Source organism: Eptesicus fuscus, chromosome 9 (genome assembly GCF_027574615.1).
Source record: "Eptesicus fuscus isolate TK198812 chromosome 9, DD_ASM_mEF_20220401, whole genome shotgun sequence".
Lineage (NCBI taxonomy): Eukaryota > Metazoa > Chordata > Mammalia > Chiroptera > Vespertilionidae > Eptesicus > Eptesicus fuscus.
Genome location: NC_072481.1, coordinates 78,867,737 through 78,939,825, shown reverse-complemented (window position 1 = coordinate 78,939,825; position 72,089 = coordinate 78,867,737). Strand labels below are relative to the sequence as shown.

Below are 72,089 nucleotides of genomic sequence, written 5' to 3'. Positions count from 1 at the left end.
TGCAGCAAGAGATACTATGCAGATGGTATCCACAGACTGAAATTTCACCTTTACCATCTAGATGCCCTAGATATAGTCTAGTGTGGATAGGCTGAGCAACAGAGAAACAAAAAATGATGGCAGAAGGCAGGATGTGGAAGTGGGACAGCAGGAATGGATGCAAAGTGGGGTCATAGTTTAGAAAGGATTGGAATCCAAGGCAGTATCTAGGCATCCCAGGCTCATTCTGTTTCATCCAAACAAAATTTCCTGGCAACAAATCTCCCCAGTATCTCAGGTCTTTTGTCTATGTTAAAATATTCATGCAATGGACTACAATGAGTGTGGTTTCAAAACTGGTGGGCCAGCCGCGCTAACCATGAAATCTTTTGCTTATTTAAACTATTCTCACAATGGGATTTGACCAGGGTGAGTTTGCAATCTTTGGCATGTTCACAAAGGCATGGCCTGGGTGTTTTTCTTTCAGATACCTATCCATGGGCAGATATTAATAATGTAAATATTTTGGGATAGACACTCTGGTGCTGGGGGAAGAGATGGAGAGGTACAGGGACTGTCCTCCAGAATCTCAGCCTATATGTGATCGATGACAATGCAGCAAGTGTGCGTACAAGGTGCTAAAAAGACACAGAGGGAGAAAGCCTGACTAATGAAGAACATTTCAGGGAGAGCGTGCATGGTCAACTTTTGTAATAGTTGGAGTCAGCCAGATGGAAGGCGAGGATGAGGAAGGACATTCCTGGCAGAAGGGACAGTGGGGCAAAAGTACGGAAATCGGAGACAGCATAATGAACTCGTGCACTTGTAAAATGATATTCCCCAGCTGAAACAGCACACGTTTACCATCTCACAGTTTCTCTGGATCAGGAGTCTGAGCATAGTTTAATTGGGTTCTCTGCTTCAGGATCTCACGGGGCCATAATCAAAGTGTTGGCCTGCATTGGGGTCTGATTTCAAGGCTTTACTGGAGAGGATCCACTTCCAAGCTCTCGTAGTTGTTGGCAGAATTCAGTTCCTTGCAGACTGTTGGTCTGAGGGCCTCAGTTTCTTGCTGACTGTTAGCGTGTCCCTTGCACGTGGGCCTCTCCAACAGAGCAGCTTGCTTCACCAAAGGCAGCAATGGAGAGAGTCTGCTAGCAACTTGGAAATTAGAATCTTATGTAGTTTAATCACAGAAGTGACACCCATCATCTTGCTGAATTTCATTGATTAGAGCAGGTTACTAGGCCAGCCCACACTCAAGGAGAGGAGATTACACAAAGCCATGTATACCAGAAGGTGGAGATGTGGGGGTGGGGAGGGCACCTTAGAGTATACCTGTCACAGGAAGGCAGCTCCACATAACGCTCTAAGGTGTTATTTTGAAGAGTGTATTTCTTACTATCATTTTCCTCTTATTCCCACTTAGGGATAGTTGGTAACAGCTCAGTGGTAGGTGGTGGGGAAAGGAGATTGAAAGCCTTCTACCCATATGCCCTGCATCGATTGTAAAGTACCCTCCCAGTTGAAAAGCATGATGAAAATTCTGGCTGAATCTACAACAGTCTCCTAGTTTACTCTTCTTCTATCTTCTCAGTCACTGCAAGGAATTGGTGCACCTCTGTTGTACCCATGAAACCATGCCCCTTCCTGGGATGACAATGGCACTGTCCCCCACCCCCCGTATCCTATTTCCTGTCAGTGGCAGATTTCTCCCTAATCTGATCACTACTATATTATTAGACTCCATTATCATATTACCCTTTTTAGCATATAGATAGAATTTTTAGTTTTTCTAAATGCTTAAAATAATTTTTATCCCTTTAAACACTGCTTTTTCAATGAATGTTACTCATTACTGGTGAGATGTATTCACCTCTGGCTCTTTACAAAGGGCACAGCATTAAGGAGATAACAGGTTTTGACAAGTTTTTTAAAAAAGGGGTAAGTTCACAGGTTTCATTGTAATTCCTGGCATAGAGTTTGAGGTAATATTTTGTATTTATTTTGTTACATGGGCTTTAGCATATAATTCTCTCCATCTGCCACCTGTACCCAAGGACCTTACTATACAAGAGTTTCCGTGATAATAGATGGCTTGTGAGTTCCCAAAAGAGATCAGGGAGTATCTTAGAAACAAAGAATCTCTCTCTCTCTCTCTCTCTCTCTCTCTCTCTCTCTCTCTCTCTCTCTCTCTCTCATCACAAACCCAGAAATGGAAAAGAACACCGAACCAAAAATAGTAGCACCATTTATCCTGACAGCATAGGAAGCGAGCAGCTTCTGCTAAAAGTTTTGGGATCTCTTGCAAACAACACCTCCATGACTCCTTGTACTCATCTGTCAAACAGCAAGGATGATGGAGATGCAAATGTACTTTCCTAAACAGAGTCCAGAATTAGTACAATTTTGAGCCCAATTTGCACAGCTCTGAATTTTACCTAAAGCAAGGCCCAAAATAGTAGAGCAGTCCACCAGCCAAATGGCAGGCAGACATTGCCATGGGTTTTAATAAAATTTTATTTATAGCCAGAATTCTGGAGTTACTTTCACAACTGTCTGTTAAAGAAAAGAAATACAAGATTATTGTATACACCATTTAGAATATGGCTTAATGGAATATTCGAACACAGAAATGAGCAAACTTGAAGAAAAATCTTTAGATGTTATGTGGGAAGGTAGAAAAGCACATGCTTTGGATTCCAAAAATATGGTTCCTGATCTCCACTAGCATCTGTGTGACTCCAGCACCCACTACAGCCTGTCATTGGTTCTCAAACTTTTTTACATAGGTACCCCTATCTGCAAAGGGGAGCAAATAAGTCACTTGCCCAGGGATTTGAAGGAGAGCCTGGAGCCACCTCTTATAACCATAACTTCCCATTTAAAATACTCTGCTTTGCTGTAAAAATCTACTTGGACTTATGTTCAAATTTTATGAGTTCTTGGTTTTTAAATAAATTTTTAAAAATTAATCATTGTCATGTAAAATTTATCTTCCAGAAGCTGTGCCATGCTATCCTGTGGCTTGAGTAGCCACTTGGACACTGCTATATATCTCAGGGTGGGGATAGGGGATGTATATTCTCTGATTTAAAAAATTCTGGCCAAAGTGAGTATAAAAATGAGAGAATTTATATCACTATGAGCTCATGGTCCCCGGCCTCAAGTGGACACCCAGCTCTACAATGGCCCTACTCTCAAAGCTCTTACTCTCCCTCCCTAACCACCCTTCTGGAAAAAAAAAATCATCCTTTCTCACCCAAGAAAGAGAAGCGTAAGCCTACAGAATAGGAACTTTCTCGTATTACAGATAGGAACTCTACGCAACTCACCCACCTTCCTGTATCTACATCGATCTTTTCCCTCCTTATCACACACAAAATGTCCTCAAATCAAAGGTGTTGTGGTCCTTAATTCCTCTTGCCTTCTCAGGGACCATACTCTGGCTTATCCCCCTAATCTTCTGAATCCTTTATCTCCCCTTCTTGATTTTTTACATTGATACCAAATATCTCTATTAAAAAAAAAAAGTCAAAACAAACACGACCCCTTATCTCATCTCCTGTGTCAGCTATCCACCCTCTCTATATTTCCATTCAAAACCAACATTGATATAGTTTCCATTTCCTCACCTCTCCTTCACTTTTAAAATTATTTTTACATTTTTTTAAAAATAATACATATACATAGATTTAAAAATTCAAATATTACTACAAAATATATTGAAAATGTAGCCTCTGCCCTGCTCTCTGAGCCCAAGTCTGCTGACCAAGGACAAATACTTTTAATTCTTTTAGCTTTTTCTTTGGGTATTTATATTCATTTTTCTAAATAATATTCTTGAACTTTTTATAACTGGACACAATACATAGTCTTGTGCACATCAAATTTTTTGCTCAATGTTTCGTGTGTGAGAGGCACCCATGTAGTTCAAATACTTTCATTAAATGTTGTGTTGTATACCATTCTGTTCAATAAATATACCACATTACTATATGAGTTCATTTGAGATTGGTCATCTGAACTTTTTTAAGGTTTTTGCTATTATAGACAATGTTACTATAAACATTCATATATATATATATATTAGAGGCCTGATGCATAAAATTCGTGCCAGGGGCTTGTCCCTTGCAGCCCCAGCTTTGTCTGGAAAGACATCTGGAATGTTGTCGTTCGGCTGTCCGGTCAAATTAGCATATTACCCTTTTATTATTATAGATAGGCACATGGGCAAAAGTTTTCTCTACTTTCTAAATATGGAATAAGAAGATCATGGGTATTAAACTTCTTTTACATTCTTTATGAAACAGGAGTTCTTAATATTAAATTAATATTCATATAGTCATGTTTAGCAGTCTTCACTTCTATGATTTGTCCTTTTTTATGTATTGTTCACAATGTTGTTTCTTATTCTAAAACCATGAAAATATTCTTCCATGTTTCCTTCAAAGTTTTAGTTTCTCCTTTCTCATCTAAGTCATCTATGATTTATTTTTAGTATTGTGTGTCCATTTCCTCTTCAAGTCCTCTAATCTGGCTTCCTTTTCTATCACTTAACTGAATGTGCTCTAGGGAAGGTAACCAAGGGTTTCTATATTGTTTAATGCAGTTTTCCTTTTCAAGCCTTTCTTTGCTTAATCACTCAGCAGCATTTGATACAGGAGAGTACTCCTCCTTGAAGGATGCTCTTTTCATGACACCACATTCTCCTAAGCTGTTTTTTGTTTTTGTTTAAGTATATACCGTATTTTCCGGCGTATAAGACAACTGGGCGTATAAGATTTTCCTGGGTTAAAAAGTTGTTTTATACGCTGGAAAATGTGGTAGTCCAATATATCTAATCCATTATATCTAATCCCATCAATATAGTCCAATATACCGTATTTTCCGGCGTATAAAACGACTTTTTAACCCAGGAAAATCTTATACACCCAGTCGTCTTATACGCCGGAAAGTACAGTATATTTTTTATTGATTTCAGAGAGGAAAGGAGAGGGAGAGAGTGATAGAAACATCAGTGATGAGAGCGAATCATTAATTGGCTGCCTCCTGCACATCCCACACTGGGAATCAAGTCCAAAACCTGGGCATATGCCCTGACCAGGAATTGAACTGTGATCTCCTGATTCATAGGTCCATATTCAACCACTGAACACACCAGCCAGGCTCCTAGTTTTTCTTAAACACATCTCCGGGTGTCTCTGTCACTTTTGTATGTATCCATTTCTGGCCTGAACTCTAAATGTTGGTATCCTCCTGGGATCAATTCTTGGCCCCCTTCTCTTTCTATGTCATTTTCTTAGGCAATCTCATCTACTCTCAGGATTTTATATTGATGATCTCTAAAATTGAATGTCTAGCCTACACCTTCCTCCTGAGCTCCAACCTTATATCCCTAGTTAGATGTCTCCCTGACATTTCCAATTATCATGTCTAAAACTGAATGCTTGATCTTCTGTTCCTCTTCCCGCCTTCCCCATTTCAGTAAATGTCACCCACCCACCCTTTCATATCCCTTCTTCTTCCTTAACCCTAACATCTAAGGTAACAACAGGTCTTACCTAGTCTTGCTCAAAATATATCTGGAATTTGTTTACCTCTCTTCGTCTTTATTACTAAGCATTCATTGTTTATTACCTGATGACTATAACAGCCTCCTGATAGTAGTTTCTGCTTTAACACTTATTCATTTTCAATATTTTTTGCCAAATAGAAGACAGACTGATCTTTCAAAAATATCAGTAGATCTATGTCAATTCTCTGTACAAAACCTTTCAACATGTATTCTTGCACTTAGGATGAAATCCCAACCCCTTGACATGGTTAGAGGATACTTTGTATTAAATGGCACCAACCTCTCTCTATGATCCAGTATACCCGAGGGTCAGCCTGGAATACTCCAACTTTTTTGTTTGCCTCAAGCCTCAGGTTCAGGGTCACACTAAACTGTACTTTCCCTTATATCAGTGATTTTCAATCAGTGTGCTGCAGCAGGCACACTGGTGTACTGCAAGAAGTTTTACAACATCCAATACTCAGTTGATTTGAGCATCATCCCAATATGCCAAGGTTGTTCATTCGATCTTTGGTCAGGGCACATACAAGAAGCAACCAATGAATCTCTCTCTCTCTCTCTCTCTCTCTCTCTCTCATCAATAAATGCACTTAAAAAAAAAAAAAACATGCAATACCTGAATATAAAAAAATGACAATAGCCAGCACACCAATGGTCATTGGTGTCAGCGAATCAAATTTATGCCTTTTTTTTTTTTTTTTGTCAGATTAGAAAAAAATATATAACACACTTGCCCTAGCAGATTTGGCTCAGTGGATAGAGCATTGGCTTTCAGACCAAAGGGTCATGAGTTCAATTCTGGTCAAGGGTACATACCTTTGTTTCAGACCCTGGTTGGGGTCATGAGCAGGAGGCAACCAATCAATGTGTTTCTCATACATCCATATTTCTCTCTATCTTCCCCTCTCTCTAAAAATCAATGGAAAAATATCCTCAGGTGAGGATATATATATATATATATATATGTATATATATATATATGTATATATATATATGTAATATTTGTTGGTGTGTCATAGAATTTTAATTAGTTTATGTGTGCCATGAGATAAAAAAGGTTAAAAATCACTGCTTTACATTATCTAAGGGAGTTTATGATTAAATGCTTGACCATTAACTCATTAGCTGTACCCCAAGTTCCTGGGGGCAAGGATTTATATCAGTATAATTATTATTGTTACTAGAGGCCCAGTGCATGAAATCTGTGCAAGGGGTGGGGTCCCTCAGCCCAGCCTGCACCCTTTCCATCTGGGACCCCTTGAGGGATGTCCGACTGCCCATTTAGGGGGCAGTTGGACATCCCTCTTACAATCTAGGACTGCTGGCTCCCAACTGCTCGCCTGCCTCTGCCTGATTGCCCCTAACCACTCTGCCTTCCAGCCTGATCACCCCCTAACCACTCCCCTGCCAGCCTGATCGACACCTAACTGCTCCCCGGCCAGCCCGATTGCCTCTAACTGTCCTCCCCTGATGCCCTGGTCCCCCCCAACTGCCCCCCCTGCAGGCCTGTCCCCCCCCAACTGCCCTCCCTGCTGGGTTGGTCTCCCCCAACTGTCCTCCACTGCAGGCCTAGTTGCCCTCCAACTGCCCTCCCCTGCAGCCCTGGTCCCCCCCAACTGCCCTCTTCTGCTGGCCTGGTCACCCCCAACTGCCACAACTGCCCTCCCCTGCAGGCCATCTTTTGGCAGCCATCTTGTGTCCACATGGGTGCAACCATCTTTGACCACATGGGGGCAGCCATCTTGTGTCTTGGAGTGACAGTCAATTTGCATATTACTCTTTTATTAGATAGGATTATTATTACTAGAGGCCCAGTGCACGAAATTCATGCACTCGGGGAGGGTGGGTCCCTCAGCCCGGCCCATGTCCTCTTGCAATCTGGGAGCCCTTGGGGGATGTCTGACTGATGGCTTAGGTCTGCTCCCCATGGGGACCTAAGCCATCAGTCGGACATCCTTAGTGTTTCCACGGAGGTGGGAGAGGCTCCCGCCACTGCTGCTGTGCTCGCCAGCCGTGAGCCCAGCTTCTGGCTGAGCAGCGCTCCCCCTGTGGGAGCACTCTGACCACCAGAAGGCAGCTCCTGCATTGAGCATCTGCCCTCTGGTGGTCGGTGCACGTCATAGCAACTGGTCGTTCTGCCGTCAGGCTGAGGGACCCCACCGGTGCACTATCGGGGCCAGGGAAGGATGCAGGAGGTTGGCCAGTCTGGAAGGGACCACGGCAGGGCTCCAGGGTGTGTCTGGCTCATCTCACTCAGTCCTGATCAGCCAGACCCCAGCAGCAAGCTAACCTACCGGTCAACTGTCTGCCTCCTGGTGGTCAGTGCATGTCATAGCAAGCGGTTGAGCGGCCTTAGCATCTCATTAGCATATTACGCTTTGATTGGTTGAATGGACGACTGGACGACCAGACACTTAGCATATTAGGCTTTTATTATATAGGATTATTGCCCCAGTACACCCCAGGCACAGTGCCTTTTCCATATTAGGAACTCAATAAGCCTGTGTAATACTGAGAGCATACGGAGGAGATGATCCCCTCTCCTTGATGAGAAGCCTGCATAGTCTTGTGGGATTCCTGGTAGGAGACTCAGGATCTCTGGGCTGTGATCATGTTTCTTGGAGGAGGGTTTTGAGGAAATTCACTCTTCATGTCTCTGGCCTCATCTTCCTTATCTGAATGGTTTCCTGCTCCTGTCCATGCCCACTCCCCAGTTCGTGATTCTCAATCCCTTTAAGACTAATTTCCTTCTAAGTGGAAAGGTAGCAGAGGGGAATAAAAGCTTTCCCCACAAAGCCTTCCCACTGTACAGGCTGCATAGGCTGATTACTATTGTTACTTTAGAGCAGAAATGTAATTAGTGCATTACCACATAATTGGATAGTAGACCATGAGTAGCACAAAATTCACCTAAGGTTATTTGTGTAGATGATTTGGAGGCAATAAAGACAAGCCTATTACTATTCCAGCATCGCTGTGGTATTATTGCCACCTGGTGGTGACATTAATCACTTCGCCCTGTACATTTGAAGACCCTGTTTAAGCAGGGGGTCCACAGATTTTCCCTGGAGATTGTGGTATTCACTTCTCTCCAATGAAACTAGAGACAAAGGCATGAGAGCATTTTCTTGATGAAACCGCTTTGTCGACCCCACCTGCATCTTTTCTTTAAGGAGGTGATTAGGTCATGAGGATGGAGCTTTCATAAATGGAATCGGTGCCCTTCCTTATCAAAAAGACCCCAGAGAGCTCTCTCACCCTCTTTCCACCATGTGGGAATATAAGCAGTCTGTCCCCTGGAGGAGGGCTCCTACCGGCTTCCAACCCCGCCGGCCTTGCTGTCAGAGTTAAAACTTCTGGTGTATAAGCCATCCAGTCTATGGTGCTTTGTTAACAGCAGTCTGAATGGACTAAGACCATCATCAATCACATTCAGTATATCTTTTTAAATCTCAGACATTATATCTCCAAAAATTCAGTTTGGGTCTTTTGTACATCTTTCATGTCTCTACTTACCGTAACATGCTCAATCTTTTCTCGAGCTCTTTGAACACATAGGATGCAATAATAAAAAGTAATGCCCTTGTCTGCTCATTCTCATATCTGTGTTAATTTGGGGTCAGTTTTGGTTTACTTATTTTCCTCTTAATTGTGGATCATATTTTCCTGTTTGTTTAGTTGTTTGTTTGTATTTTTTTTTGTTTTTTTTTTGCATGTCTGATAAGATCAATTTTATTTAATGTCTGACATTATCAATTTTACATTGTTGGGTTATGGAGAGTTTTGTGTTCTCATATATAAATATTCCTGAACTTTGTTTTGGAATACAGTTCCATTACGTGGACACAGTTCCAGGTATTGCTTTTATGAATTGTTAGGTAGGACCACAGTGATGCTTAGAGAAGGGATCCTTTTTCCTCACGGCTAATGACAAGTATTCAGTACCTTCTGACGAGTCTAACCTATGCCTGCTGAGGTTTTCTAGGCTGGCTGGTGAGAACACGCACAGTAAGATCTGTGAGTCAGTCCCTCTAATCTTTTTGTGTGGTTCTTTCCCCAGCCTGGGTAGCTTTCTCATATGCCTGTGCTGATCAGTCCTCTGCTGCGTACTCAAAGCGCCCTCTGAGATCTCCAGAGTTTTTCTGTCTCATCTCAGTCACTTTACACTGCAAACTCTTGCCACCCTTTTCCTCTCAGAGTTCTCAGCATCTTCTCCTCAATTAAAGGAGCTCACTGGGCTCCTCCCTTGCTGCAGCATCGTCTGCAAACTTGCTCAAGGCAGTCAGCTGGCGGTAACAGGCTCACTCTATTTGCTTTCCATCTCTCAGAGATTTCATTGTCTGATGCCCAATGCCTTGAAAACCATGGTGGCACATACTTTGTTTTCAGTTGTTTCTAGTGGAAGAGAACATCTCTGGTCCTTATCACTCCACTTTGACTGGAAGCAGAAGGTCACCTGGACCATGTTACATCCGGGGAAAGAAAAGAAGGTTGGAGGCATCATTGCACTGAATTTCTTGAAGCCGTCTGGATATATGATCATCATAAATTCAGATTATCTTCTATTGCACCCTCTCTTTCCTTTTATACAACAGATTGGGGAAAGAGGACAGGTGACATACCTCTATTTCTCTAGGGGCCACTTTGAAGCATACCTTGCTTTCTTTCCCAAACAGAATGGGAAATAAAAGAATTTTTTAAATTTAATTCAACCCAAGCTAAATGTATCAGAGGATAACAAGCTGACTGTTTCCCTCCAGCAGTTTGAAACGATAATACATCTGCTCTGAAGAATTCCAAGTACAGTTTTACTACACGGTACAGTATCCCTTGAAAGTTGGACTCTCCTTGGCAGGTGAAAACCACTGCTAATATCATTGCAAATAGCACTGTTTCCCGTTTAGCACTGAGCTGGTAAAAAGTGTAATTAATAGTCAGTTGGGATTAACTCTAGAGGAGAATAAACTCAGGAGATGATGAGCTATAGAATTGTACACTTGAAACCTATATGGGTTTTATCAACTAATGTCACCTCAATAAATTCAATTAAAAAAAAGAATAAACTCAGCAGGAAACTTTTAGGCTGGCCCACTATAGACAGTTCTTCAATTATTCCTTTTAAGTCTTGAAATACTGCGCTACAAGGGACTGGTGGTGCTGTCAGCTATGAAACCTGTTGGGAGAAGAATGTTCCCGCTGCAGTCCTCGCTGGAGCACATCACTGTCTGAGCAACAACCGCGTTCCCCATCGCTGCTAACACCACCTGTTTGTGAAGTAAAAGACATTTGGGGGAGGAAATGGAGGAATTTTTCATGAAATATAGTATTACTCTCTGCTGAGTGCTAGAGAAACTCTACTAAGGGAATAGGAAACAGCAGGACCTGTGTGGGCAAGGTGGACTTGGGACCTTCAGGTGCAACTGCATCCTAGGTCCATAGCTTGATGCATTATCCCCTTTCTGATCCTCAGGCAACTCCTATGATGTATATAATGACACATGACGTCATCAAGAACTAGCTAAGTGGTTAGAGCATCGGCCAGCACACTGAATGGTCTCGGGTTTAATTCCCAGTCAAGGGCATGTACCTGGATTACAGGTTTGATTCCTGGCCCTGATCAGGGTGTGTGCATGAGGCAATCAATTGAAGTGTCTCTCTCACATCAATGTTTCTCTCTCTCTCTGTCTCTCTCTCACTGTCTCTGTCTCTCTCTCTCCCTTCCTCCCTTCCACTCTCTCTAAAACATCAATGGAGAAATATCCTTGGGTGAGGATTAACAGCAACAAAAACAGAACAATAACTAGATGCAGCTACTTCTCTTGGGGTCCCACCTAGTCCTAACAGCAATGGTGTTAACATTAGCTACTTCTCTGACATCATCCCTGCATTCTCCTATCCCCTGTACGGCCACACTGGCCTCTAGGCTCTGCCTGCACACCCACACATGCTAATACAAAACACCAGCTCAGTTTTGTAAATCCAAACTGAGCTGGTGTTTTATATTAGCACATTCCCCTTCTGAGCTGGCATCTCTAATACAGACCTATTTCTCCTCCTCCTCCTCCTCCTCCTCCTCCTCCTCCTCCTCCTCCTCCTTCTTCTTTTGTAATGTTTCATTCTTTTTTCTTTATTTCTATTGTTGACACTTACAAGATGTCCCCATTCTCCTTCCCCTTGGCAACCTCCACCCACCTTCCCTTCCCTCTGGCCATCACCACACTTTTGTTTGTGTCTATGGGTCATGCATATATGTTCTTTGGCTAATCTCTTCACCTTCTTTTATCCAGTCCCCCTACACCCACTCCCCTCTGACATCTGTCAGTCTGTTCCATGTATCCATGCCTCTGTTTCTATTTTGTTCATCAGTTTATTTTGTTTATCAGATTCCACATATAAGTGAGATCATATAGTATTTGTCTTTCTCTAAGTGGCTTATTTCACTTGGCATAATAATCTCCAGGTCCATCCATGTTGTCACAAAAGGTAAGAGTTCCACCTATTTCTCTTTTAAAGAATGAAAGACATTTTCTCGTTCTACATCCACAATGTCTGCCTGACTCCTTTACTATTTTAATGACTGTCACTCTGAGAGTTCCGCCCCCCTTCACACAGCTGAAAGGTGAGTCTGAAGCAGAGTTAGCATGGGCCCAACAGAGCACCTGACACTTAGTAGGTGCCCAGTCCATGTATGAGGAATTAAATAAAATTGGGCCATTTCTTCAGGCAATGACACCGGTGCCCCCTGGTGTATGAGTGCACAGAGAAGGTGAAGAATTGAATTTCTCTTTCCCAGTGGAGTCTGGTTCTGAGCATCCATACATACCCTTATGTAAGGATGGGAAAGTTGTCCCAACTCTTCCCCCTTATTCTCTCTCTCTCTCTCTCTCTCTCTCTCTCTCTCTCTCTCTCTCTCTTTCTCCTTCTCTCTGTCTCTCTCTCCCCTACTCTCCCTCCCTCATCTCCAATATCCAACAACAGTACCTGAGTGTCAGTCTGCACACAGAGAGAAATAAGTGGCAGCCTGTGATGATTCTCCTGGCAAGACTCAACGGACTTTCTAGGAGAGGAGAGCTATAATTTCCCTCCAAGTAATTCTGATAGCAGGCCCTCACTGCAGCTTGTTCTGAAAAAGAACAGGCAGCTCGCTGTAGCTGCTATAAATGAAAGAGAAGACAGAGGGAAGGAGGGCGGGGCAGGGAATCATGGGGCCATGTCCTCCCCCGTGCTCCATGCTCCAGAGGAAAGAGCAGTGCCCCCGTGAAAGGCAATGCCTGAGTCTGGTTGGCGGTATATGACACATGATACTTGCACTTCTTTTCTTTATTTTCCTAGAGATTTGGGGCCTGATACATCAGGCTAGAGGGCAGTTGACTTATGTTGGTATAAAACAGAGATGTAATCAAGTTCATGGCTTAAAAAAATATTTAACTGTAAATCTTGTTCAAAAGCCAGATTATTCAACAAATATTGTCTTTTTTTTCCTCTCAGTGCTGTTAATTTGATATGGTTATGGACTTTAAGTCAGATTTCAAAATTGTATCTGCAATAAAAAAATAGGTTGACTCTAAATGTCAAAACATAGTCAAAATCATCTTAGCTGCCATGTATTACATAATTACAGTGAGTAAAGCACTTTCTATGCCTTTTTAAAAAATATTTAACCCTCCCACTAACCCTAGGTACTATAAAATAGCTGGTAATATTGCTATGCCCTATTTTATTTTATTTTTTACCAAAAGTATTTATAAGTTTTACAGTCGATATCATTTTGTATTAGTTTAAGTTGTAGCAGTGTCCTGTTTTAAAGATGAATTAACTGAGACTTAGGAAGGTGAAATAATTGCCCAGGTCAAAGGTGAACTGAGGCCAGTCTCCCTCTGAAGCCCTGGTTCTCTCTGCCCTGCAACTCCTCCAGCATTCCTGTGCATGTGAATAACTTCAGACAATCCTTAGAAATACAGATTCTGGGGCACCAATCTCAAAGATTCTGATCCAGTAAGTTTGTTCACGTTGCTGGGAACCAGCACTTAAAGACAAACAGCAGAGATTGTTCTGAAACAGATGCTGCGATCCCTCCCTTTAAGAACCAATCCAGAGGCTGCTGAGCACTCGGCATCTCCCAGTCCAGCCCCTTCATTAGAAGAGTGAGGGGCTGCTCCACTAGCTGAAGACAGAGGGAAGGAGGGCTGAGAGCAGGACTGGAACCGGAGTCCAGCCAGCTGGCCCAGCCTTCTCTCCACCACATTCCAAGAGAGAAAAAAAATGCAAGCCTCTTAGCGCGCTTTGTTCTTCCCCTGGTCTTTCAGTCCTGCAAGCAGCCAAACTCCCCTGGAGCGTCAAACAATATGTTCAAGGCCAGCATGGAAAAATCACACCACTAATTTGAAAAGTCTCAGAGCTTTGTGCCCACGTACTGCCAAAATTGGAAGCAGTGAAAATCATTTAAATATTACTTTTCTTTAACTGCGAGAATATCAGTGTGTGAAAATTGCCATGTGTAACCTTAAGAGTTGTTACAGCTTTCTAAAAAGCAAGCTCGCCTTTACAACTGCCATTCAGCAAGTATTGTTTCTCCTTTTACACATTCCCCATTAAGCACTCAGCCCAGAATTAGACCCATATAATATCTAAGCGTGCTTCAGAACAGGTTCTTAAGGGTCGATGTAAATGGGAGTCTTATAATTCCATGAGATTATTATGGCTGAATTTACCGTTAAGCTGCCACTCTCCAAGCTATTTCCCCGAGGTTGGCCTTTTCTCTCTGTATTTACCCAGTTTGTGTTGAATGAGCAAACATTGAGATGGTTGGCTTCATGCCAAGGTTTGGCAAACAATTGTTCCCCTGTTTGTGGGCTTATTTATTTATTTCTGGTTGTTCTCTGCAAGAATCTGTCATATCAAGTCCCTGGAAGGGTAGTGTTTGCACGCTGCATGTTGAGGCAACTCCATTAATTCACTGCTGATGCTATTGCAAACGTTCGCACATGGATTGCAAAAATCTTGATTATGCAAATGTGTGTGTGTGTTTAATGACAGTATCCTGGTACAGTTTTCCTTTATAATAAGAGTTTTCTTTAGCACACAATGGTTTATAGACAGATTCCTGAGCTGTCTAAGTGCACTTGGTACCGTTACTGAGGCCACCTGCCCCAGTGGATTCCAGGGATAAAAACTTCAGAGGCCCCTCACGTCTGAGCCACTCAGTGTGTGTGTGCTCGCAGCAGAGGACTGCTTTCCAGAAATACAATGTTTGGGTTGAAGTGTCTGACAAAGGAACACGAAGAACCAGAACAAATGGGGTTTTAAAACGAGGTCTTTAAATGGAAGATGACTCTTGAAATGCCACCCATTTCTTACAATCGGCTCTGTCTTTTCTTTTTCCTGGAGCTAGGACGCTCTCTGCACCACGACTTGGGTTGCAAAGCAGCAGAGCAACACAGAGAGGTTTTGTCCCCACGCAGCAGCCCTCCTGTGAGCAGGGTGCTCCAAGCCACGCCGGGGAGGGTCTTAGCAGCTGAATGAAGCTGCTTAAAACGTCTTACAGACCTGGAGTTTAGTTAGCTAATGAGAGACATTCCCCTGGGTGGCAGCTGTTCCCTGGGAGGTTTTCTTGCCCGTCTGGAAGGCTTACAAGCTCTTTCAGCCCTTTAGGACTCCGGGTAGTTATTTAATACCCTTGTGGGAATTACTTTCTCTGTCATCTTAAATCGGAGATCAGCAAACATTTTTCGTAAAAGGCTAGATAATAAATATTTTTGGCTCTGTGGGCCATATGGTCTCTGTCTCAGCTACTCAGCTCTGCTCATGTAGCACAAAAGCAGCCATAGATAAAGTGTAAACAAACGAATGTCTGTGTTTCAATAAAACTTTATTTGTGGACACTGACATTTGAATTTCATTTTCATGAATCACTGATAATGTTCTTCCTTTTTCTTTTTTTCCAACCATTAAAAAAAATATGAAATCCATTCTTAACTCATGTGTCAGACAGAGACGGCAGTGAGCGGAGTTTGGCCAGGGGGTTGGGGGTGGTGGGGGGGCATAGTTTTCCAATCCTTGCTTTAAGCCAATAATTGACGATGAAGAATACCAACGTAGCCATCAGCTTCCCTCATTTATCTAAATGTTAGTGAGCATTGAAAATGTCAGCTGTTACTATAATAATTAGTCAGTTGAGATAAGTTTGGGAATAAAGGTCAGCATATAATATTTCTATTCATTGGAAGAATGCTATAAACTCAGTGAATTGTGCTCAGAATTGATTTCTTTGTGTGATTCCCCATTTCCTAGAAAAGATCAGGGTCTGAAGTGAAATTGAAAGGCTTCAATGTGACGTTTAAGACCCTTCATTGGTGTGACACCGCCCCTGCCTGGATACACCAATGCCTGCAGGGAACCTCTCTGCTCTCTCTGGTTTATTAGCCAACCCTGGAAGGGCAACTCTCTCTCAGATCAGAGAGAAGAGGGGGAAGTGACTCCAGAGTTTGGGTGATGGCAAGAAAGGTTGTTGTTTTTTTCTTCTTCACCCTGACCCACTAATTCACAAAGATCCCTTCTCCACCAGGTAGAGGAACAGGAACTGGTGTGACACTCAGGTTTATTACACTCCTGGTTGTAATTTGATGCATCAAAGTGCTCCTAGACTGAGAATACCTTGATAAAATGAAGTTAGTGTCTCTTCTGTACTTGATTGCCTAATCGACTTTATTTTACTTTTTTAAAAATATCTTTTTTATTTACTTCAGAGAGGAAGGGAGAGAGAGAGAGAAATAGAAACATCAATGATGAGAGAGAATCACTGATGGGCTGCCCCCTGATGGGAATCCAGCCTGTAACCCAGGCATGTGCCCTGACGGGAAATCGAACAGTGACCTCCTGGTTCATAGGTTGATGCTCAACCACTGAGCCACACCGGCCAGGCAATAGACTTTATTTTAATTCTCCCCCATCATTTTCCTCCTCACTTTTTTATTCTTCCTTCCATATTCCCCCTTTCCTTTCTGTCTTTTGAAGTAATACTTTAATGTTCACATGTGTTCTATACTCTTCCTACTTCAAGTGTGAGCCTGTACTAACAGTGATGGCAGCTTCTTAGAAATGTGGTATTTTCACACACACACACACACACACACACACCCCCACCCAAACCATTCAGAATCTGCATTTTAACAAGATCCACAGGGCGTGCACATTAGAGTTTGAGAGGCACCTTTCTTTATAATATCCTTATCATTCCAGAAAAAATGCTCAAGACAAACCTCAGTCTTAAATAAACATCCTGGAGGGAAGCTGAGAATTAACCTTCTCAAGATGGTTCAGAATTGCCGAGAAAAAGCAAGGATTGGAGTCAAACTTTAACATGAGCAAGTAGTGGTCCCGCTTTGGGAGAATCTAAGCACTTTTCCCCTAGCAGTGTTCAGGGTGGACAGGTTATCCAGGACCAGGGCACGCTAGTTCAGGATCCAGAGCACCGAGCCTTTGTATAGCGCCCAGCTCTAGGGTGGAGGGAGATGTGGGCGTGATACACACTTGTCCCCTGTGGAGGGCTGGGGTCACCGACGCCCCTTCCCTGCAGAGAGAGATCGGCATAAGAGAAGGTGAACAGAGCAGTCATTCCTTGGCATTCTGGAATATAAGGGAGAAAGGTAGTATGAGTTGGTAGATGTTTAATTAGCAGCTTGGGGAAGGCGGGGAAGAAGCCCTGATTTTCATGGTGCATATACCAGTATCCCCACCTTGCTTGATTTCAAACTGCCAATGTGATGTCGCTGAACGAGGACTTGGGAAGAGGCACGCCGCAGCCCACCATTATATGACAGCTGCGCTACACAGGTACAACAGACCTAAATAAACTCAGAAACCTAATAGTAGTAAACTGCAATAAGATGATTAGCAACTAATGAGTTGTACTGGTTACCTTTGTTTTTACTAGATCTAATTGTAAGTTTATATAACCTAAATTTTAATGATGGTTGTATTTAATGACCAGGTCCAAATAGTCCTGACAATCAGCTTTCATGAGACAGCATGAGCAGACTCTAGCCCACCCCCGGGCAAAGGCATTTTCACAACTTCGGACTGTAGGCATAGGATGCCTTAAAAGACACCTGCACAATATATGTGGGTACCACCCCTTTTATTCACATGGATGTCCCAGCAAACCTCTGTTCGCAGATTGCCTTAAGAGAGAGGGGAAAGCGTTGTTTGCAGTATCTCACACATACAGTTCACCCTACAAACTTCCATTACACTTCCTCGAGAACATTTTACAGGTGTTCCCTGTGCTGGATTATTCTGGTTGACAATTTTCCGGATTCCAGTTGGAGCATTTCATGTGACTTATACCATGAGTTTTGTTTTGATTTTCGGAGATGTTCCCCAAATACTATTTAGCCCTGTTTCCACTCTTGATTCACAATTTTGTAATGCTTGTTGCTCAATAAATATAATGCTTTGATTTGGATTTTATCTTTCCTCGTCTTCAATTTTAGTAAAGAAAAGTTGACAGACAACGTCATCCAAGCAGTAAGCAGAAAGAGTGGAATGAGTTTAAATGCTATAAAGTAAACAATCAGCTTCTTACAACAGAGTTGACCATCAATTTCCTTGGAAGAATCCAACAGCATTACATTTCCAAGAATCCTTGCTAGTATTTTCCTAGGTGGATGCCTAGAGGGTCTGAGTCAGGCCACCAGGTTCCTCATCCCAAATCCCTCATGAACTAGTCACTCCCCCAATCTAAGTCACTCAGTCTCTCTGAGCCTAAGTTTGCAGCCTGTCAAATAAGCGTTTGGTCCATGATCTGTAAAATCCCTTTTAGCTCCTTTTTTGTTTTAATTTTTGAAAATAGAATAAAAAGAAAAAAAAAAATCCAGGAAGGAACAACTTGTTGCTCATTTGAGCGGTGTGCCTGGTCTGCCTTTTTGATGCATTACACCGTTTTAATTTAATTCTGAGAGAAATAGGCATTATCCGTGCCATTTCCTAACAGCTCATTAAGTACCTTTTCCATAAAAATGATTTGTATGACCCATTTCTCCGCTGCTGAGCTGTTTATGATCCTAAATATCTGGATCTCTGTTAGCGTGACCGACCTCTCCCGTGGCCGCCCTGGGACACTGCCGTCTGGTGCTATCCAGGCCGCCTTCGCGGGTCCTCAAGAGCTGCTTCCACCAATCGGACTCCAATGTCGCCTTCCTCACAATCATCTCTCTGCACAGTCCCCACAGAGTGGGAAGCACAGAGCCAACGACTCGAGGGCGTGGTCTAAGCACCGGAGGTGGGGGCGTATGCCCAGGTACCTTAGAGAGAAAAAATAAAGTCCACGCAGGATGCTTATGACTACAGTACTTTAAACACTAACTCGGCCAGCAGCTGGCCCTTCCCTCAGTTCGCTTTGGAGAGGACCGCGATTTGCATCCCCGTTGTGATCCAGACGCCTCCTGTCTTCCAATTGTCAGTTACACAAGTCCCATCGCCGCCCAGTTCCCAGGTTCAGGTGATTCGGTTTATTGTGGCAACAGTTCCCGGCAACTGCTCAGGTGCCCAGCGCCTCCTGCCGAGCCTTTAAGTGCTGGAGGTGGAAGAGGCGGAGGCGCTGGGAGCAGGGACCGAGGTGTAGGGCGCGGGTTGCTGGGGCGCAAGGCGCCGGGAACTGGGGCGCAGGCCGGGAGCGCGCGGGGGCGCACGGCGGGGCCCCGCCGGAGGAGCGCGCGGCGCGCAGCATGGGCTGCGGACCTTCCCAGCCTGCTGAGGATCAGAGATTTGTCCCCGCGCGGAGGAAGGGCTGGGAAGAGGGATTCCAGGTAAAACAGGAAAAAACGGCATAAAGCCTTTGCCACGCCTGGGGGGGAGCTGAAGTGGGCTGGAGCCGGGCCTGCTGGTGAATGCGCGGTAGGGTGGGCGGGTTGGGGCCAACTGTATTCGGCCAGTGTTTAACTGCGGTCTGAATCGGGATTCTTGCTGCTATAGGACCAGCTTTGAGAGAGTTTTGTGTTTCAAGAGCTAGCGAAGGTGATCACACCTCAGGGCAGAGACAGGAAAACGAGGACGTGTGGTACGTGGTGCACAGAGCTGGGGTTGGAGGTGGGGAGGTGGTTCTCAGGCGCAGGTGAGAGTGCCTAGAGCTGCATAGTTTGCTAGCTTCCGGAAAGGGGGCCCTTTGGGAATTACTGAGCGCTGGAAGAGAGCTCACTTGCCTCCTGAGGACCCTGAGGCCCAGAGCGGTGGACAGCTTCCCCAAGGCTGCACCGCTTGTTTGGGGACAGAGCTGGAGACAGAATCTAGTATTCTAAAGTCTCATTCCAAAACTCTTTCCACTCTCCCTCGAGGTTGAATCCCCGTTAATTCTTCTGGAGACAGGCAGGGGAATTTTTCCAGGGTGCGGAATGGAGGGATGGGTTGGTCCAGTCAGAAATGAGGTCCATGATTTCTTCCCATCCTCACCACCATCAAGATTCCACGAACTAGAAACCCACGAGGGTCCCCTCGAGAGGGGTTTCCCAAAGATACTGTTACCCTATAATTTATCATCAAAAGCAGGATACTTTTACGAGTGAAAGGGAACACTAATAATAAATGTGCCCGGTCTGATCTAAGCCCATACTGTCACCTTTCCTAAAGGGCATATTTGGAACCACAGGTTAAAGAGCACACACTTCCTACCCACGGGCACTGTGTAAGACACTATTCAGTGCGAGTTACAGCACCTAGTCCGTGTGAGGCACATCTACTGGGCTAGTGGAGTGGAAAACAAACCAGGGTCTAGCGGAGGCTGAGGCTTGGGCATTTGCCTGCTGCCCAGGGAGAGAAGAAAACATCTGCTTTCCACCCCAACTACCACGGGCTGCGTTCAGGGCCCAATTACCCTTCCTGGGTCTTTCTGCCTCTCTTGTCATCACCCTAGCGCCGTGGTCGGCAAACTGCAGCTCGCGAGCCACATGCAGCTCTTTGGCCCCTGAGTGTGGCTCTTCCACAAAATACCACGGCCTGGGTGAGTCTATTTTGAAGAAGTGGCATTAGAAGAAGTTTAAGTTTAAAAAATGTGGCTCTCAAAAGAAATGTCAATCGTTGTACTGTTGATATTTGGCTCTGTTGACTAATGAGTTTGCCGACCACTGTCCTAGCGGGTCTATCTCCCACACTGCCACCTATCTTCCTAAGAGAAAGCTTTCTGGAGTGTACAAAACCGTTGGCATTTGGTCCCACCAATCTCTCTAATGTCATCCTCTCCTCTCCAGTCCTTCTCACTCATGGACTTCCCCCTTGCCCCCCTTCAAGCCAAGGACGTGCAGAGCTCCTTCTTCCAGCCTCATCACCATGCGTGTCTTTCCCTACGCCATTTCTCCTTCCTGGAGGCCCTTCCTTGGCCCCATTCCCCACTACCTGATGGATTCTACTGATCCGCCAGGACTGAGCCCAAACAAATGTTTGTTTAAGCTTCTTCTCTCTCTTAGATCCATGGGCTTCGTGAGAACAATTTGCTCATCTTTGTTGTTACTCAGTATCGCTTTGGACTATATTCCTACATAAGGGGATACTTTTTTCTCTTTTTTCAAAAAATATATTAAAGTAATTTAAAGTATTAATCCTTTTTTGTTTTCCCTTTTTTGTACAAAAGTCTATTTAATCTGTAGTTTTTCTGGCATGATTACATATAAGACTTCAATAGAAGAAATGTTCAGTATGTATGTTTCTTTTCTGGTCATTGTCATTTGTTCCATTATATGGTTTTTAGTTGAACATATTTTTTGTATAGAACTGGAGGGCACACTAAAAAGCAAGTTTTCTGAGTGTCAAACACACTAGGTCCTCCTTGGCCAAGCCTCCCCAAGACCTGGTAGGGTTTCTGGGTTTCTTCGAGAATTTCTTGGCTGAGGTAGTCATTGCCTCTTATTTGGATCTTTGAACAATCTCCAAATTGGTCTATCTATATTCTTTTTCCACTAACCACCCCACCTGCCCTCCATCTTCAGTCTTCTACATAACCTTTAGAGTGATCGTACCAAAATAAAATCTGATAATATCATCCTCTGCTGAAAAAAAATTACCAGCGCATTAGGTTGGCACACAAACCAGTGATCAAGAATGTGACTACGTAGGTTGGACTTCTGGATTCACTACTTGTTGTGTGACTTTGGTCAAGTATTTAACCTCCCCTGCCTCAGTTTCCTTATCTGTAATAAGAGAATAATTAATAATAATGATTTTATAGAGTTGTTGTGAAGATTAAATTAATTCAATTCATGTAAAGTGCTGATACCAATGCCTGGCACAGAAAAAGTGCTTAATATTAGTTATTACAATTATTATTATTATTATTATTATTATTATTATTACACTAGAGGCCCGGTGCATGAAAATTCATGCACTGGAGAGGGGGTCCCTCAGCCTGGCCTGCCCCCTCTCACAGTCAGGGAGCCCTCAGGGACGGGAGGCGACCCAGCAATCAGGGGAAGGTGATGCCCCATCACACCTCTGCTGCTGCCACTGCCAGAAGGGCAAGCGTCAGCTGGCCCTGGTTACCTGAGCCTCGGGTGGCCCTGGGTGGCTGGGCAGCCACCATCTGAGGCTTGCCTGCACCTTGGGCCAGCCCTGGGTGGCTGGGGGCTGAGGGGACTGGGGGACTCCGGAGGCAGGCGTGTGGAGCAGCAGGGCCCACCTGGGGGTGGGCCCGGCCTTGCCGTGCGCCTGCCGCCCCAGCGGGGCTGAGGGGACTGGGCACTTGTGGCTGTGGGCACCACCATCTTTGAGGGCGGGGCAGTCAATTAGCATATTCCCTCCTTATTGGCTGTGGGCGCCACCATCTTTGAGGGCGGGGCAGTCAATTAGCATATTCCCTCCTTATTGGCTGTGGGTACCGCCATCTTTGCGACTGTGTGAGGGTCAATTAGCATATTCCCTCTTTATTAGATAGGGTTTATTTATGTAAGATCAAATCCTGAATCCTTAGCATGCCTTCCTACCCATCCTCAAGCTGTGTCAAACTCTCCACATTCATTCTAATCACACCTTACTTACTACACATTGTTCCCAAATCCATTCTGTTTCAATCTCCAGGCCTTTGCACCCACTATTTTCTCTCCTTTCAGACTTTTCTTTCTACCTTTTCTTGGCCCACATGCAAATATGTACCCATCTTTCAAGTTGACTCAGGAACATTCTTCTCCATTTCCCCTGTTACCATGCTGACAGAGTTGATCTTATACCTCCTCCTATCACGTTTCAGAACATCTTTATTGTATTTGTTTCCATATTTGCTTCCCAACCTGAGCTATCACCTGCTTGAGGCCAAGAATTGTGTTTTATCTTTGTATTTCCATGCTCACTACAGTGCCTGATGCAGACCAGGCACTGATGACTATTTCTTGAGTGACTGCAAGGAGGAAATCCAATATTAAAATAACCTGAAAATAGACTCAGTGTCAACTCACGTATATACCTCTCTTTCCCCACCCTGAGCACTTGACTTTGGATATAGAATCTGGGAAAGATATGATTATTAATTAAACATTAGCTATCAGAACTGTACTGTTTCCTTCATAAATTCATAGGGCTGAGAGTTCACTAGTTTGGCAATGTCTTTAAAATTAGAAGAATATGTTTGCTTACATGAAATATTTATGTTTCTTGGCGGCATGACTTTAAATTTCTGAATCAAACTTCTCGAGACCTGCCTGCAGACATTCTCTTCACCTTACCTTAGTCTAAGTGGTGAGAAGTCGCTGCACTAAAATAATGCATAATAAGAAATGGTGGGAAACTTCTCCTCATTGGGGAAATCTTCTACATTTGACAAGAAAATTCTTGTTTATTGTCAGTTAGAAGGACTTAATACGTTAATACTTCTTAAAGTACAATTTTTACAAGGGCATGTTTCTGACTGTGTTTTGGAGAGTTACTATTTGTTATTTCATTCGTTAGAATTAAAGTAGAAAAAAATAAATGTTGAAGAACAAACTCTTTCTATATGTCTGTGGGCAAATATATTTATAAAATGTATCTGCCAATAATTTGGTTTCAGAAGGTTTAAGCTCCAGGGAACCTTGACAAATGACTGCCTCCAAGCTGTTTGAAAAAGTTGTTTCCCAAAAGCTTTAGAACACATGTAGTACTTGCAGACCAAACAAAACCAAACCAAACAAAATCCTGCCTATAGTTAAAATCAATGCCCTTTTTTGGAACGCTGATGATTCTTATGCCTAGCTGTTAGCTTGGAATTCCCAGCTTTTCCATTTTGCCTAAAATTGATCTAAAATTGATCAAGACAATGAAGTATAAAATAAAACTGTCACAAAAATGTAGAAACACACTGAGTCTGTGCTTCTGCTACAACTTCATCTCAGGGAGAAAATGAAGCCTCCCACCCGCTCTCGGCCCAGCCCCAGGACCAGCGCAGACAGACGCTTCTGGTGTGAAACTATGAACTCTGCATGCGGACAGGACAGGAACACTGTCTTCACGTATCCCCAAGAGGCCTAGGCCTCACTAGTTTGTAAATATCGCTGGTCTTTGAACTATGTCTATTCCCAAGTCTAAATTATAAAATTGGGTTAAAATTTCCAGAATGTGTTGCACATAGATAAGATATTTGAAAGACATTCTTAGTTTACACGAGAGGAAAAGAACTTAAATTTCTGGTCCAGAATCTGAAGGCTGGTATGTGTTATTTTAGGCTGAAAGATTGTGTTTCATCTGCTACAGTTTAAGCTTTGGCCACTAACAGAGCTGGACGGCAGATTGTATCTAAGTCAGCAGACCTGGGTAAAGCTCCTTACTAAGGCCTGGATTGGTCACTTCCATGAAATACTTGGAGGTCATGCAGGATGGTGACATTTAAATCTATTCCAATTTGTAGTCGACAGAATATGTTTGTGAAAAGACACCTTGTAGACTGAAAATATTCAGATTTGCTCTCAGCTCCAATGTGGGCATTTTGTGTATTGTTGCTAAATTAGTTAAATTTTTCAAGATCTCCACTGGGAAATGTGAACTGGCAAAATTAATTTCTGTGTGTTACTTAGTGCTTCACTAGGTTCAAGAGAATATAGATCTGCAAAACAAAATTAACTTGTGAATTGAGACAGGCTAGTAAGCCAGGACAAGTGGAACAGGGAAGCAAAGACAGATAGTTAAATGGTCAAGCAGTTTATGACCATCTAGTACAGTGATGGCGAACCTATGACACACGTGTCAGCACTGACACGCGTAGCCATTTCTGATGACACGTGGCCGCTGAGGCGGCTGCATGCCGAGGATGAAACATTTGCTGCTCCTGAGGATGAAACATTCGCGAAATAACGTTTTTTCCTCAAAGTGACACACTACCTGAGTTATGCTCAGTTTTTTTGGCGAAGTTTGACACACCAAGCTCAAAAGGTTGCCCATCACTGAGCTAGTAAATCACAAAATCCTATCTTCCCTAACCAAGGACACTCAAGAGAACCAGAGGGTAAATAGCTTAAATCATTCTACTCAGGGAGCTAGATAACAGAAATCCAATTAGTGCCGTTTGTACCAACTACACTCAAGAACAGATAAAGTTAAAGGAATGAGTCTCATTTTGGTGCATCAGCATAAAGATAATGACTATTCTATTGAGATCCTCCCCTAAGACCTCCCCTAAACTCTCAACCTTTAAAACTCTCAGGGCAAAGGACCCAGGGCTTGCTCTCCCTCCCACCTTTCCCTTCTCCCTCTCCTTCCCTGACTGGTGTGCATCTCCTAAACTCTAAGGGACCCCATGAGACTTGCAACCAGTGGAGCAAAGGGCAGCAGCAGCTCGTCCTGGGCTAATCCTCTGAACCTGTCTCCAAGGCCCCCTTTTCTCTGACTTTCCAATGAGCCAAAGCAGCCCCACCTAGGCTCACTTCTGCTGCTTCTATCCTAAGCCCTTCCTTGTTTCACTGTCCCCAACTTTAATAAACGTCCTCTCAAAATCGCTTGGACTCGTATTCTGAAATCTTTCCTACACAAAGTCAAGAACCCCACTACAGGCTGGCTGGGGGCAGACCCATTTTGGGCCTGGTCCCTGTCTCATAGCACTATCACTGCAGATATTGGTTTTTGGTAGTTTATTTGGGAAGAGGGAAAAAAAACATAACATGGTCTTTAATTCCCATAGGAACTGTGAGCCCCTGAAAGATAAGCATCAGATAGGCTCTCCTTTCCCTTTGTTATGTGTAACAGCAACACACAGAGTGGGGCAAAAGTAGGCTGACAGTTGTTCATATGGAAAGTAATAGAATAATCCTATCTAATAAAGGCGTAATATGCAAATTGACCATACCTCTGCTACACCCACAAGTCACGCCCACCAGTCACGCCCACTAGCCAATCAGGAGCAAATATGCAAATAAACCCAACCAAGATGGTGCGGCCACGGAGAGCAGGAGGGAGGCTTGGGTTTCCCTGGCAATAGAGGAAGCCAAGCTTTCCGCCTGCCCTTGCCAGCCCAGGCCTCCACTCAATGCTACAAAGTTTCAATGATAGAAGATAAATAAATCCCAACAAAAATGATGGCAGCCACAGAGCTGGAGAGAGCAGGAGGCTTGAGTTGCCCCTGGAGATGGAGGAAGCCAAGCTTTCTACCTGCCCTGGCCTGCTTTGGCCTACACTCAAGGCTACAAAGTTTCAATTATAGAAGATGAATAAATTCCAGATACCAGGGCCTCCGCTTGAGTTGCTGGGGGGCGTGGCCGGCCTGCAAACCACCACAGGCCCCTCACCCAGGCCACCCCACACCCCAAGGGAACCCCCATTCTGATCCGGGACACCCTTCAGGGCAAACCAGCTGGCCCCCACCCGTGCACCAGGCCTCTATCCTATCTAATAAAAGAGTAATATGCAAATTGACCATCACACAAGATGGCTGCCCCCATGTGGTCAAAGATGACTGCCCCCATGTGGACACAAGATGACCACAGGGGAGGGCAGTTGGGAGGGCCAGGCCTGCAAGGGAGGGCAGTTGGGGGTGATCAAGCCTGCAGGGGAGGGCAGTTAGGGGTGACCAAGGCCAGCAGAGGAGGGAAGTTGGGAGCAACCGGGCCTGCAGGGAAGGGCAGTTGGGGGGGGGGGGACCCAGGCCTCCAGGGGAGAGCAGTTAGGGGTGACCAGGCCTGCAGGGGAGGGCAGTTAGGGGCAAACAGGCTGGCAGGGGAGCAGTTAGGCATCAATCAGGCTGGCAGGGGAGTGGTTAGGGGGTGATCAGGCTAGCAGGCAGAAGTGGTTAGGGGCAATCAGGAAGGCAGGCAGGCAAGCAGTTGGGAGCCAGAAGTCCTGGATTGTGAGAGGGATGTCCGACTGCCCATTTAGGCCCGATCCCTGGGAGGGTGCAGGCTGGGCTGAGGGACACCCTCTGCCCCCTGTGTATGAATTTCGTGCACCAGGCCTCTAGTCCTATATAATAAAAGCCTAATATGCAAATTGTCCCCTCGGGCGGTCATTCGACCAGGAGTTAGACTGGGAGACCAGGAGTTTGACTGCTCGCTATGATGTGCGCTGACCACCAGGGGGTGGCGCAGAACATGGCGGACGTCGGCGACGCGGCACTGGCAGCGGGCCGCAGTGGAGGCGCTGCCGGCCCTGATGGTCCCCGATGAGAGTGGGACTGCAGCAGGATGGTGGAGCAGGTGAGCGGGTGGTACCAGGACAAGGCAGTGTGAGTGGGGGGCCCAATCACCCGCCGATCACCCCACAGATGGCGACCAGCAGTGGTGGTGGGGAGCGGGGCTGCCGCCTGGCTCCCAGGCACTAAGGGAGCCAGGAAGGGGGGCCAGCCCCAACCAATTGCCCCACAGGTGAGATGGTGGAGCAGGTGAGGGGGCAGCACCAGGCCAAGGTGGGTGCCAGGTGAGGCGGCAGGGCTGCGAGTCTCGGGATGTGAGCTGGGGCCTGATCTCCACAGACCACCCCAAGGGACCCCACCAGTGCACAAATTTGTGCACCGGGCCTCTAGTTAATAAATAAACAATAATAATAAAAGCATAGTATGCTAATTAGACTGGATGTCCTTCCAGATGACCTTCTGGACAAAGCCAGGGCTGTGATGGAAGCCTAGATCCTGAGTGCCAGAGGGAAGCTGGTGCCAGCAGCCAGGGGAAGGAAGGCCTACTCTTGCATGAATTTCATGCATTGGGCCTCTAGTACAAGAATAAACTCTGTTTCATGTACTCACAACTATTAACCTATTTGTGCCCCATCCTGTATATGTTATACATAACAAAGGGAAAAGGAGATCCTGTCTGATATAATGACCATTATTATATAACTAGAGGCCCGGTGCACAGATTCATGTTCCGGTGGGGTCAGTGTGCTCCTACAGGGGGAGCGCTGCTCAGCCAGAAGCTGGGCTCATGGCTGGCAAGCGCAGTGGTGGTGCCAGGAGCCTCTCCTGCCTCCGCAACAGCACTAAGGATATCCAGCTGTCGGCTTGGGCCCACTCCTGTGAGAGGGCAGAGGCCAGGCTGAGGGGACACCCCCACACACAAGTGCACAAATTTCGTGCATCAGGCCCCTAGTAATATAATAACTTATAATGTGTTATCTGTCAAGACTTTTCCTGAGTGGCCTTACTCTACAGGAACTGCACGGCAGTAACTGTGTCTATAAGGAAAGACAGAGAGAGAGAAAGTACATAGCTGTTCTCAGGCTTTCTCCTAGTGCCGATTCATATTTCAGATCCGTAGAGCTTTTGTTTGCTTACTTCGTTTGTTCAGTTGGTTGGTTTTTCCTATCTTCCCATGCAGTTCTGAGCCACAGAACTCATTAATCCTCAACACGACAAACTGATGTTGGCTTAGCCGGAGTGATCATGGTATGTAAACAGGGAGGTAGGAGCTGTGAGTCTCCCTACCAACAGGGAGAACCCCTCACTGAACTGTGAGGACCTGCGGGTGATGGGGCCGCCAGAACCTCGTGATTCCTACGTAGCCTCTGAGGGGCTTCGAATGTTGGAGTGCTTCTAGAAAGTGGCCAAATGTCCTCAAGTTTAAAAAATGTTGTCTGATTTTTATTGTAGAAATTCCAAGTTTCATGCCAGTGTCCTTGCTTTTTATTTACTTTCCCTGTTTTAAAGAGGAATGTTTTCTGTTTAGTTCCTACAGTCCTAATTTAGAGCCAGAAGGGACCTCCCTCCTTCACACGGAAGCCCGTGGAGGCCTATCACCTACCTTTCTAATATTTCTGGACCCACCTACTGTCCCCATTTTTACTGTCGCTGTCTTAGCTGGTATTTAATCAAGTCTCACCTGGTTAATAATAGTTGTACTGGCTTCCCTGTTTTGTTTCTTCCATCCTTCAATTCTTGCCATTGCACTAACCTAAGAGTGAGCTTTCTAAAACACACAAGTGATCATTTACTTTACTTTCCTATATGACAGGATTGAGTGCACTCAAAATAAAATCAAACTCCTTTACTTGTCACAAAAGATTTCCCTTCCGCACTTCAGCACCTACCACTTTCTACTTCAATCTGTTTCTGCTATAGTGGACACACAATATTGCGTCATGCCCTGTCTTTGTGTGTGCTTTTTCTTTGTCTAAAGTGTCCTTTCCTCTTTGCTCACTAGAAATCCATTCATTAAGACCCAATTCAAGCATTCTCCCCTTTAACACCTTCAGCTACACCCAAACAGGTACAAATTTGTGTCAGTACAATAGGGTTGTGCTACAGAGGGCAGGGGTTGAAGGGCGGGGTCCTGAGGCCCTTTGAAGACTTGGGGGAGAAGAAGAGCAGCCGTTGGGTCAAAAGTGAAATCATAGACATAAAGAAGAATAACCAGAAGACACTATTCTGTAGAAGGTGTTTATTTTCCTATTTCTTCTTTGGATAATGAAGAGACTTCCTCTCTTCAGTATGTGTCTTAGATGAGAGAATAGGTTGACTGATAACAGCTAAAAGCTTCTATTAGATGAGAAGTGGGAAAGTTGCAAACCAAGCAATGCAAGAAGAGCCAGCACTGGGAGAGAGGGGTCACAGTGTTAGAGGAAATACGAGAAGTGTTTTCCTGAACAGATTTAGAGTTTAAAATATGCCTCTTCTAAAAATAAATTCCAGTTCTTTAAATTGAATTAATTGAGCATTTCCCTTATTTTTCTTCTTTGGCTGTAGAACTATGAAACACTTGACACCGACCAGCACTTGGGAATCAGTGGTGTACTAAGTCACATTTAGCCCCTTTTCACACTGTGCTTTGACCTATTTACAAACAGTGGAACTGTGGTAGAAAGAAATAGGCATCCTTAAAAGAAGAAGGTGGGACTGTAAATCAGCACAGGGTTTATGGAGGGTCCTCTGAAAACATGTATTGATATAAAATGTGCATATTATTTGATCCAGCATGTCCACATCTAGGAGTTTATCCTCATGGGATGATTGGGTGAATTCAGACTGATACATATGCACAGATATGGCAGCCCTGTTCGTTAGACGGATAAGTTAGAAACAACCTACGTGTCCTTCAGTAGGATTTGGTTAAGTACATTATGATATCCTGTATAATAAAGAGGTAATATGCAAATTGACCATCGATCCAACACACAAGATGGCCCCCATGTGGACAGAAGATGGCCGCCACAAGATGGCCGGCAGGGGAGGGCAGTGGTGGGTGATCAGGCCAGCAGGGGAGGGCAGTTGTGGGTGATCAGGCCAGCAGGGAAGGGCAGTTGGGAGGGACCAGGCCTGCAAGGGAGAGCAGTTGGGGGGGATCAGGCCTGCAGGGGAAGGCAGTTAGAAGTGACCAGGCTGGCAGAGGAGGGCAGTTGAGGGTGACCAGGCCTGCAGGGGAGGACAGTTGGGAAGGATCAAGCCTGCAGGGGAGGGCAGTTAGGGGTGATCGGGCTGGCAGAGGAGGGTAGTTGGGGTAACCAGACCTGCAGGGGAGGGCAATAAGGGGTGACCAGGCCGGCAGCGGAGGACAGTTGGGGGGGACCAGGCCTGCAGGGGAGGGCAGTTGGGGGGCACCAGGCATGCAGGGGAGGGCAGTTGGAGGCGATCAGGCCAGCAGGGGAGGACAGTTGGGGCGACCAGGCCTGCAGGGGAGGGCAGTTGGGGGCGACCATGCTGGCAAGGGAGGGAAGTTAGGGGTGACCAGGCCAGCAGGAGAGGGCAGTTGGGGGCGGCCAGGCCTGCAGGGTAGGACAATTAGGGGTGACCAGGCCTGTAGGGGAGGACAGTTATGGGCAAACAGGCTGGCAGGGGAGTAGTTAGGCATCGATCAGGCTGGCGAGGGAGTGGTTAGGGGGTGATCAGGCAGGCAGGCAGGCAAGCAGTTGGGAGCCAACAGTCCTGGATTGTGAGAGGGATGTCCGACTGCCCTGTTTAGGCCCAATCCCGGCAGTCTGACATCCCTCGAGGGGTCCCAGATTGGAGAGGGTGCAGGCTGGGCTGAGGGACACACACCCCCCTGCACAAATTTCATGCACCGGGCCTCTAGTAGTTACATAATGTACTACAATGCAATCAGATAAATGATTACTTTTAACCATTAAATGTTATCAATTACTCTTATAACTCTGTATTACTTTTTTATTTTTTAAATTTTATTGATTGATTTTTAGAGAAAGAGAGAGGAAGAGAGACATTTGTTGTTCCCCTTATTTCTGCATTCATTGATTGATTCTTGTATGTGCCCTGACCGAGGATGGAACCCACGACCTTGGTGTATCAGGAGGATGCTACAACCTACTGAGCTACCTGGCCAGGGCTTTAATACTTTTTTAATCAGCAAAAACAATAAAGCTAGTTTCATTTTTTTTTAATTTTACACAGAAGTGTCGTTACTTTTCACATTTGATGCTTATGAACTTGTTACTTTTTGTATCTTTCAGAATACTCAACGTAACAGCTTGTACCTGATAGATTCATATTAGGTATTACAGTTGACCCTCAAACAACGCAGGGGGTTAGGGGAGCCCATCAATGCCCCTGCAGTGGAAAATCCAGGTATAATTTTTAACTCCCCCAAAACTTAATTACAGCCATCCCTGGTTCTACGTGAGAGATTGGTGCCAGGACAGTTCCCCACCCCCATATTAAAATCTGAGGATGCTCAAGTCCCTTGATAAAATGATGCAGAACAACGCATAGAGCCGGCTCTCTGAATCTGCTCATCCCAGCCGAGTGTTGAAAATACTGTTTTCGATCCATAGTTGGTTGAATCCACCAATGCGAAACCTGCAGATACAGAGAGGGCTGACCGTATTTATTGAAAAAAAATTCTGCGTGTAAGTGGATGCACACAGTTCAAACCAGCGTTATTCAAGGGTCAACTGTATATTAGTTTTCTATTACTGATATAACAAGTTAACGGACATCTAGTGGCTTAAAGCAATATAATTTTATTTTCACAGTACCGGAGGTCAGAAGCACAAACTCAGTTCCACCTGCTAAAGCCAGGAGGTTAGCAGGGCTGGTTTCTCTCAGAGACTCTGAGGGGGGAACTTGCCCTGCCTCTTCCAGCATCTAGGGCTGCACCCCACATCCCTTCCCTAGCGGCCCTTCCCACCTTCATGGGCCGGCCCACAGCACCTTGTAAAGTGTTCTCCGCTTCCATCGTCACATCACCTTCTCCCCCACAGTCAGATCTCTTATAAGGACCTGGTGATTACTACATTTTGAGTCCACCTGGACAGTCCGGGATAATCTTGCCATCCCAAGGTCTAATTTAATCTTATCCACCAAGTCCCTTCTGCCGTTTAAGGTAGCGTCTGCAGGGTGCGGGGTACTCTTCAGCCTACCACAGATACGAGTTAGCTGAACATCCACAAATCAAGTCTTGCTACATTGTTTTCGTTTTCCAAGAAACCATTTTCTAAGAAATCTTGACTCTCACAAAACGATTCCCTTTTCCCCTTTTCCCAGGCTGATGTGGGTGTGGCTCATTCTGGGGAGGACTGCAGACCCCAGCTTGAGGCTGCCCTGCACAAGGACACTGTGGGTGGCCCCGAAGGCCTGGAAAAGCAGGTCCAGTTGGAAAGCTTACCCGGAACCATTCCAGAAAGTTCCCCATCTCCTACTGGAAGGAACAGAAGAATAAGTTTAGGTAAAAGCCCCCATTCATGTTAATCTCCATAAAATACTGTTTCTCTACATGTATTTCATAGTATGTGTTTGGTGGCCCCTTTATCACAGTGTTGTGGGCCAGGGAGTGCTCTAAATGTCAAGGTCCCCTCTCTAAGACATTAGGACTTAGCCTGAAATCTTCATTAAGTGAGTAAATAATGCTAACCATGAATCTTCCGGTCAGGGAGTAATTAAACCATCTTTTTTCCCCCCCTTAACTAAGAGGCTTATCGGTGGTTGGTAATAGGCCTTAGGAATAGAAGTTGCATGAGCTTTGGTTAAATTCTTTACAACTGCACTGTGCTACCACTTTTTCAAGGGAAAGTTCTGCATTTGAAAAAATAAATAAAACCTGCATCAACTGTTTCCCCTGTCTCTCCCCATCCAAAAGTATCAGCAAATCTGCAATGAAAGAATCTTTCAAAATATAAAGAAGTAACTATGACCTCGTGTGCCCTTTGAAACTGTTTGTTTCTAAATGTTTTTCTTATGGCGTGTTTTCACTTTACTTCAGTTACCCCCTGATGTTGAGATGAGAGCTCTTGTTTATATTTTATCAGCCTTTGAAACAAATTGAACTTAACAGGCCTCAAGGAAAAGTCCTCTCTTTTATTTGGGGCGAAAGCTTTCATTTCATTCTTCATTGCTACAGATTCTTCCCTAGGTACAAGTTAGAATTAGAAAATAGGTAGGTTATAAATGATATTCTTTTTCTTGGATGTTCGTGCACACTCAGGTAATTACAGATTTCACATTTGCCCTCAACTTGTGTTTCTGATTGTGCAGACGTGACCTCTGAGAAGGAGGTCGGAGACAGGGGATGCAGCGTAGGGGCAGCCCTTCCCCACCCCACTCCTCACCCCCACCCCCGTGCGTTGCACCAGCACGTATTTTTTTTCTCTCTGAAAATTCTGTTGATGGGAATCCCTCCTACACTGCAACATGAATGCTCAGTATCTATGGTGTTAACAGACTAGAGATTAACAGGAACCTGGGTGTGGCCTCGAACAGTCAGCCTGCCAGCCCTACACTGTTGAAGCAGGATGAGGAGGACCACAGGTGAGCAAGACAGTGCCACAAGGGACCAGCGTGGGGAGGGCGTGAACTACCAAAGCAGATGTTTCCAAAATGTAGCATAAATTATGTCTCAAGAAAGCTCTTACCACAAAATGAGTAGGAACTGTGCCCTAAGCTTTATTTTTTAAAATTTCTTTATTGATTATGGTATTACATATGTGTCCTTATTCCCCCATTACCCCCCAACCCCCCCCCATTCATGCCCTTACCCCCCTGTTGTCTGTGTCCATTGGTTAGACTTATATGCATGCATATAAGTCCTTTGGTTGATCTCTCTCCCCTTACCCCCACCCTCCCCTACCTTCCCTGAGGTTTGACGTTCTGATCGATGTTTCTCTGTCTCTGGATCTGTTTTTGTTCATCAGTTTATGTTGTTCATTATTTTCCACAAATGAGTGAGATCATGTGATATTTATCTTTCTCTGCCTGGCTTATTTCACTTAGCATAATGCTCTCCAGCTCCATCCATGTTGTTGCCCTAAGCTTTATATCCTTTCTCTACTCAATCCCCCTCTCCCACACACACCCCTCTGCTTTCTGCATCCCTGCTCTTCATATCTACAGGGTATATTTGTTCAAAATTTCTTGAAAAAAAATTTTTTTTAAATCCTCACCCAAGGATATTTTTTCTATTGATTTTTAGAGAGTGGAAGGGAGGGAGGGAGAGAGAGAGAGACTGATTGGTTGCCTTCTACATGAGCCCCATCTGGGGCTGGGGATCAAACCTGCAACTGAGGTAGTGCCCTTGACCAGGAATCATCCATCTGACAAGCCTTTGGTCTGTGGTCAGATGCTCTAACCACTTAGCAACCTGCCAGGGCAAAACTTTCAAGTTTCCCACTAACATTTCCCAAGTATTTCCAATGGGGGGGAAAAAAAAAACCACTTTGTTATTTTGAATAATTTCAGATTGAAGAAAAGTTGCAGAAAACAAAGAATGCCTATATTCTTTCATCCAAATTCCACAAATGTTAACATTGTACCACATTTGCGTCTTCATAGTCCTCTCTGCCCTCCGTTCCTTCTTCCCTCTCTCCCCATCTCATATACAAGTATATTTTTTTCTGAGAGTAAGTTACAGACTTAAAGATAATTTACTCCTAAATACACCAACAAGTACTTCCTAAAAACAAGGGCATTCTTTGCAAAATCCCAGTACAAGGTTCTGAGTCAGGAAACTGCCATTGACACAGCACTGCTATCTCATCTATAGACCATATTCAGATTTGTCAGTTCTCTTACAGACCTCCTTTATAAGTGTCTGGTTCAAGAGCTAATTCAGAATCACATGTTTAATTTAGTTGTCATGTTGTTTTAGTCTCCTTTAATCTGGAACAATCCCTCAGCTTTTCTTTGTCCTTTATAACCCTGATATATTTGGAGATAGAGACCATTTATTGTGTAGAATGTCCTCAGTTTGTGTTTGTCTTATATATTTCCTCATGATTAGGTCCAGGTTATGCATTTTTAGCAAGAATATAAAAAATTATATTGTATCCTGCTTAGTACATCAAATCAGGAGGTATGTGATCATCTGTATTTGACTTTTGTTGTAGGTTGTGTTTTAGGGGGCCTTGCAAAATCTTTTAATGCAGTAAAATTCATCAGTCTTTTCTTTTATTGAATCTGGATTTTGAGTCGGTTAGAAAGCCTTTCCCTACACCAAGGTCAAAAACAAACTCGCCCATGTTTTCTTGTATGGCTTCACTTTTTATACTTCTGCTCATGAAGAATTTCTAGTGGCCAGAGAAAATGCTGATGTAAATGTTCCACTGCATAGGAAACACAATGTGTGATGGCACGTTTCTAAAACTAAAATTTTACATATTAACAATTGTGATCTCTGGATGGTGACAGAATGGGCATTTTTATAATCTTTTTTAATTCTTTTCTACATTTTCCAATTTTATGATGTATTATTTTTATAATCACAAAGAAGTACAATGCTATTTTTAAATATTTCCCCAAAATTCCTCAGTATCCCAAGAAATAATGAAAACTGGTCAGAATGACTTGACATAGTCCAAGGATTTCTGTATAGGTTAACGACGGTAAATGTCAAGCCAAATACTTCAGTGGATTCAGAGAAGAATGGATTGAAATGATTAAGGTAATTTCATTGTGTTAGTGACAGGTGTCCACGATGACATTCTTTTTAGGAATATCCTGAAAGAGAAGGGAATCGTGACAAATGGGAGCCGTGCACTTGGCATGTTTGAGAAGACTACAGTGAGGTGGTGAAGAACATGACTGATGAAGTCAAACAGACTTGAGTTTAAATCCTAGTTAATTTACTTACTACTCTTGTCACCTTGAGCAAGTTAATTAACTTCTCTCATATCAGTTTTTTTTTATAAAATAGAGTTAATAATATCTTTTGTATAGAGTTGATGTTTGATTTAGATGTTATAAAACAAAGAAAGTACTTAATATAGTCCCAGGTTAGACATTTTCATGAAAGGACTCCATCCACTAGAGCCGCTAGCAGGGTCGCCTAAGACCATCGGAAAACGCAGATATTTACATTACGATTCATTAACAGTAGCAAAATTACAGTTATGAAGTAGCAACGAAAATAATTTTATGGTTGGGGGTCACCACAACATGAGGAACTGTATTAAAGGGTCCGGGCATTAGAAAGGTTGAGAACCACGGCACTAGATGCATGGACTTGGTTACTATCCAGACGTCCTGATGGTTACAAAATAGAAGATAGCTCATTTCTGAAGACTCCCTTTGCGTGTTTGTTTTACAATGTGAAGTTGTAAAAATGGATGCTTGCTTGTTTGTTTCTATAATTGAGTGACTTGTAATGGGGGTTGTCTCCCCGCAGTTTATAAAAGCTCCCCTATAAACTGTTTCAGTGCCATTTTTAGAATTATTAATAAAAATTTAGCTGATACCACTTGACTCCAATTCTGATAAAGTTCAAAGACTCTTTTCAAAAAGGCATATTTTTACTCATGTAGACTTAGCAGGTGGTGTAATTGTAAACTCAGAGTTGCAGAACTAGAAGTCTCTTGGCGACATCGTGCTGTTTATCTTTTGTATACAAAGCGTAGAAACCAACCGCAGCTCAGAGGAGTCACCCAAAGAACATCTCATTCTTAGCTGTGGCCTGGCTTCATAATTAGTGCAGCGAACCCATGTAGCTGTACCCAAATGTACAAGTGTGGTTACAACAAAAGGCTTGTACGTAGCAGCCCATGAAAGACTTTTTGTTATGTGAATATGGGGTCTGCTCAGTAAACAGTATATTATGTTGATGTGTATCCTCTGTTAGAACAGTAAGAATTTGAACTTCAAAGGATTCAAAGATTTATAATACAAACAGATTTTAGCTAAGAGTGTTGAGTGTAAGATTTAATAAGTAGCATGATTTGTATGGCATTCATTAGCATTTGATTGATAATCTCTTCAAGCTTAAATTTTGCTTTTTTTTTTTTTTCCCTTGGCAGACTTAACAACCAATGGATTAATCCATAAACCGCAACCCCTAGAGAATCGAGAGCGACAAAATTCATCAGACATCCTGGAGGAATTAATTGTTCAAGGAATAATACAAAGCCACAGCAGAGTATCTAGAAATGGAGAATCATACGATGTCATGGCAAGTAATTTTATAATTAACATTAGCTTATAGTTAAAAGTAACAATAGAATATGATTGATCATAAGTTATTTCCAGTATATGCATCTTATAGTCACAGTACAGACAGCATTTATCTAAACCAGTTTTTTCTCCCATAAATTCGCTCACCTTTCTGCACACTATCCTTCTCTATGGATTCAGAATTGCCCTAATAATTAATGTTTAATGAATTAAATAAAACGTACCTTGGGTTTTACTAAGTTAGAGACACAATAAGCCCCATTGAATAACATGCCTCATTCTTTCAGCAATTTTTATTAAGCATTGCCTATGTACTAGGAACTGTGAATATAAAACTGAATTCTGACTTATCCAATAAGAAAATAAGCCTTAATACCAAAGCTAAACCAGATAAGCTTATATATTTATATACACAGTCTAAGATGTCAAGTATGAGAAAATGCAGTTATAGAAATGGGTTTCCTCTTATTTTTCTTTGTTGATTCATCTTGACTAATCTATCATTGTTTTTCCCTTAGTGTGAGTAATATGTTTACTCTGATTTTAACTTATTGTGGCTAAAGTCTTGAGGTCTTAATTTTGTTAATAAGTTCTGTGCAAATTTGTGAAGAGGATAACAGGTTTTGTTGTTGCTTTTTTATTTTGTTTTGTTTTCTTGTTTGTTTGTTTTTTAAGCCAATGTTCTGAGGCAGCACCAATAGTCCTAACGCTTAGGCAAAAGAAAGAAGATAAAAGAAGAAATAACAAAGAAAAGAAGCCTGGGGGTGGAGAATGGATGGGAAAGAAAAAAAGAGACAGAAATGGTGGCAACAGAGCCCAGAAATCATATCAATGGCTTGTATTGTAGGGAAAACAGTCAGCTGGGAATAAAAAGATACATTATTTAAATAGAGTTTGCACCGAGGCCAAGTCACTAAGTGTTTGAATGAAGGTAATTTTCTCTTCCGTTTAGGAAATGCTGAGTACTCATGAATAAAATCTAAAGTGGCATTTTCTTTTGAAGAAGGAAAATAAGCCCTGTAGAAAGTCTTTGGGGGGTGGGGGATAAGGAGATTGCTAAACCTTATAAATGATATTATCAGGCTGCCAATAACAAGAAGATCTGGGGAAAAGGGAAGGTAAAAATGAACCATAAAATGGAAAAGGTAATGTCAACATAATGACAATTTACATTTGTACAGTGGCATGATCCAAGGCATTTTGGAGTACCTTGTTTGAAAGTACCAAAAACAATGCATCTTTAATACAGAAAGAGAGAGTACAGATTTTTTTCTAGCTGTAGATGAGTCTCGAGGGTGGGGGTGAGAAAAAAATAAAGGTGTGTTAAAAGAAAAAGACAGGAGAGCAATCTGGAGGCAGATAGACTTTGGAAATGTTGAGTAGCTAAGTGATGCCTTCTTAAGGGAAATGCTATGGAACCTTGATATTAATGCCAACAGGAATAGCATTAAAACATTTTCCAGTGATTCAAACGCCAGAGATGAATGAGTTCAGACTCAGACCTTGCAAAGGCACCAACAGAGTTAATTAATATGAGCTACATCATGAAAAGATGTCTCTTTTTAAAAAGAGAAAACTATGCACTTGACTTGCAATAACATCATTAAGTGAGCCAAAGATGAAGGATGTTTTCATATTCTATAGAGATGGAATGGTTATCAGGAGCATAGCTGGAGTGTTCTCAGGATTTAAATGTGACGGGACTGCAGAGGTAGGCAAGAATAATACAGCTCTTGTGTGTGTGTGTGTGTGTGTGTGTGTGTGTTTTGGGGGGAGGGGGGGTTTTGTTTTGATTTTGCTTTGGAATTGGGCCAAGATGCCCTGACCTAAGATTTACAACAGGCCGGCAGTAATCCATAGCTGGCCTTTTATTGCCTAGTGCAGTAGTTCTGAACCTGGCTGCACACTCAAACCACTAAGGACGCTTTCAAAATCCCAGTGCCCAGACTCCACCGGGGACCAGTGGCTGGGCTGGAAGCTCCGGTGATTCCCATGGGCAGCCCAGGCTGAGAGCCACTGCCCTGCAGTTTCAACAAACATGCACACAGCCTTCCACTTCATCCTAGAGCTGGGAAGGGTTGAAGCTTTTGAAATTGAAATCCCCCAGTCGCTGTGAAGAGAATTCTGAAGTATTCCTAACAATATAACATATTAGCAGTTATAACCCTAAGAGTATACCCAGGAAGCATATGGAAATGAAGGAGAGATATAATGGCTCATTGTCAAGGGAAAATCTCCAATTCATGTGTAGTTAAGAACAGAAGTGTGTCAGGCACCAGGTGCCTTGTATGGTTTGAGGAAAGGTATAAGGCCACTGTGAAAAGATGAGAATGAAACTTGAAGGACTGAAAGGGGAACCGTATTAAGGATAGAAATATTATTAGATAGTTAATACTTTTAACTATCTAATATTTAATAATATTTTTAGGGAGGGGGGGGGGAAACAAATGATAAAAGTTGGCTAAGAAACAAACCAGAGTAAAGGGAAACAAAAAAGATGGTCAAAAGGGGATGTTATGTCTTCAGTTACGGCAATGCGACAAATCCAGTCAGACATGTAAACACTATCTCTTTATTGCTTAAAAAAATATTTTAAATATTATGGGGTGGGGGAAAGAGTAATAGATATGAGAATGCTTTAGAAACAAGACTTATGTACACCAATAGTATACTTAAATACAAGGGCATTTTAGACATAGCTAGGTTATCTTTAATTCAGTTTTCATTTAGAGTAACATATAATAAAAGATGCTGAAAAATGAGAGTCCTTCGTTCATCTTCTGAGTCAGGGGACTCCCCTGTGAGCCAGCCTCTCCCCAGAAGTCCACCACAGAGCCCCCTTTTGCCCTTTTTTTTTTTCCTTTCTTAATTTTCATCTTTTGCTTGTTGGCAACTACTACAGCAATTCCATATTGCCCTCTGGATAACCTGCTTTCAGGCATATTCATACTAATAGATGTTATGTTCACTCAGAGAAAATATAATGATATGTAAGAAATATAATATTTAGAAGCTAAATATCAGACTAAGTGAATCAGTATATTTTAAAACATTCTAATGAGACATAACTGGCTGTATTATGTGCATTGGTGTTATGCACACATGTAAATAGTAGAGGCCCGATGCACGAAATTCGTGCAAGAGTAGGCCTTCCTTCCCCCAGCTGCCGGCACCAGCTTCTCTCTGGCACCCGAGTCCTGGGCTTCCCTTGCAGCCCCAGCTTCATCTGGAAGGTCATCCAGAAGGACATCTGGTCTAATTAGCATATTATGCTTTTATTATTATAGATGTGTATGGATTGGGATGGATCTCTTTAGAGAGATGTTATTGGTTCTCATTTATTCACAAAGCTATTAACCACTTTAGGTGTCTTTCATCCCATACTTTTTTCTCCCTATCTCTTAGGGCGCCCTGAGTCTCCCTACATAAAATTCTGAATTTTCTATCGACTCTTCCTGTCCCTAGTCAGAGTTTATTCCCTTCCCAGCAACTTCTGTACTTGGTAACCTTTAGTGCAGTTAGGGTGTTTGTCCACATTGCATCAGAGTCTCTAACATTATTTGCTGAACCTCAGGGGGACTTTGTTGAGGAGGAAGTCACTGGGTAAAGACCAATAATGCCAGTTACAGCTCAGACTGGCCTTCCCCAGGAAGTCTAGCAGTGACAGAGCAGGAATGATACATCTCTTTCCAGAAGCTTTGGCCTATTTTATGCACAAGGCTCCAGTACGGGGCCATAGCCAAGGTAGGTTCATCTGTAGGTCAATAGTTAATTAAGGAAGCTCTGAGGAATACACAGTGGATGCAAGAAGTAATATACAGTTAGATTGGCTGGGAAAAAGACCCAAATCTTATCACAGCATCTTAGGACATGGCAGTCCTCCAATGGTGTTCTTAAAATTATGGAACTAATAACCTCTATACGGATTTCTTTTTAAAAAAATGCATTTTTGTTGATTTTAAAGAGAGAGAGAGAGGGTCGGGGAGAGAGAAAAACATCAATGAGAGAGAAACATCAATCTGCTGCCTCCTGCATGCCCCTACTGGGGACCGAGCCTGCAATCCAAACATGTGCCTTGACCAGGAATCAAACCTGCGACCTCTCCATGCATGGGAGGGTGCTCGACCAACTGAGCCACAGCAGGCAGGGCTCTATAAGTTTTGAAGTTGATTTTTAAAATTGTTTCTGTGGGAAGCAACTCTCTAAGTATAGTGTAATCTTTGTTACCATTTTTAAGTGCCAATAGTTGATAAATTCTGACTTCGTAACATTCAGTGGTAAAGAATGCAGATATTTTTCCTCAGGTCTTTCAACACTTTCACTTAAAATGTCAAACTCAGGAAAGGACTTGGGCTGCACAGGTAGGATTAACTTCCAAAATGGGGAGGAAGTACATGATTTTATAGGCATCATTTTAGGATAGAGGCACAGGAAAAGTCCACCCACGCAGGAAATCCTAAATTCTCTCAGAACTGATCTGATTATTTTAGTCAAGGTTCAGACTCCTATGTAAGCTTCCTTTATAGAGTCCTGGTTACCATCTCATGTTCTTTTAGCCTCTATGACTGAACTCCCCCAAAAAACCTGTTTTCATACTGATTTCACGGCATCTCTAGTTGAACCTCCCTAGCAAGTAGGTCCCTTTTTCAGCCGATGGCTTTTGCCAATAGGAAGCCCACAAGCCAATTGTCATAAAAATGATACAGTGATGGGGGTGGGGAAGTTCCTTTGACAAACATTCCAGTTTTTTTATGTGCGCTTTTGTTTGTTCGTTTGTTTTGTTAAGTCTTATTTGAGGATATTTTTTTCCATTGATTTTTTTTTTTTTTGAGAGAATAGAAGGGAGGGCAAGAGACACAGAGAGAGAAATATCAATGTGAGAGAGACACATTGACTGGTTGTCTCCCACACGAGGGGGACTGAGGTATGTGCCCTTGACTGGAATCAAACCCTTGACCCTCAGTCTGCAGGCCAACGCTCTAACCACTGAGCAAGCCAGCTAGGACCATCCCAGTTATTTGTAATGAACAACTCACCACATAAAACTGCCTCAAGGCTGTAACCGAGCCAAAACTTAGATAAATATTTCCCCTTTAAAAGGCTTCCTGAGAATCATAGATCTTAAGGCTGGAAGGAAGCTTAGCCATCCCAGCCCCCTCGTTATTTTTACATTTGAGAAAACTGAGCACAAAGAGCACAGGTGCCTTGTCTCAGGTCACACAGTATTAGTGGTAGGCCAGGGATTAGAGCCCAGCCCCCTGACTGTTGGCCTTGCAATTCCAACTCTCATTCCTCCCTTTTGTGACAAATGCTACATCTTGGTTATGATTCCATGTGGTTACTGGGAAAAAAAATCACTGTTTTCACCAAATGAAAAGTAATTTGCACTTTTTAAAAAATATATTTTTATTGATTTCTGAGAGGGAGAGAGATAGAAACATCAATGATGAGAGAGAATCACTGATCATCTGCCTCCTGCATGCCCCACACTATGGATTGAGCCCGCATGTGCCCTGACCAGGAATCAAACTGTGACCTCCTGGTTCATAGGTTGACACTCAACCACTGAGCAACCCTGGCCAGCAAAAATAATTTCCATTTACTAAGTGGCTAAGATTTACTTCTCCTCCCCTCCTTAAAAAAATAATCCCATGAAAAAGTATTATTAAATCTATTTTACAAATGAGGAAGGCAAGTGTTACAGAAATTAATGCCAAGCCACACCATGGCTGAGCCAGGATTCAAACCCAGGTCTTTCTGGTGCCTTTTCTGCTATGCTAAATTGTCTCTGTTTGATTTATTTTCTCGGTACTTACAGTATTGCAGTCTGACGAGACAGTCTTTTAGATATTACAATGGATATCAATATCTCCTTTGTCTTTAAACATCTTTAGAGAAATTATCTATTCAGTTCACTTTATAATGAAGACTTGGAGTTCATTAAGACCTCCCTCAGTCTTAATAAATCCATATATAGTAAGCTAAAAAGACATTCATATTAAGTGAGAAAAGCAAATTGCAGAGCAATGTCTGTGGTATAATCCCATTTATGGTTGACTAAACATTACAGATGTACTTTAAAGAGGTCATGATCAGAGACCACGTGGCCAAACAGAGTATTAGGAGACTATTTATGTATCTTTTTAATTTTTTATAATTAATGTATGTTATTTTAACCCAATTTTTAAAAGAATAAATGTGAAAGCTTTCTTTATAAACCCTTTACAACAATGTTACTTTTTTTTGAAACTAGAAATTATCATTGGAAAGCCATTATTACTGCTTTGAACTGTTTAAAGTTTTGTCATTCATATGAAACTAGAGGCCCGGTGCATGAAATTCAAGTGTGGGTATGGTCCCTAGGCCTGGCCTGTGATCAGGGCCATCTTCCCCAGCTGCCCACCATCAGCCCCACACCCCACTGCCACCCACCCCCGGTTCCCCATTTGCCATCGGGTGATCAGTGCCTGACAGCTGGGGGAAGGGACCGAGAGGGCGGCTGTTCCCACCAGCTCACCGGCCCCGCCCCCACCACAGGTGGCCATCAGGCAATTGGATCCTGCCAGCCTGGGAAAGGGACCAAGAGGTGGTCAGTGCACCTCATAGTGACTGGTCCAGCGGTCGTTCTGGTCATCCTGCTGTTAGGGTCAATTTGCATATTATCTTTTATTATATAGGATTGAGGCTTGGTGCACTGGTGGGGACCAGTTGGTCTGCCCTGAAGGGGGTCCCGGATCAGGGTGGGAGATCCTGCTGGGGTGAGGCCAGCCGGGGCGAGGGGCCGCCAGTGGTTTGCTGCCAGCCATGCCCCCAATCAAGGTGGGGATCCCCACTGGGGGGGGGGGGGGCTGGCCTGGGCAAGGGGCCGCCAGAGGTTTGCAGGCTGGCCACACCCCCAATCAGGGTGGGGGTCTCCGCTGGGGGGCAGGGCGGACTGGGAGAGGGGCTGCGGGCATTTTGCAGGCCAGCCATGCCCCCAGCTTTGTCAGGAAGGACGTCCAGAAGACATCTGGTCTATCTGGTCTAATTAGCATATTACCCTTTTTATTAGTATAGATGGGATGGTTTTTTCTGCTGTCAATGTAACAGTTGTAAAGCACCAACATCAAAGCCCAGCACAGAGTTGCTGCCCAGTAATCGTTAATTCTCCCCTCCCTGTGACCAGAAGTACTGGGAACTAATCTCCATCCCAAATGAAAGTCATTTGTAGTTCGTGCATATTATAAAATCATCAGGTTTAACTTTATACCTTGCATCACAAATTCATCACTCATCCACCACCTTTTTCTATCTTGTGTTTGTTCTCAAGGATTATTTTCCTTCTCCTGAGTCCTCACCCAATTTCAGGACATTAGTGCATTCTTTCATGTTTTTTTGGTAATAATCTGTTGTTGTTTTTTCTATGCACCAATAGATTTTTTTTTTCTTTAGGACTCAGTTTTGTTGTTACCAGTTTTCATGTTGTTTTTTAAATTGGACACTATAAAGTTTAATTTTTTAGGTTTCACATTTTAAACTGTGTTTATTTTACCTTCGGCCTCTCTTTGCCAATGAGTACATTTGATCCTCCATTTTAAAAAGTGTCTTCCTCCAGGTGGACACGACTGAGAAGCCACTGAGAAAGCCACCAGCCAGGCTGAAAAAACTCAAGATCAAAAAGGAAGTAACAGATTTCACAATGAAGGACATAGAGGAGAAGATGCAGGCGGTGGCTGAGCGCAGGAAGGTACCTGGGCTGGGGCGGGGCGGGGCTGTGCTGCCTGCTGAGATGAGCCTTTCCTCTCAGCAGCATTTAGACAAATTGTGTGGATTTGTGTCATCTTCATTATCTGTATGCTTCTTACACTGTATGTTTAATTTTTTTCATGTGTGTGGTGAAGAAATAAGGCAATTATCTTGAAAATGGTTGAATTAGTTTCATCTATATAGCCTAAGGAAGCAATATCCAGTTCTCAGAACTAAGTGTGGACTTTTCTTCATATGAAAAAAGAAAAACTTTAGTTGGTGCTAAGGGTGAGGGGAGGTGTGGGGATGGAGGATGGGAGGTGAGAGGAGGCCTGACAGACCATCATAGAGCTCCTGCAGCCCCTGCACAAGTGGCCCCATATCCCTCCCACAGTCTTCATTTCCATCTCTCTCCTGGGCCTTTCCAACTAGACTAGGAGCTCCATGAGGGTAAGGAGTGTGTCTGTCTTCTTCAACAGTAATCCCTTAACGTAGGTTTATTAAATGAAATTGGGAAGCCATAAACCAGGCGTCCTCAAACTACGGCCCCGCGGGCCACATGCGGGTGTTTTTGCCATTTTGTTTTTTTACTTCAAAGTAAGATATGTGCAGTGTGCATAGGAATTTGTTCATAGTTTTTTTTTTTAAACTATCATCCGGCCCTCCAACGGTCTGAGGGACAGTGAACTGGCCCCCTGTTTAAAAAGTTTGAGGACCCCTGCCATAAACGTTAACTACAGGCAATATTAATGAAAATATAGAGAACATTATTTGGACTCTTTTTCATTCTTCAATACTGCCTTTCAGACAAAAGAAGAAGAAATGAGAAAGAGACTGAGGAGTGACCGACTTTTGCCCCCCGCCAATCATTCAGATTCAGCTGACCCGGGTGTGGCTGAGGTTCCATTTGCCAAAGGACTTAACCCTGTGAGTTCTGCCGTGGTTGAGCCATGGGACCTGCAGGGAGGAAAGCTGTTGAAAAGAAAGAAGAGCAAAAGTGATGTGACCTCAAATGATAGAGACTACAGTTATGGAGGCATTGGCGCCGTGGAGTCAGACATGTCCTACAACCAAGAAGATGACATATTCTAATGAGCCATTGATGTGAATTCTGTGAAAAAGCATCCATTTCCCCCTGTCATGTCATGCTTTGTACGTCTTATCTTTTTCTTTGACTGCCTGGCTGCGTGAGCTAGTAGGTGAGTAAATTAAATGGCTAATGGTTATGCTAGCTTCACAAAAAGGAAGATTCAACTACTTTCAATAGTAAAAATTGGCTTCAGACATTGTGAAGATGTCTTTATTAGTCCCTCCAGCTTACATTAATGCGTTTGTGCCCAATGAAACCCTTCCTTTTTGTTCCTGCCCCTTGGCTGTGTCCACCCTCTGAGGGTCCTTTAAGACAAATTGCATGGATCTTATCAACTGATGGCCGTTGGCACCAATTCAGTTCCAACAGGAATCCCACATTTGGGGTGCAATGAAGAAGGAAACTTTATTCAGTGCAAAAGGGCTCAACTGTGATACAGCACGGCTGTGAGAATAGCAGGGCTCTGAGGCAGCCCTGGAGCCAGGCCTCTCTCCAGCTAGACAGCTCTGCTGGTCTGCTCCACTGTGCTTTGGTTTGCTCTGGCTAATTCGGTTTCTACCCCATCTTCAGTCTTTGGTGGAAAGAGAAAGTGCACTTTCAGAGCCACAGAGGATCTGGCTTATAAGGACAGAAGTCTCCGCCCCTAGTCTCTGATTGGTCTGTCCTCGTGCAAATGAGGATGCCACATCCTTGCAGTTTGATTGATCCAAAAGGCACTGTCCTACTTGGGCAGAATAGGGCCACTCTGGTTGGTCAGAGCTGCACAGCTCCAATTTGTTGGGGAAAGCTTCAGTCCTATCCTATATAATAAAAGGCTAATATGCAAATCGACCAAATGGCAGAACGACCTGTCGCAATGATGCACACTGACCACCAGGGGGCAGATGCTCAACACAGAGCTGCCCCCAGTGGCCAGTGCAGTCCTACAGGGGGAACACCACTTAGTCAGAAGCTGGACTCACAGCTGGCGAGTGCCTCCAAGGCAGTGCTAAGGACAGTGTAGGGAGTGGGCCTAAGCCAGCAGGCGGACATCCCCCAAGGGGTCCTGGACTGCGAGAGGGCACAGACCAGGATGAGGGACTCTCTCCCCTACCGCCCCCCCCCCCCCCCACCAGTGCACGAATGTTGTGCACCAGGCCTCTGTTGGTTGAAATAAGATTCCAGAAACTTTTTTTTATAAGGGCTGGCCCTGATAGCAGAAATACAGTGCAAGCAGGCAGTTCAGTGCCTACACTTCTCCCTGAAGTGCAGTTTGTGTGAGAGGCCCTTGTATAGAAATGGCTGCTAGACTCTTTTATAAAATTTGAGCCCATTAGCCACCAGAAGTCCTTCTTAGTAGGTGTCTTCTTTCTCAGGGTTCACAATCTATATTATGTATTTTAATGATCTGTATATTTCATACACTTGGCCAGTGCCTTACTTCCCTGCAGGCACTCCAGGCTGAAGAACTTGGGGGCCCTCATCCTATTGTAATTATACCTTGATTCTTTCCTCTCTCTTACCATCCACATCCAATCAATTATCAGCTCTATGAGTCTACATTCTAAGGCTCACTTGCATCCATTTTCATACTCTTCCCCTGTCACTACCTAGTTAGACCACCCTATTATCATTCAGCTAGATTACATCAACAGTTTCCTTGATTTTATGTAACAGTCCTCTGTTTATAACCCTTTTTGGCTCCTTTCATTGTCAAGATAAAGTCCAGACTTCTTTTTGTGACTGGTAATGATCTCAGCTTTCATAATTCAACCATACTAAACTTCCAATTCCTCAAATTCATCACACTATCCCTAGCCTCTGGGTCTTTGCACATGTGGTTCCCTCTTCCCCCTCTTCCCAACTCACTATTTTAGTTGACTAATGCCTTCTTAATGTTTATGTCTCCACTCAGACCACTCAGACTACTTCCTCCAACCCCAATGTCGGGGCCAGTGCCCCTCTCTCATAGTTTCCATTTAGCACCCTGGACTGCTCATCTCGGTGCTTACCACCCTAGTGGAATTGCCTGATGCATTTTCATCCTCACCACTAGATATTTCAGGTCTATCAGGGCAGGAGGTGAGTCTGTCTTGTTTATAGCTGCATTTTTTGTGGCTCAGAAAGTGAATGACACATCATAAGTGCTATATAAATATTTCGTTGGTGGATGAATCAATGTACTCCTACATCTTCCAGAAGCAGGAGGACAGCCCCAGGAGAACAAGTGTTTTTCTGGGAACAACTGGCTGGGAGAGGGGAGAGAGTGCTGATTTGACTCGAGGACCTCTTAGCACCTCCTGTTTACACATTCCCTTTGGGTTGGGCTTCTATAGTCCGGAGGACTTAGGACTCCTGCGGCCAGGGAGGTATGATGGAGGTGGTGGAGGGGGCTTCTTTCAAAACTCATTTTAGAACCAAAGCCTTTACTTTTTTTAAATTAAATTTATTGGAGTGACTGGTTAATAAGATCATTTTAGGTTTCAAGTGTGCATTTCTATGCTATGTGATCTGTATGTTGTATTGTGTGCCTACCACCCAAAGTAAAATCATCTTCCATTACCACATATTTAAACCCCTTTACTACCTCCCACCCCCTTCCCTCTGGTAACCACCATACTACTGGGTGTGTCTATGAGTTTTTGTTTATGTTTCTTGTTTGTTCATTTGTTGTTTTCAGTTTTATAACCCACATATGAGCAAAATCATGTGGTCCTTAGTGTTTTCTGTCTGACTTATTTCTCCAGATCCATACATGTTGTCTCAAAGGCAGTGTTTCATCTTTTCTTATGGTTGAATAGTATTCCATTGCATATATCTACCACATCTTCTTTATCCAATCATCTATTGAAAGAAACTTCAGTTTATTTCCATGTTTTGGCCACCATGAATAATGCTACAATGTACATAAGGGTGCATACGTCTTTGCAAATAAATATTTTCTAATTTTTCAGGTAGATATTCAGAAGAGGGATTGCTGGGTCATATGGTAACTCTATTCTTAATTTTTTGAGGAACCTCCATACTGCTTTCCATAGTGGCTGTACCAGTTTTCATTCCCACCAGCAGTGAATGAGGGTTCCTTTTTCTCCACAACCTCTCCAACACTTTTTATTACTTGTCTTGTTGATGATAGCCATTCTAACAGGTGTTAGGTGGTATCTCATTATAGTTTTGATTTGCATTTCCCTAATGGCTAGTGAAGTTGAGAATCTTTTCATATATCTGTTTCCCATTTGTATGTCTTCTTGGGAGAAGTGTCTGTTCAGGTTCTCTGTGAATTTTATAATTGGGTTGTTTGTTTGGTGTTGATTTGTATGAGTTCTTTATATATTTTGTATATTAACCCCTTTCAGAGCTGTTGTTTGCAAATATCTTCTCCCATTAGGTTGGTTGCCTTTTTGTTTTGTTGGCAGTTTCCTTTGCTGTGCAGAAGAAGCTTTTTAGTTTGACATAGTCCCATTACAGCATGGTATTGGCAGAAAAACAAACACACAGACCAATGGAACAGAACTGAGAGTCCAGAGTTACTTTTACAGTGTGAGCTGGAAAGTCCTGTAAGTTCTCTGTGTCTTCATTACCTTATATGTTAATTTAGGATAGCCACCTTCATGGAATTGTACCAAATCAAATAATGTGTTTAAAAGTACTGTGTAAACTAGACTATGTCATAATATTTATAGAATATTATTTATATAAAATCTTATGTGAGCAACATGACGTTTTTCATCTGTCCTGAGGTTTTTCTATAAAGATTATCTTGTGATGGTATGTGCCAATCTCATAAAATATTAAATAGCTAAAATGATTATACTAGGCCATAGGGAAAGATTTGGATATCATTTAGATCACTGTACATAATAAAATTAAATGACCAAAATACATTAAATTCAAACTTATAATAATTGTTGTAAATGAAATTTCTAAAATTGATAAATATCCAAATACTTTTTCTCGAAATCTTATGCTCTTGCCTGATTATTTATGGGGGTTTGGATGACATGTTTGTTGAATTAAAATATAGATGTAAGCATTGTCCTCTGGCTTGATAACCTCTGTACATGTATAGAACTAAACATACTAAGGAGTAACACTCTAAATGACAACTGTATTTTCTTAGCGAGATTGTCCACTTTAACAGGAGGGGAAGTGAGACAATGAAAATGTATGACACTTGGATAGTGGGAACTGCTGTAAAGCTCTAAGTATAGTACAAAACCGGCAGAGGGCTAGGGACAGAGAAACAGAGGCTCGGAGACTAAGCATCCCCACCTTCACAAAACACCAGCGTCGAAGAGAGATGAAGCTTGTCCTAGCCAGCTTGGCTCAGTGGATAGAGCATCAGCCTGTGGACTGAAGGGTCCCAGCTTTGATTCTGGCCAAGGGCACATGCCTGGGTTGTAGGCTTGATCCCCAGTAGGGAGCACTGGGGACGTGCAGGAGGCAGCCAATCAATGATTCTCTCTCATCATTGATGGTTCTATCTCTCTTTCCTTCTCCCTTCCTCTCTGAAATCAATAAAGAAATATATTTAAAAAATAAAAAAAGAAGCTTGTGTTTGAACCTGTTCTGCCTCCAACTGAACTATCAACCACACAAAACAACAACAAAACAAAAAAAAAACACACTTCAAATGTAAATGTGACTGCCATTATCATCTTTCTTTTGTCTTTTTTTGAAGGGTGATTTCTATTGATTGCAATGGAAAAGAAAAATTGAGATTTTTAAAAAATCTTTATTGTTGAAAGTATTACATAGATTCTCTTTTTTCCCCCGTTAACCTCTTCTAGCCCTCTCCCATCCCCCCACCCCCTAGGCCCTCATCGCCCCATTGTCTGTGTCCGCTGGTCATGCATATGTGCATACAAGTTAACACAGAGGCTCTAGGATCATCTTATATTTTGTTAAAATAACATAATTGGTTTTCTCATTCTTAAAATAAAAAATAAAGTTTTGAACAACCACCTGAGTATTTCAACTAAAATCAAACCACAGCCTTCAGGAAGTTGTGAATCAGGAAGACAAGATTGAGTAAATGTTTCTATAATCATTTTAATTAGGCAACTGAAAAAATGCCTGTATAGATTTCTCATGAAAGATGGTCTTGCTGTGTTGAATAGAGGATAATTTGATTTATGGTAAATCCTCCAGTGTTGTGGGGTTTTTTTTGGGGGGAAAGGAGGCTTATGAATAACTAATTTATATTTACAATAATATTTTAAGTTATATTAAAACTATTTCACATATATTAAAAATAATACACATTGTAAGATTTTTATGTCAGCCAGAGTAATTTTGCAGTCACAGAGACAAATATAGAATTTATCATAAAGTGTTGCTATAGTAACTACTAGTAATTTATGACTGTACTTATTTCTGTGTTTGTTATTCCATTATCAGTAAACAGCTAGTATTTGAAGGAGTAATTATACGATAAAGGCTATATTCTAAAGATGTATAATGCTATAGTGTGTCAGCAGATTAATCACTTTTGCACCCACATAACCTGTCTATACCACGCTTTCTTTTAGAACGGTGCAATTTAGGTCTCAGGCAGGTAAATAAGCGCATTACTTTAAAATAAACTGTAGGAAATGACAGTTATGGTCTCTCTGTGTCACTCGTATTTGCTTTTTAAAAATAATAGCTGCTTTTTGGCAAATTACATAACTAATATGTAATAGGCAATACTGAAAAACATGAGCAAAAAAACCACCAGGAATCCATCTTTCCCTCCCACCAAGATAACTGCTCGGAACATTTTGTTATGCGTACTTCAAATTTTCCTCACAAAAATGGACTCATACTACATAAGCTGTTTTGTAGCTAGCTTTTTCGCCTCAACAATGTATCTTTCTATATAAACAAATCTATTTCCACGGTATAATGTTATAATGATGTTTAGTTTCCCTATTGTGTTAGAAGGGAGTTCCCATAGTTAAAGACAGAACACTGTTTCCATTTGTGTTTTTAAAACCATGGCAGACCACTAGTGCAAATGAACACTGGAGATCAGAGGCAACCTGTTTTGCAAATCCACTAGCAGACTCTTCTCTCGTTCAAGAAGTGGAATTCATCTCCTCTCACTTGCATCTCACCTTATTACACTGTGATCTCAGGTGTGCTTCAAAAGCCCACATAATAAAGAGAAATAGAGTGATCGTTATATCTGATGTCTGAGTTGGTCTCTTATTGATCAGAAATAAAGGCTAACCACATTTGCAAAGTGTTATTAACAGAAAAGTGTTTGCGGTTGAGGATGTGAAAGCTTTTCTCTTATTATTTAGAAACACATTTTTTAAAAACACACGCAAGAAATTATAGTCAGAAAAATAATCAGCTAAAAAAAGCACAAAATGCAGCCATTCTAAACACCAGAGTAGTGAAAGCAGCAATTTAATTCTCAGTAATTACTACATAAATTTCCTCTTTGTAATACAATTCAATCCTTAAATCAAACACAATATTCCATTTAAAAATGCATAACAATTTATGCTTTTCCTGCTTAAACAGCAGTGCATCTTTGTTAGATGGGAGCAAGACTTACAGAGGATTGTCGCTTAACCAAACTTCATTTACTAATTTGTGGGATTGGTCTCTGCTGGTGGTTTTCAGAATGTGGCTCCCCACCAGCAACATCAGCAACCCTTGGGAACTTATAATTAATGCAAGTTCCCAGGCCCCGCCCCAGACCTTCTGATTCAGATTGTGGGCCCACCTATCCCGGTTTTAACAAGCCCTGCAGGTGGCTCTGATGCACACTCAGGTGTGCACTCTGTAGGCATGCCCACAGTAAGCTGCCACCTTCTCTGCAGGCCCAAGTTCCCCTGCCCAGGGGTCCAGTTGATATTTACCAGGTCAGCTATGTTTATTCTAAAACCTACTAATATCATTTATACAGGCTACTATATTTAATTTTAAATATTTTTTAAAGTAATCTGTAAAGGGATAAACAAGATTGTTTTAAAAACACATAAAATGTACAAATTCCACCCTCTAATTTAAGGAAACTAAAACTGTTGGTAAGGCTTTGTGGATGTGGTTTAGGTAAGAATGTTGATCATGCCTTGGCATTATATGAAAGTATTTTCAAATGAAAGTATATGTCAATGTTTTAGGTTAAAATAAAATATTTAAGGTATATATGCATTGTTTCATAAGACTTCCTGTCTGCTTGACTATTTTTAATTAACTAATAATCTGCCAGGCCTGATTGCATCTTCTGTATTTAAAGAAATTTTATACCAAAATCTTTACTATATCCATCAAATATTTTAAAGTATTTTTACTTAAATCAGATATTTCTCACATGCCATTCAAAATTGCTGGAAATACCACTTAAGAGGATTTGCAATTCTAAAAAAGTTGGAAGATGCTATTATTTATTTAACCAATCCCTGATGTTGGAGGCTTTGATTCTTTTTAATTTATCAATATTAAAAGTTATTGTAAATAATCCTATAGTCAACATACAAATACTACTTTATTAAATTAGTTTTAAATTTCATCTCATAAGTTCTGTAAATGGAAAATTTTATTTTGTATCTTGTGTCTACCATTGTAAGAATTTGACAATGCAGGGAATTGCTATTTTCACAGAAATATTGTGACAATGGGTGACTGCTTGACAACTTGGAACCATTTTTTAATTCTTCAAGGAGGGAATGCTTTTTTTTTCCAAACTTGTTGAAATCTGTGCAGCTTGAATGCTGGAAATTCACAACAGAAAAATAAATACTCACCAGCTACAGCAGCTGAGGCAGACAAATTCATTTGGATTGAAGTTCTCAACCCAAGGTGAATAATTGCTGGCCTTCAAATCAGTAACTAGAAAAACTAACATCTCCCGCATAACATACAGTACAGCAACGGAAAAAAGTGATGTCCGTGGCAGATGGCCTTGGATACTGGCTGGACTAAAATATTGCATTCCACACTCTGTAATATAAAAATAGTAGGTTAAATATGGTCCAGTTCTTGGCAATTTCATGTTACTTGGCCTGATAAAAGCCTGCTATTTCATATGATCAAGGAGCACTTCAGGGCCTGCATAGACAGCACTCCCCTTGGCAAGAGCAGAAAATGAGGAGACACCAGGATCCTCACAATGCCCCCTGGAACCTCCCAACAACCGGACAGTTCGAGCCCTCCCAGAGGTGGCTGCCTGCCCAGAGAAACAGTTAACTAACTGTTACATTCCGCATCGCCTCCATAAGATCAGTGAATTTTTTTCAGTATGCTCTTTCTCCTTCTTCACCTGGTCTGAAGTTAAAACTTTTAGAATGATGGTACTTACTATTCTCTCCAATTCTTGTTTTATTCCTGAGATAATTTAGCACTTTTGGTTTAATAATGGTCAATTATCTATAAACTAATCACTTGTTTCAAGAGTCCACATTTGCACTTACGTACAGATTCCCTGACAGTCTACCCTTATTCATTCAGGCAGATCGATATGGATATATTACAGATGTAACTATCTCCAGTTTCATTGCTCATGGCTGTTTGGTCATCTTCATCTTGCCCTAACTTCATGTCTGTTTGGGTTTGTGGTTTTGTTAGAGCATTTCCTTGAGAAGAGTCCTAATTTAGGGTCACTTAGGTGATATAATGTCTGAATTAATGCATACCTTCAAATTTCTTGAACATGTGAGATGGGATATCTTGGTTGGGTATAGGACTCTGGCTTATAGTTATTTTCTTTCACAAATCTGTGGGTTTGATTTTACTCTTTTAGCTTCTAGTGTTACTTATGAAAAGTCTAATGCCAGTCTGGTTTTTTTCCTTTGGGTAGTGACATGTTCTTTATGATTTTCTCTTTCTTTTTTGGATCCAGGAATTTCATTGGGATTTTCTGAAAAGTTTATCTTTTCTCATTCATGCAGTCTGGAAGTAAGTATACCCTTTGGATTTGCAGGCCACCATTATTCATTTAACTTACAGAAATTCTTGCTAATTTACTTTTTCTTTTTTTGGTAGTATTGCCTCTTTTTCTAGAACTCTATTACAGAATTAAATGTTTAAGCCTAGTCTCCAAATGTCTTCTCTTTTGATATGCCTTTTTTCTCTCGTCATTGAGGTATTTCCTGGACTTGCTTTACCAAGCCTAGTAATTTGGGCCATAACAGTAAACTTCTTTGTTTTTATCTTTAGGACTGCCTAATTGGTAAGTTCCATCTTTTCACTTCATAAATTCTCCCTTTATTTGATCTTATTGTCCCCCCACCCCCACCCCCACCCCCAATAAATTGTTTTCTGTCTCCTCCAGCAGCTTCATGTCCTTGGGCACATTTGCTATTTTTTACAACTTGTTATCCTGTGTTTAACTGATGACCTTCCTTAGGTGGGAGTTGTTGTTGCGCATCTGAGTGGAGCACCCAGGGAAGATTGTTTAAATACCCTAAAAAGGCAGCAGTTACAAGAAGAGGGAGGCAAACCAATCTCCACTTCTAGGAGTTTCACTTGTAGAAAGAAGTCAGATTGCGGCCACACCCTTTATTATGTGCGTGGAGGAAGGTGCCCTGACACTGGTCTGCTCGTACTTTACCAATCCTCATGGGCAGGGAGGGCTAAGCTAAATCATTCTGCTTCTTAAGGTTTTGGAGCCCAGTAACCGGGTACATTTTACCACGTGGATGGTGATTTTTTTTCCAGGAGCTTCTTTTATCTCTGAAAGCTGCGTTCTTCCTAAATCTACTATTGCCAATCCTGAGCTCCCTGAAACGGGTCTCCAGGCAATCATCCTGCCCCTAGGAGAGAAGCCCTATGCTGGCTTTCTCTGCTGGAGTCCAACTGGAGATGGTGCTTTCATCCGACTTCCTGTAGACCCCAGCAGTTGTTTGGTTCAGGAGACCTATATAGATTGGAGCTGGGAGTAAAGGGAAGAACATGGCAACGTTCAGATGGCTTCATTTCTAAGATGCTTCTGTGTCCTCTGAGAGGGCTTATAAGTATTTTTCTATTTATTGCTTAACAAGTGAAAAGTTTCTTACCCACAAATATGTTTTGGATTTTTCCCAATGTTTTTTCAGTATATCTCAAAATGGTTCTGCTGTTTTTCTCCTCTGCCCCATGGATGGAATGGACTGTATCAACATTGTTGTCAATTCAAACCAACACTGTCACAGCTGGAATAAACCCCCAACCAAGTCACTTAATCAGTTAGATGTTTTCACCTAAAAATTGTAAAAAGCCCAACTCACACCAATTAAAACAATAAAGAAATGTACTGAGATATATCATGTCCACGTAAAAAGCGACCAAACCTGTAGAGAATTTTTATAATAGTTGGTTTGAGCCAAATTGATGACATGTGCTGGGGAGCAAGATCTTAAATGCTCCAGAGAATGAGTTATGCAGTTTCTTTTATGCATTTGAAATTAAGGGGGAAGCATGAAGATTAATGAAGGCGAGAGAAAGCAAGGCAGGGATGGGATTACAGGCTAGTTAATATTATGTGCTCTCCTGCTTTAGAAGGAGGGATCTGAAAGGAAGTATTTCAAAGGTTTGTTAACCTAGATGGACAGAAACAATGGACAGGGCTTGATTAAGGAAAGAGAAGCCTTTTACTAAAGAAGTGTGGGGTGTGACTATTCACCATGATTTGTCAGTTAGGAATTTATGATAAGATCACCCTGTGAGGTTACTTCCCACAGAAATCCTTCTGTAACCAAAACCAAGGTTTGGCTATCTGCTGCTATGAGAGCCAAATTCATGAGACAGGTGCTGGTGAGAAAGGAAAGAGCTTTACTCAAGTGCCGGTCACTTGAACAGATGGGCACTCTTATTGCAAAGCCCATCTTAACATCTCTGTGCAGATAGAAATTTTTATAAGGAGGAAGAGGGAAAGCTGAACAAGGAGATCAAGGGGAAGGGGTTGAAAAGTTCTCTATATGCAGACCAGGACAGTCCATTCCAAGAAGGATCTCAAAACTGGTCAAGTGATGGTTGGTGTCCATCATCCTGGCTGTAAATCATCCTGGTTCTATGATTGAAGGTCAGCAAATCTCCTAGAGCTGGAATGCCTGAAGGTCAGAGTGGGCAGCCTTTGAAGTCAGTTCCTAGGATTCTTATACAAACATGCTGCTTATAAACAAGCTACATGTTAGTCAGAGTCAGCATTTACAAAAACAATGTCAAAAGAATGGTGGGATGGGTTATAATTTCCCACTGTTACACATTTTTGTTCACAATAACCGTAGCACAAAAGATATGGTCAGTGCATAGTTGTTTGATCCAATGTTCAGCTGTCACCTCAGAGCCAGATTTTTCTGTCTCTCTGCTCTTCTACCCACAACCATCAGCTTTATTCTAAGGTTAATATTCCTATAGTCATTGGATGGTTTTCAGTGGCAATTGGGGCTACTGTCTCCTTACTTAACTTTGGCAGAAAAGACTTGCTTCCAGAAGTTCTCCTGCAAAAACATGAGGAAATTTCCTAAAGGACCCTGAAAGTGTCTCCTTGCATTTCATATACCTGGATTGTGTCCATGCCAATTCCTGAGCCACTGTCAACGGAGCAGGAGTTACCTTTAGACCAACCAAATCCTCCCTTGGAGTTGGGGAATAGGATCACTTCCCCTGAGCCAAGTTGGAAAGGGTTGGATACGTGAGTAAAATTGGATTTTATTCAGAAGAGAGAAGAGCAAATGGATGCTAGATAGGCAAGAGATAATATAAATCACGGATCAGAAAGTGTTATTATTTTAATTCAATGGTGGGTTCATTTTACTAGTATCTTATTTTGAATTTTTCACATTGTTTTTTTGGTTTTCTTCATTATGGTATTTCTCACAAGAAGTTCTTAGGACTTAACCCAAAGGTGCACAGTCCTTTCTCCTCTCACTCTGCTGGATTTGGGTCTGATTATCTCCTGATATTGTTCCTGCCAACTATTTACTACCAAGAGATGTGACTAATTTGCTTCAACTTTACAGAATTTGAGGAAGGTACACTGATGAGCTTTAGACTGCCCATTCAATTGTTCCGTAATCCAACTTATTCTTGTTCTGGTCTTTGATCAGTTTGTTTTTTGATACTAAATCACATTTTATTATATTTTCATTCTTTTTTTAAGTAAACGTTTTATTTTGTAGTCATAGGAAATAATACAGAGAGATCTCGTGGGCCCTTTAGCTAGTTTTCCTCAGTGGTATCATTCCACAAAACTGTAGTACAATCAGGGTATTGACATTGATGCAGTCAAGATATGGATAGTTCCATTACCAGGAGGATCCTTCATTTTGCCTTGTGAAAATTATTTATTTTTTAATTTTTAATTGTGGTTAAAAAACACATAACATAAAATTTACTATCTTAACATTTTTAATTGTACAGTTCAGTTATGCTAAGCATATTCACACTGTTGTACAACTATCTTTACTTTTGGTTATTTCTTCTTCATTCTCCAGTCTTTGGTAAAATTTAAGCACCTGTTCTTTTCCTGGTCCTGGAATAGATACAGGTAAGGTGGGCATGTCACAAGCAATGTTTAAAATGGGATAGCTGATTACAAAAAATTTTAACCTATTGGGGGAGGGGAAACACATGTATACATGAAAAATTAAAAAAAATAGATAGTATATTTCCCAAAAGACAAATTACATAATAATGAAACAATTCTTATGTCTCCTACATCCTTTCCTCTTTTTCCTTTGTGTGCCTATTTTTAGTCTTTTCCAAACTCTGCTTCTCTCTTATACATCTTTCTTTTTCCTTCTATTTCTTTCCTAGATATTTCAGGAGCCAAGATTTGTGAAATTGATTGCCTCTGGTTACATTCCAAAGTGATTATCTAATTAATCACAGTACCCTAAGAACTTTTCTATTTTTTTCCACCCTCCTGAAATTTATGAAAATCACAGGGACTTTCCTTGGAGGCTTCATCCTTCTATATTTATTTTCTTTGGTCTATGTCCAGCAGGTGGCGATAAAGGATAGTTAATAGAAGTTAATATGAGACACAATTGTAGAATAAAAATCTGTTGGATTTTATACCGGTTGAATCATTCTACTTGATTGCAAAATAAGCAAAACTTTGGATGGCTTATCCTTTGCATATCTTAGCACCTGGATCCCTATTGAATTCTTTAACACTCTTTGCCTTAATTCTTGATGATCTCAACATTCTTCCCACATCCTTACTTCTCAGTTCCTTGACTTCTTCATATCCCTAATCTCTTCCCATTAATCTCTCCCCAGAATGCTTTTCTTCTAACTTCTCCTCTTTTCTATCTAGATTCTCACCTTTGGTGATCTCATCCAGTGTGATGGCTTCAAATATTGTCCATGTGCGATAACTACCAAACAAATTTATATCTCCAACACAGACATCTTCCCTAAGTCCAGGCTCCCCTTGGATGTCCCATCAGCATCTTAACATGACCTGCTCCAAATACAGCGCTCTGCTTCTCCCAAGGCCTTTCCCATCTCAATGAATGGCACCTCCACCTCCCCATGGCTCAGGTCCCAACCTTGATAGTCATTTTTGACATATCTCTTTCACAGTTTTTCACATGTTTTTATTGTTTTGGGGTTTTTTATTTTGTTGGTTTGTTGTTGTTTTTTAAAGAGAGGAAGAGAGGGAGAGAGAGAAACATCAATTGGTTGCCTTCCGTATACACCCTGATGGGTATCAAAGCCGCCACATGGGTATGTGCCCTGTCTGGGAATCAAACCAGCGACCTTTTGGTGCATGGGACAATGCTCAGTCAACTAAGCCACACTGGCCAGGGCTCTTTCACATTTTTTATCCAGTCCTTTAACAGATGCTGTCAGCTCTTCTTTCAAATACATACAGAGTCTTACCACTGCTCACCACCTGTGCCCTAAAATTCTAGTCCAAGTCACAACTATCTCTCACCTGGATTATTCATCTCCCTGCTTCTGCACCATCTCTCTTCAGGCTGTTTAGAAGACAGCAGCCAGATTGACCCTGTTAAAACATAAAAAGAGATCTTATCACTTTTTAAATCAACATTACAAAGATTTCTCATCTCACACTAAGTAGAAGCCAACTAATTACAATCTACCAGGCCATATATGACCAGCTCCCTCCCCCATCCTGTATTCTCTTGGACCTCATCTCCTGATACACTTCCTCATTTGCTTTGCTCCAGCCACACTAGTTCCTCCCTGTTGCTCAGACATGCCAGGTGTTTTCCAATCTCAGAGCCTTTGTGCTTTGTGTTCCCTCTGCCTGGGACGCTCCTCGCCCAGACAGCTGCACCTCGCTCTCCCACCTCCTCCAGGCCAATGAGCTCTTCCCTGCACAGTCTCATCATTCTCATACTTTTCTAGCCTAATGCTAGCTTTATTCTTCTCCATAGTGATTACACACAGAGAGACGTACATGTTTGGTTTATTGCCTGTTTCTCCCCAACTAGCGTACAAGATCCATGCAGGTGGAGAAATGTGTCTATTTTGTTCACTGCTGCATTCCCAAGGCCAACAAGAATGCCTGGCACATGTTTGACCCTCAATACAAACTTGTCAGATGAGTGAATATATGAATGATTACTCTGCATTGAAGTGGTGATTGAATCCCAGAATATTTCCCAGCACATAAAAACCTCAAAACACTTGCAATGTACAGTTATTTTGCCCTTCTGAACTACAAGTGTAATCAGATCTACAAGCCATTGGCCGAGGTTTTATTGAAAGGAAAGATTAAAACTCAGAACAAACCAACTCACATGCTTTTGCAAATCAATTACCTACATGTGCTCTGCCAACAATCCCCTTTCCTTGATCCAGCTTTTATCTGAATGTACAACTCCCAATGGCATGCATTCTACAAGGCTGAACCCAATGACATGTTTTACAAAATACCAGTCAGTGCCAGAAAACATCCGCACCTTATAAATTTAAGTTCCCAAGCTTAGCCAATGTTTTAGAATCCTGAGAATGGATGAGTGTAATTTATTTTTTTGAACCACATTAAATTTTTCCTATGGCCACTTAAATGTCTATAAGCCCTAAGATACTTGCATTAATTTCATTTTTTTTAAAAAAGGATTTGGGGTCTCCATCCTCCAAATTTCAGTGTATCTTAAATCTCAAATGTGAAGGGTATTATTAAGTCATTTCTCTAGATTTTTGTCAGGTGAAATAATCAGTTTATTTCCTCAAAAGAGTGAGATCACACCCAAACTCTCTTTCATAACAATCAGATCTAAAATGTTAAAGCATTTTTGGGAGGATGGAGTAAGAAATGGTGAACAGGGTATTAATTCCTGTGCAGAGAATATGGTGGTCTGAGGAAATTCTTTTTGGAATTTTGCATATTTCCATAGTTTATTTCCTGAAAACAGTTGACAGATCCAGCTAATTGATATGCCCATTCCCCATCTGAAGTCTGACTCTGTCTTTTCACTTCAAGTATTTTTATGCTTTAAAGAAAAAGTGAACAGAACAGAGAACCCAAAAGTCAACCCACTATGCTCAATTAATATTTGACAAAGGAGGCAAGAGCATACAATGGAGTCAAGACAGTCTCCCTGTATCCCTGGATCCCGGTGAGGCCTCGCGCACCTAGGTCCGGGTGAGGCCACGTGCCCCTGGGTCTGGGAGAGGCCACGCACCCCTGGGTCTGGGAGAGGCCACGCGCCCCTGAGTCCGGGTGAGGCCATGTGTCCCTGGATCCGGGTGAGGCCTCGCGCACCTAGGTCCGGGTGAGGCCACGCGCCCCTGGGTCTGGGTGAGGCCACGTGCCCCTGAGTCCGGGTGAAGCCGTGCCCCTGGGTCCGGCCGAGACCAAACCAGAGGGAGTCGGACCTCCGTTACCACCATTTGTCCACCATCCAGAGCTGAGGGGTCAGTGCTGACATGTACACATAAGGAACTGGTGGACATTGAAATTGGGTCTCTAAAGAACTGTTGGTCCAGAAAGAAACTCACTACCGACTGATTCATTTGCCTGTCAGCATAACTATTATTGCTCGTCTCACATTCAGTTCTTATAAGTATATCTCTAGGGACACATGATCTCGCTCATCTAGGGGAAATGATGAACAACATAGACTGATGAACAAGAACAGAACCAGAAACAAGGAGGCATCGATCGGACTAGCGGTCCTCAGAGGGAGGATAGGGGAGGTTGCGGGGCGGGGGGAGAGATCAACCAAAGGACTTGTGTGCATGCATATGAGCCTATCCAATGGTTAAGTTCAACAGGGGGTTGGGGCATCCATGGGGAGGGGTGTGGGATGGGAATGGGGGGATGAGGACAAATATGTGACACCTTAATCAATAAAGAAATTAAAAAAATAAAATAAATAAAATAAAATAAAAGTAAACTTAAAAAAAAAAAAGACAGTCTCCTTAATAAATGGTATTGGAAAAATTGGACAGATACATCCAAAAAAAATGAAACTCAACCACCAACTTACACCATATACAAAAATAAGCTCAAAATGGATAAAGGACTTAAACATAGGTGGGAAACCATAAAAATCTTAGAATAATCCATAGGCAGCAAAATATCAGACATATCTCATAGCAATACCTTTACTAATACAGCTCCTAGGACAATGAAAACTAAGGAGAAAATAAATAAATGGGACTACATCAAAATAAAAAGCTTCTGCACAGCAAAAGAAATCATCAACAAAACAGCAAGAGAGCCCACTGCATTGGTTTAATCTCCAAAATTTACAGAGAACTCATACAACTTAACAAAAGGAAGATAAACAACCCAATCAAAAAATGAGCAAAGGACCTAAATTGACACTTTTTGAAAGAGGACATACAGAATGCCAAGAGACAAATGCAAACATGCTCCAAGTCACTAATCATCCAAGAGGTGCAAATCAAAACGACAATGCAGTACCATCTCACACCTGTCAGAATGGCTGTCATCAACAAATCAACAAATGACAAGTGCTGGTGAGGATGTGGAGAAAAAGGAACACTCCTGCACTGCTGGTGGGAATGCAGACTGGTGCAGCCACTGTGGAAGACAGTATGGAGTTTCCTCAAAAAACTAAAAATGGAACTCCCATTTGACCCAGTGATCCCACTTCTAGGAATATATCCCAAGAAATCAGAAACACTAATCAGAAAGGATATATGAACCCCTATGTTTATAGCAGCACAATTTACAATAGCTAAGATTTGGAAACAGCCTAAGAGCCCATCAGTAGCTGAGTGGATTAAAAAACTGTGGTACATCTACACAATGGAATACTACACTGTTGTAAAAAAGAAGGAACTCTTACCATTTGCAACTGCATGGATGGGCCTGGAGAGCATTATGCTAAGCGAAATAAGCCAGTCAGAGAAAGATAAATAGCACATGATCTCTCTCAATTGTGGAATATAATGAACAACATAAACTGATGACAAAAAATAGATCAGACTGTCCAACCTCAGAGGGAAAGCGGGGTGGCGGGGAGGGATAAGAGATCAACCAAAGGAGTTGTATGCATGCATATAAGCATAACCCATGGACACAGACAGTAGAGGGGTGAGGGCAGGTGCTAGGGGGTGGGAACAGCTGGGGAAAGTCAATGGGGGAAAAGGAGACAAAAGTAATACTTTAAACAATGAAGAATTAAAAAGAAAGAAAATAGAACGAAAGAGTCAATGAAATTTTTGCTCATATAATTTACCCTTGACTATCTATTCTTTCATGAAAAAAGTGTTAATTTAGCATGTGTTTGTGCTGGACACTGTGCTAGGTCTTAAAAAAACAGAGACTATGGGGTAAAGAGAACATACTTTAGTTTTATTTAGAGCAGTTCATGATACATTAGAGAGATATGCAAACAGATCATCAAAATGCACTGCAAAGCATCCCAAATTAGAGCAGAGAGGAGAGGAGAAAGAAACTATTTCTGAAGGATTCTGTGATAGTCTCATTAAGAAAGTGACATTGAAGCACAATCTTGACTGATGAGTGGGAGTCTACCCCAATATAGAAACAGGAGAAAAAGACTCCGGGTGAGGATTGCATAGGCAAAGACTGAAAGTGTGAAAGAACACGGTGTGATGGTAGAATGGGCAAGTGTTTGCTTCGCCTGAACTGGAGATAAAAAGTGGAGGAAAATCTGACCTGCTGTGCCCCCTGCTCAACTTGGGGCTTTGTCCTATAAACATGAAAGGGCTTTAGCCAATGGAGGAATGTGCCAATCTGTCTGAGGATGATTACTCTGGCACAGTGCTTCTCAAGATGTGGTTCCAGACCAGCAATAGCAGCCTGATCTGGAAACCTGATAGACTTCCAAATTATAGCCCTAACCCCAGATTTCAGAATCAGAAATTCTGGTCATGAGGTTGGGAATCTGTCACATCAATCTTACAGCTGATTCTGAGGCTCCTCAAGTTTGAGAGCCTCTGTTCTAGTAACAGCGTGGAAGGTGTAGTGAAGGCAGATGGAAACTTCATAGCTTGTTCCAAAGAGCTCAGCCCTGAGGAAAGAAAAAAATACACAAAAAGCCAGGGGCAAGAGTTTGGGCAGTACAGGATGTATTAGAGAGAACTTTCTGCCACCTTTTTGGCAGAAGAGAGAAGCATAGAATATCTAGAGTACCAGTTCTCAAATCTCACTGGTTACCACAATTTTCTGGGTGTTTTAAAAATCCTATATAATGAAGAGCTAATATGAAATGGTCGTCACGCCCTCACACTGTAATGGCTCGGACACTCAACACTGGGGAGAGAGGAATGGGACCAGCCAGTCATAAATGAGCTCGTGAGAGAGGAATGGGGACCAGCCAGGCTGCGGCCCCGGAGAGGGACAAGCCGCCCACCCCGCAATCCCGGGCGCCTGCAGCTGCGGCCTGGGCTAAGCCACCCGCCTATGGTCCCCTGTGGCTGCAGCCGGCCCCAGGGAAGCTGACCTGAGTCCTGGGTGCCTGCAACTGGCCAGAGGAGGGAATCCTGGGTGTAGGGTGAGGCAGAAGTGGTTAGGAGTGATCAGGCTGGTAGGGGAGCAGTAAGGGGCGGTCAGGCAGGCAAGCGGTTAGAAGCCAGTGGTCCTGGACTGTGAGAGGCAGTCGGGCATCTCCCAAGGGGTCCTGGATTGGAGAAGGTGCAGGCCGGGCTAAGGGACTCCCCCCCCCCCACCCCCACCCCCATGCACAAATTTCGTGCACTAGAGCTCTAGTGTGTGTGTGTGTGTGTGTGTATATATAAAATATCAGAGCCCCATTATGACATACCAAACAGAATCAGTTTCCTTTTTTGGGCTCTTCTTCTTCTACTATTCTTATATCTTCATTACATTTTGTGTTTTCTGTTCTTGGAATCTTACATCTTGCTAAGGTCCTTCAACTACTTGCACTTTTGAGGGATTTCTGGTAAGTACCACCTGCCTTCTTTATATTGGAAGGGAGCCTTACAGCATCAGAGCTGGGAGGGACTGTCACTACCCAGAGACCCATGGTTCTCAATTCTGGCCATTTATTAAATCTGCTATAGACGTGTTTTGTTTGTTTGTTTTTAATACTAATGCTCATGATCCACCTCAAGCAAATGAAATTAGAATTCCCGAGAGTGAAGCATTTCTAAAATGTTCCCTAGATGATTCAAATGAGCAACTAGCATTAAGAACTGCAAAGTAGTCCATTACCTTCATTTTAGTGTGTAGTGTCAGAAAAAGAAAGACCCTAGGGCCATGAAGGGCATAAGCCACTGTATTAAAATGTGTAAAAGTGGAGGGGGGTGAGTACTGAGAAAATATCATTATGTTTCATAATGAGGACAACACTGTGGAACTTCCAGGCACAGATGGCCAAACAAAGCCAATTATTAGACTCTCTCCCCGATAATTAAAGCAACAAACAAGAAACTGAAAACAAAGATAAAAGCCAAAAGGAAACAATAAAAACTTACCAGGCATAATTAAACAAAAAAAGGAACAACCTTCATGTCACAAACTTTGACAAAGATGCAAGGAAATGAGCAGGTGATTCTGGAGTGGGACTGTCTGGTGTGACTCCCACCTGCTTTCTGCTCCCCCGAAGCACTGCTGGGGAGATGGGAATGAATCAACAAAATCTTGAGTCTTCTCATTGGTGCCTTTTGATTTGCAGAGAAGTAAACCAAGAGTTTGGATTGGAATCCAGGGGGGAAATCTTAGAAAAAAATCGTAGTCTTCCAGATCAGAAGTCCTTCTCTCCCCTGGAGCCCTTGAAAGATGTTAGAAAGACTACATGGCTTCCCACCCTTCAAGACATCGTGCTGAACTGGGGGGAGAGGAGGGATGAGCCAAACCTCATGGGAGTTGGGTGTATCCCTTGTTGGGTGGAATGGGCCCTGTTACATTTGACAGAATCTCAAAACACTTTTATATTCATGTCTCCTGGGCTCAGACTTCAGCCCAAGCTTGGCTCTATTTCCACCCTCTTCAGACCTCCAGACAACAGAAAACTGAGTTAAAAGCAACAGCGAGCCTTAAATCTGGAAAGGCACAATAAGCTTGTCCCAAAATAAGGTAGGAAACATGTCAAATAGAATCCATTACACTGTATAAGAGCAATTAGGCATTTGAGCAAAGCTGTCTATTTAAAGTATGCATAATTTCTATCTGCTCTACAGGAGTTTACAACAAAAACAATACTAAACTCAAAGAAAGAGAAAAGAAGAGAACATGCAAAAGAACTGGTCTGGAAGAAAATATAAACCAAAGAATAGAGGTAGATTTCCCATGAGTACATCCTGCTATAGCAGATTCTGTTTTTGGGAAAAAGAAAATACTTAATGTTTATTCAAGAGGATTCTAATACTGTTCAAGGAAATCGTTTTAAAGGAGTGGTGCGGTAGGAATCAGATCCTAAAGGGTAAAGGAGGGAGCAAGGGGTAGGTAGTAGGGCTTTATGTTGATGATGATGAGTAAAAAGAGAAAAACCAGAAGTGTGAGGGTTCATCTGAGGAAAGACAGGAAATTATGATTATTTTTTATTATGAGTTGGAATCACTGAACATATTTATATGCTAAAAATAATAATAAAAAAATACAGAGATTTAGTCTTAAAAGAGGAGATTCTGGCACATGCTGCACCATGGATGAACCTTGAGGACATTATGCTGAATGAATTAAGCCGGTCCCAATAAGACAAAGGCTGTGTGGTTCCACTTACATGAGGTATCTAGAGTAGTCAGACTCAGAACCTGAAAGCAGAGTGGTGGTGGCCAGGGGCTTGGGTGGGGGTGGGGGATGGGGAGTTGTTTGATGGGTGTAGAGCTTCAGTTTTGCAAGATGAACGAGTTCTATTTACAGCCATGTAAATATACCTAACGCTACTGTGCACTTAAAATGGTTAAGGTGGTAAATTTTATGTTATGTGTTTCTTACCACCACAATCACTAATTAATTAATAATAAATAAATATTCTTAGAGTCCAAATTGCCACCTTTCATCACCTTGCTTTGAGGGTGGCTGCTCATCTGGTTAGAGTGCTTTCCATCCTTTCTAACGGATAGGAATTCTGATTCAACACAGAGGAGACAAAATCCAAAAGACAGAGAACAACAGAAATTTAGAGACATCCTTTTAGCCTCTTGGTCAAGTTATACCAGAAACAATAAACCTTGGGAATTCTCAGTTAGGAGAGAAAACAAAACTTTTTACCCTTAAAAAAAAAAAAAAAGGAATGCTATCAGATCTAGCCTGACTTTAATTATATCCTTCAGACCACAATGTAGGAAATAACTTGGACTAACTCATTTTTAAATAATAGGTTAATAACTTTTCATAATAAGTTAATAATAGATTACAAGTACTCTACCACAACTTAATCTTCATTTAGTTCACTATGTGTTAATTAGTTGCTTGGAGATTGGCTATGGCACATTTTCTGTACAATCTAAGAGCTCTGGCTGGGTTCATTAGCAGAAAAATGAACTGTGGCCTCTGTGTTAAGCAACAGCTTTGCTTTCTCATACAAAACTGTTTCAAGTCGACTCCCATGCTCCAATATCCATATAAGTTCTGGAATTCTCACAGATGGATTTGTGAGATAATTCTTATTCATTTTGTAGCAATTCCCCTTCCATGCATCCAGTTTCCTATTTCATTATTTTTATCTTTACTCAAGCTGGAGGTCCTGCTCTACCCATAATGAACCAGGCCCCATACTGCTTTTTAAGGTAGTCAGCAAGGGTCTTTAATTTTAAATCACCTAGAAATGTCAGTTTGAGGGGGGAAGGACCCAAAGAATAGATCACATAAAAGATGAATGGAATGAGTTTATAATTTCTCCTCGTGCAATACAAAAAGAAAACTTTCGTTGACTTTAATTGCCTCCTCTTTCATTGATCTCTGGCTCTTATGAGGAAGTACAAGATAGATAGTTAAACATTAAAAAAGTGTCTGTAGTTATAGCATCCTCTAATGAAAATGACCAAGAGCTATTGCAAAAGATAGTTTAGCCCTAGCCAGGTTGGCTCAATGGATAGAGTGTTGGCCTCCGGACTGAAGGGTCCCAGGTTCAATTCCTGGTCAGGGCACATGCCCGGGTTGCAGGCTTGATCCCCAGTGTGGGGCATGGAGGAGGCAGCCGATCAATGACTCTCTCATCATTGGTGTTTCTATCTATCTCTTTCTCTCCCTTCCACTCTGAAATCAATAAATATATATATATATTTAAAAGATAGTTTTATATCAAAGAGCTGAAAACAAAACTGAGCCATTATAGACCAATCAATATAGGAAACAAGTATCTGGTGTGTCAGAATAACAGCTCTCTAGGAGAGGAATATTTTGGAACTGAAGATGTCCCAGGTGACTTTTTTAAAACCCAGTTGAAATTATAGTTTACAAAGAGCATTATGGCATAATTTATTTAGCACTAGAGCATAAATATTTTTAAGTGCAGCATTTTCAGTTGCATCCATTCTTATAATGATTGCACAATATCCTACCCATATATATAGCCTATATAACCTTTCTAACATTTCTTGTGTTATTTAGTACTTTGGCTGTTCCTGATATTGCACTATTCGATATAACCATGGTGAACATCTTTGTCCATGTAGATTTTCCCAACTTGTGAATTATTTCCTTAAACCAGATTCTCAGAAAAGACATTATGGGGTTAAAGGGTAAGGACAACTTTGGCCAGTATGGCTCAGTTGGTTGGAATGTCATACTGCACACCAGAAGGTGGTGGGTTCAATTCTGGGTCAAGGCATATACCCTGATTAAAGGTTTGATCCCCATTTGGGATGCATATGGGAGGCAACCGATCAATGTTTCTCTCTCACATTGATGTCTCCCCCCACCCCCCCCCCCTCTCTCTCTCTCTCTCACACACACACACACACACACACACACACACACACACACACACACTGTCTCTCTCCAAACTCAATGAAAAATTTATCTTCTGGTAAGAATTTTTAAAAAGGTGTAAGAACATTTTTATTGTCCTAAATTCATGGTGCCTAGCTGAGATGCAAAATAAATTTAGTCAATTAAAGATTAGTCTCACTTTCTCCCTGTTAACACTGACTATAATTAAAATTAATTGTTATTGTAATTAAGAGGGAGGAAATGTTCATTCTCACTCATGATTACTACTGAAAATAAACATTTTTCATATGTTCTTAATAATATATTGCCTTTTTTGCAAATTGTTTGTTTATGGGATAGTTTGTAAACCAATAGCAGAGATGAGGTTTATTCCTGGAACTTTCTAACACCTTCAATCTCTTTCACTCATCTCAACTACCTGTGATTGCAGGCCAGGAAAATTCCCACAATGCTCTACTCTTACACTAGGCAACTCGGTAGGAACATTCACATTGCCATGTGGTTCCAGGCCAATCCCCAGGGGCCTCTGTGTTACCCACTTCCTTCTTCTGGCTGCCCTTTACCTCCTATGAGAAGGGATACTGCTATTTCTGCAACTGGAGAATTCATTCCTGAAATCAGTGGTTCCCAACAATGACTGAATGCTCGAATCATCTGGGGAACTTTTAAAATTCCCAATACCAAGCACATTCTACACACCAATTAAGTCAGTCTCTGGGGGTGGATTGTGGCATCAGTGTTTTTGGAAGCTCACCTGAGGATTCCAAAGTGCAGCCAAGGTCGAGAACCACTGCTTTAAATCCATAGTTGTAGGAGCACTGTGCCTGCACTGAGGGGACAAATTCCCGTTTGCAGAGGCCTCTGCCCCCAGGGAGCTCACAGCTGGGAGGTTTGGGTAGCAACGTACACTCTGAATGTTATGTGTATGTGTATACGTATATAGACACACACAGAGAGACATGTACATACACATAGAGGGTGTCCCAAAAAATATATACACACTTAACAGCTGATAGCTCAATTTTAAAACAAAAGTATTTTAATAAATACTGCCTTTATAATTATTCAAAGTGTGCGTATACATTTTGGGGGGGACACCCTATATATCTGCCACTTTATTAACTACTACCTATAACTTAAACAACCAGTGGCATTAACTTAACGGAACTCTTCTGCACCCAGTTTTTGTCATTAAGAGGTAAAATGTATAAAAACAAAGAGACTTGTTCGAAACACCCAAAGGCTGAAATAGTTTGTGACGATCTCTACACTTTCTGTCACTACTAACCTACAATACCGATTTCTCAAGAGGAAGGCCTTACTTACAGCACCATCGACTTCTGACTTGCCTGAGAAATGGTTGGTGATGTTCACTATGATGTATTTACTAAGGCAAAATATATGTTAGAAAATATATTAGAATAATCATTTAAAAACTAGAGACAAAAGTGGGTTTTCATTATATTTCTCTTAACAAGAAATTCAGACCCATGTCTATCCCTCCCTCAGGTTTCCTGCAGTAGGGCCTGTCTGTTCAGTAGGTGGTGCTCTGGACAAAGTCGTACGTGGTTGGGTTTGCCACAATTAATGTCCCTTTAGAGAAACAAGTCTCATTCTGTGGCAGAAATGGCTGTTCATTCATGGCCCAGATCTGAAGGAATCAGAAATGGTTTTCTTCCCTTTTGCTAACTGAGAAATAAAGGTGAACAGTATTTATAACTATCAATTCTAATATTGTCCTTAGAATTTAAAAACTCTACCTTTTCATTTTATTGAATTCTACTGCATCTCCCTCCAATTATCAGGACAATTATAGGCTTTGAAATGGCTCCACTGGCTTTGTCTTACAGATATTTAGTGCCTACTGTTTCTGTTGAAGCCAATAATGAAATATAGCTCTCATTCTCTATATTAAAACCCAAACACACTTAGACCTGGAAAATTGGATTTATGTTTATGGCTTCAAGCATCTGAATGTTATCTGAGACAGGATTAAATGGGAAGCATTCCTGACTCTTCTCAACAGAGGTAGGACCATCCCTGACCCTGGGCCCGGTTGAGTCCGTGGCTGGAATAAAATACTGTTCGGCAAATGGCAGGCCAGGCTCAGAAGCACCACTGGGTGTAGCGTGGCTGCCCATAGAAGTCGGGCAAATTCTCAGGAAGCTAGATCAGAATTTCCAGAGGCAGCTGGTCACTGCCATTCCTTCAGCTACCCTGGAAAGGGCAGGATTCTTGACCATCCAGGAGGCCCAAACACCACACTGTATCCAGAGTTCATCTTCATCTAACCCAGGTCCTGCCTTGTGCATTCTTTCTGGCATCTATGTTGCTATAGATAGCCCAGCAATTTTCAACCTTCTTCATCTCACGGCACAGGTAAACCAATTACTAAAATATTTTATTACTAAAATATATTACAAATATTCACTGAGTGGCCAGATTATTATCATCTCTGAATGCATAATAATCTGGCCACTCAGTGTGTGTGTGTGTGTGTGTGTGTGTGTGTGTGTGTGTGTGTGTGTGTATTAGAGGCCCGGTGCATGAATTTGTGCATGGGTGGGGTCCGGCCAGCCTGGCCAGGGGGAGGGGACATGGGGGGTTGGCCGGCCAGCCTACTGGTCTAACTCCTGGTTGAGGGGACAATTTGCATATTAGCCTTTTATTATATAGGATATACACTGAGTGGCCAGATTATTATTTGTTCAGAGATCATAATAATCTGGCCACT

General features: G+C 42.3%; 1 protein-coding gene across 1 annotated transcript; it reads left to right on the top strand.

Moving 5' to 3' along the window:
• The first annotated feature begins 19,281 nt into the window (after window positions 1-19,281).
• STMND1 (stathmin domain containing 1) lies at window positions 19,282-46,124 on the top strand. The gene is made up of 5 exons (XM_008146136.3): window positions 19,282-19,362; window positions 32,418-32,598; window positions 37,154-37,305; window positions 44,902-45,033; window positions 45,840-46,124. The coding sequence occupies exons 1-5, from the start codon at window positions 19,282-19,284 to the stop codon at window positions 46,122-46,124; spliced, it is 831 nt and encodes a 276-aa protein (XP_008144358.2).
• Window positions 46,125-72,089: the final 25,965 nt, after the last annotated feature.

What these genes read in the sequence shown, in the direction of transcription:
- STMND1 (XM_008146136.3), top strand. Translation starts at nt 19,282, where the DNA reads ATGGGCTGCGGACCTTCCCAGCCTGCTGAGGATCAGAGATTTGTCCCC. An exon ending in GAACAGAAGAATAAGTTTAG is followed by an intron (nt 32,599 to 37,153) that starts GTAAAAGCCCCC and finishes TTCCCTTGGCAG; the next exon opens with ACTTAACAACCAATGGATTA. An exon ending in CGGTGGCTGAGCGCAGGAAG is followed by an intron (nt 45,034 to 45,839) that starts GTACCTGGGCTG and finishes ACTGCCTTTCAG; the next exon opens with ACAAAAGAAGAAGAAATGAG.